Raw genomic sequence first — 72,089 nt, 5'->3', positions numbered from 1 at the left:
TTCAAAAGGTGTCAAATATATGAGGAGTATGAAACGGTCTGAAAAATAGGAGGAGCATGAAGCGGTGTTGAAGAACATGAAGAGCCTGAAAAGGTGTGAAAAATATGAAGCGCTTCAAAAGATGTCAAAATTATGAGGAGCATGAAACAGTCTGAAAAATAGGAGGAGCATGAATTCGTTTTGAAAAACATGAAGAGCCTGAAAACATGCGAAATATATGAAGCGCTTCAAAAGGTGTGACATACATGAGGAGCATGAAACAGTTGAAAAATAGGAGGAGCATGAAGCAGTGTTCAAAAACATGAAGAACCGGAAAAGGTGTGAAAAATATGAAGAGCTTCAAAATGTGTGAAAATTATGAGGAGCATGAAACGGTCTGAATAATAGGAGGAGCATGAAACGGTGTTCAAAAACATGAAGAGCCTGAAAAGGTGTGAAAAATATGAAGAGCTTCAAAGGGTTGGAAATACATGGAGAGCATGAAACGGTCTGATAAATAAGAGGAGCATGAAGCGGTGTTGAAAAACATGAAGAGCCTGAAAAGGTGGGTAAAATATGAAGAGCTTCACAAGGTGTCAAAAATATGAGGAGCATGAAACGGTCTGAGAAATAGGAGGAGCATAAAACGGTGATCAAAAACATGAAGAGCCTGAAAAGGTGTGAAAAATATGAAGAGCTTCAAAAGGTGTGAAATACATGAGGAGTTTGAAACGGGCTGAAAAATAGGAGAAGCATGAAGTTGTGTGGAAAAATTTGAAGAGCCTGAAAAGTTGTGAAATAAATGAAGAGCTTCAAAAGGTGTGAAATATATGAGGAGCACGAAACGGGCTGAAAAATAGGAGAAGCATGAAGTGGTGTGAAAAACATGAAGAGCCTGAAAAGCTGTGAAAAATATGAAGAGCTTCAAAAGGTGTGAAATACATGAGGATCATGAAACTCTCTGAAAAATAGGAGGAGCATGAAGTCGTGTTCAAAAACATGAAGAGCCTGAAAAGATGTGAAAAATATGAAGAGCTTCAAAAGGTGTGAAAAATATGAATAGCATGATACTGTCTGAAAAATAGGAGGAGCATGCAGTGGTGTTCAAAAACATGAAGAGCCTGAAAAGTTGTGAAAAATATGCATAGCTTCAAAAGGTGTCAAAAATTAGATGAGCATGAAACGGTCTGAAAAATTGGAGGAGCAAGAAGTAGTGTTGAAAAATACGAGGAGCATGAAGAGGTGTTGAAAAAAATGAAGAGCCTGAAAAGGTGTGAAAAATATGAAGAGCTTCAAAAGGTGTCAAAAATGAGATGAGCATGAAACGGTCTGAAAAATAGGAGAAGCATGAAGTGGTGTGGAAAAAGATGAAGAGCCTGAAAAAGTGTGAAAAATATGAAGAGCTTCAAAAGGAGTGAAATATATGAGGAGCATGAAACGGTCTGAAAAATATGAGGAGGATAAAGAGGTGTTGAAAAACGTGAAGAGCCTGAAATGGTGTTTAATATATGAAGAGCTTCAAAACGTGTCAAAACTCGATGAGCAGGAAATGGTCTGAATAACAGGAGAGCATGAAGCAGTGTTGAAAAACATGAAGAGCCTGAAAAGGTGTGAAATATATGAAGAGCTTCAAAAGGTATCAAAAATATGAGGAGAATGAAATGGTCTGAAACATAGGAGGAGCATGAAGTGGTGTTGAAAAACATGAAGATCCTGAAATGGTGTGAAAATTATGAAGAGCTTCAAAAGGTGTGAAAAATATGAAGAGATTCAAAAGGAGTCAAGAATATGAGGAGCATGAAACGGTCTGAAAAATAGGAGGAGCAAGAAGCGGTGTTACAAAACATGAAGAGCATGAAAATGCATGAAAAATATGAAGAGCTTCAAAAGGTGTGAAAAATATGAAGAGCTTCAAAAGGTGTCAAAAATATGAGGACCATGAAACGGTCTGAAAAATAGGAGGAGCATGAACCGGTGTTGAAAAACATGACGAGCCTGAAAAGGTGTGAAAAATATGAAGAGCTTCAAAAGGTGTCAAAAATATGAGGAGCATGAAACGGTCTGAAAAATAGGAGGAGCAAGAAGCGGTGTTACAAAACATGAAGAGCATGAAAATGCATGAAAAATATGAAGAGCTTCAAAAGGTGTGAAAAATATGAAGAGCTTCAAAAGGTGTCAAAAATGAGATGAGCATGAAACGGTCTGAAAAATAGGAGGAGCATGAAGTGGTGTTGAAAAAAAAGAAGAGCCTGAAAAGGTGTGAAATATATGAAGATCTTCAAAAGGTGTCAAAAATATGAGAAGAATGAAACGGTATGAAAAATAGGAGAAGCATGAAGTGGTGTGGAAAAAGATGCAGAGCCTGAAAATGTGTGAAAAATATGAAAAGCTTCTAAAGGCGTCAAAAATATGACGAGCATGAAACGGTCTGAAAAATAGGAGGAGTATGAAACGGTGATCAAAAACATGAATACCTGAAAAGGTGTGAAAAATATGAAGAGCTTCAAAAGGTGTGAAACACATGAGGAGCATGAAACGGTCTGAAAAATAGGAGAAGAATGAAGTGGTGTGGAACAACATGAAGAGCCTGAAAATGTGTGAAAAATATGAAGAGCTTCAAAAGGTGTGAAATACATGAGGAGCATGAAACTCTCTGAAAAATAGGAGGAACATGAAGTGGTGTTCAAAAACATGAAGAGCCTGAAAAGTTCTGAAAAATATGAAGAGCTTCAAAAGTTGTGAAAAATATGAGTATCATGAAACGGTATGAAAAATAGGAGGAGTATGAAGTGATGTTGAAAAACATGAAGAGCCTGAAATGGTGTGAAAAATATGAAGAGATTCAAAAGCTGTGAAATACATGTGGAGCATAAAACGGTCTCAAAAATAGGAGGAGCATGAAGCGGTGTTGAAAAACATGAAGAGCCTGAAAAGGTGTGAAAAATATGAAGAGCTTCACAAGGTGTCAAAAATATGAGGAGCATGAAACGGTCTGAGAAATAGGAGGAGCATAAAACGGTGATCAAAAACATGAAGAGCCTGAAAAGGTGTGAAAAATATGAAGAGCTTCAAAAGGTGTGAAATACATGAGGAGTTTGAAACGGGCTGAAAAATAGGAGAAGCATGAAGTGGTGTGCAAAAATTTGAAGAGCCTGAAAAGTTGTGAAATAAATGAAGAGCTTCAAAAGGTGTGAAATATATGAGGAGGTGTCAAATATATGAGGAGCATGAAACGCTCGAAAAAAAGGAGGACCTTGAAGCGGTGTTCAAAAACATGAAGAGTCTGAAAAGGTGTGAAATATAAGAAGAGCTTCAAATGGTGTCAAAATTAGGAGGAGCATGAAACGGTCTGAAAAATAGGAGGAGCATGAAACAGTGTTGAAAAGCATGAAGAGCCTGAAACGCTGTGAAAAATATGAAGAGCTTCAAAACGTGTCAAAAATAAGAGGAGCATGAAACGGTCTGAAAAATAGGAGGAGCATGATGCGGTGTTGAAAAATATGAAGAGCCTGAAAACGTGTGAAAAATATGAAGACCTTTAAAAGGTATGAAAAATATGAAGAGCTTAAAAAGGTGTCAAAAAAGAGATGAGCATGAAACGGTCTGAAAAATAGGAGGAGCATGAAGTTGTGTTCAAGAAAATGAAGAGCCTGAAAAGGTGTGAAGTATATGAAGATTTCAAAAGGTGTCAAAAATCTGAGGAGCATGAAACGGTCTGAAAAATAGGAGGAGCATGAAGTGATGTTGAAAAACATGAAGAGCCTGAAAAGGTGTGAAAAATATGAAGAGCTTCAAAAGGTGTCAAAAATAAGAGGAGCATGAAACGGTCTGAAATATATGAGGAGCATGAACCGGTGTTCAAAAACATGAAGGCCTGAAAAGGTGTGAAAAATTTGAGGAGCTTCAAAAGATGTGAAAAATATGAAGAGCTTCAAAAGGTGTCAAAAATGAGATGAGCATGAAACGCTCTGAAAAAAAGGAGGAGCATGAAGTTGTGTTGAAAAACATGAAGAGCCTGAAAACGTGAGAAATATATTAGGAGCTTGAAAAGGTGTCAAAAATATGAGGAGCATGAAACGATCTGAAAAATAGGAGGTTCATGAAGTGGTGGTGAAAAACATGAAGAGCCTGAAAAGGTGTGAAAAATACGAAGAGCTTGAAAAGGTGTCAAAAATATGAGGAGCATGAAACGGTCGCAAAAATAGGAGGAGCTTGAAGCGGTGTTGAAAAACATGAAGAGCCTGAAAACGTGTGAAAAATATGAAGAGCTTCAAAAGGTGTGAAAAATATGAAGAGCTTCAAAAGGTGTCAAAAATGAGATGAGCATGAAACTGTCTGTAAATAGGAGGAGCAAGAAGTGGTATTGAAAAACATGAAGAGCCTGAAAAGGTGTGAAAAATATGAAGAGCTTCAAAAGGTGTGAAAAATACGAATAGCTTCAAAAGGTGTCAAAAATATGAGGAGCATGAAATGGACGGAAAAATAGGAGGAGCATGAAGCGGTGTTGAAAAACATGAAGAGCCAGAAAACGTGTGAAAAATATGAAGAGCTTCAAAAGGTGTCAAAAATGAGATGAGCATGAAACTGTCTGGAAAATAGGAGGAGCATGAAACGGTGTTCAAAAAATGAAGAACCTGAAAAGGTGTGAAAAATATGAAGAGCTTCAAAAAATGTCAAAGATATGAGGAGCATGAAACGGTCTGAAAAATAGGAGAATCATGCAGCGGTGTTGAAAACTATAAACAGCCTTAAAAAGTGTGAAAAATATGAAGAGCTTCAAAAGGTGTCAAAAATATGAGGAGCATGAAACGGTCTGAAAAATAGGAGCAACATGAAACGATGTTCAAAAACATGAAGACATTGAAAATGTGGGAAAAATATGACGAGCTTCAAAAGGTGTGAAAAATATGAAGAGCTTCAAAAGGTGTCAAAAATATGAGGAGCATGAAACCGTCTGAAAAATAGGAGGAGCATGAAGCGGTGTTCAAAAACATGAAGAGCATGAAAAGGTGTGAAAAATATGAAGAGCTTCAAAAGGTGTGAAATACATGAGGAGCATGAAATGGGCTGAAAAATAGGAGGAGAATGAAGCGATGTTCAAAAACATGGCGAACCTGAAAAGGTGTGAAAAATATGAAGAGCGTCAAAACGTGTCAAAAATATGAGAAGCATGAAACGGTCGGAAAAATAGGAGGAGCATGAAACGGTGTTCAAAAACAACAAGAGCCTGAAAACGTGTGAAAAACATGAAGAACATGAAAAGGTGTGCAAATATGAAGAGCTTAAAAAGGTGTCAAAAATATGAGGAGCATGAAACGGTCTGAAAAATAGGAGGAGAATGAAGCGGTGTTCATAAACATGGCGACCTGAAAAGGTGTGAAAAATATGAAGAGCCTCAAAACGTGTCAAAAATATGAGAAGCATGAAACGGTTTGAAAAATAGGAGGAGCATGAAGCGGTGTTGACAAATATGAAGAGCCTGAAAACGTTTGAAAAATATGAAGAGCTTCAAAAGCTGTGAGAAATATGAAGAGCTTCAAAAGGTGTCAAAAATGAAAAGAGCATGAAACGGTCTGAAAAATAGGAGGATCATGAAGTGGTGTTGAAAAACATGAAGAGCCTGAAAAGGTGTGAAAAATATGAAGAGCTTCTAAAGGTGTGAAATACATGAGGAGCATGAAACTGTCAGAAAAATAGGAGAAGCATGAAGTGATGTTAAAAACATAGAAAGCCTGAAAAGGTGTGAAAAATATGGAGAACATCAAAAGTTGTCAAACATATGAGGAGCATGAAACGGTTTCAAAAATAGGAGGAGCATGAAACGGTGTTCAAAAACATGAAGAGCCTGAAAAGGTGTGAAAAATATGAAGAGCCTCAAAAGGTGTCAAAAATATGAGTATCATGAAACGGTCTGAAAAATAGGAGGAGCATGAAGCGGTGTTGAAAAACATGAAGAGCCTGAAAACGTGTGAAAAATATGAATAGCTTCAAAAGGTGTCAAAATTGAGATGAGCATGAAACGGTCTGAAAAATACGAGGAGCATGAAGTGGTGTTGAAAAACATGAAGAGCCTGAAAACGTGTGAAATATATGAAGAGCTTCAAAATGTGTCAAAAATATGAGAAGCATGAAACTGTCTGATAAATAGGAGGAGCATGAAGCGGTGTTGAAAAACATGAAGAGCCTGAAAAGGTGTGAAAAATATGAAGATCTTCAAAAAGTGTCAAAAATATGAGGAGCATGAAACGGTCTGAAAAATAGGAGGAGCATGAAGCGGTGTTGAAAAACAAGAAGAGCCTGAAAACGTGTGAAAAATATGAAGAGCTTCAAAACGTGTCAAAATTATGAGGAGCATGAAACGTTCTGAAAAAGGAGTAGCATGAAACGTTGTTCAAAAACAGGAAGAGCCTGGAAATGTGTGAAAAATATGAAGAGCCTCAAAACGTGTCAAAAAAATGAGGAGCATGAAACGATCTGAAAAATCAGAGGAGCATGAAGCAGTGTTGAAAAACATGAAGAGCGTGAAAACGTGTGAAAAATATGAAGAGCTTCAAAAGGTGTGAAATATATTAAGAGCTTCAAAAGGTGTAAAAAATGAGATGAGCATGAAACGGTGTGAAAAATAGGAGGAGCATGAAGTGGTGCTGAAAAACATGAAGAGCCTGAAAAGGTGTGAAAAATATGGAGAGTCAAAAGATGTCAAAAATATGAGGAGCATGAAACGCTCTGAAAAATAGGAGGAGCATGAAGCCGTGTTGAAAAACATGAAGAGCCTGAAAAGGTGTGAAATATATGAAGAGCTTCAAATGGTGTGAAAAATATGAGGAGCATGAAACCGTCTGAAATATAGGAGGAGCATGAAGTGGTGTTTAAAACATGAAGAGTCTGAAAAGGTGTGAAAAATATGAAGAGCTTCAAAAGGTGTCAAAAATACGAGGAGCATGAAACAGTCTGAAAAATAGGAGGAGCATGAAGTGGTGTTCAAAAACATGAAGAGACTGAAAACGTGTGAAAAACATGAAGAGCCTGAAAAGGTGTGAAAAATATGACGAGCTTCAAAAGTTGTGAAAAATATGGGGAGCATGAAACGGTCTGAAAAATAGGAGGAGCATGAAAAGTTGTTGAAAAACATGAAGAGCCTGAAATGGTGTGAAAAATATGAAGAGCTTCTAAAGGTGTGAAATACATGAGGAGCATGAAACGGTCTGAAAAATAGGAGGAGCATGAAGCGGTGTTCAACAACATGAAGAGGCTGAAGAGGTGTGAAAAATATGAAGAGCTTCAAAAGGTGTGAAATACATGAAAGGAATGAAACTGTCTGAAAAACAGAAGGAGCATGAAGCGGTGTTGAAAACCATGAAGAGCCTGAAAAGGTGTGAAAAATATGAAGAGCTTCTAAATGTGTCAAAATTATGAGGAGCATGAAACGGTCTGAAAAATAGGAGGAGCATGAAGTGTTGTTGAAAAACATGAAGAGCCTGAAATGGTGTGAAATATATGAAGAGGTTCAGAAGATGTGAAAAATATGAGGAGCTTCAAAAAGTGTCAAAAATATGAAGAGCATGAAACGGTCTGAAATATAGGAGGGCATGAAGCGGTGTTGAAAAACATGAAGAGCCTGAAAAGGTGTGAAAAATATGAAGAGCTTCAAAAGTTGTCAAAAATATGAGGAGCATGAAACGGTCTGAAAAAGAGGAGGAGTATGAAGCGGTGTTGAAAAACATGAAGAGCCTGAAAAGGTGTGTAAAATATTAAGAGGTTCTAAAGCTGTCAAGTATATGAGGAGCATGAAACGGTCTTAAAAATACGAGGAGAATGAAGTGGAGTTGAAAAACATGAAGAGCGTAAAAATGTGTGAAAAATATGAAAAGCCTCAAATCCTGTCAAAAATATGAGGAGCATGAAACGGTCTGAAAAAGAGGAGGAGTATGAAGCGGTGTTGAAAAACATGAAGAGAGTGAAAAGGTGTGTAAAATATTAAGAGTTTCTAAAGGTGTCAAAAATATGAGGAGCATGAAACGGTCTGAAAAGTACGAGGAGCATGAAGCGGTGTTGAAAATCATGAAGAGCCTGAAAACGCGTGAAAAATATGAAGAGCTTCAAAAAGTGTCAAAATGAGATGAGCATGAAACGGTCTAAAAAATAGGAGGAGCATGAAATGGTGTTGAAGAAAATGAAAAGCCTGAAAAGTTGTGAAATATATGAAGAGCTTCAAAAGGTTTCAAAAATATGAGGAGAATGAAACGGTCTGCAAAATAGGAGGAGCATGAAATGGTGTTCAAAAACATGAAGAGCATGAAAAGGTGTGAACAATATGAAGAGCTTCAAAAGTTGTGAAATACATGAGGAGGATTAAATGGTCTGAAAAATAGGAGGAGCATGAAGCGGTGTTCAAAAACATGAAGAGCCAGAAGAGGTGTGAAAAATATGAAGAGCTTCAAAAGGTGTGAAAAATATGAGGAGCATGAAACGGTCTGAAAAATAGGAGGAGCAAGGAGCAGTGTTCAAAAACATGAAGAGCCTGAAAAGGTGTGAAATATATGAAGAGCTTCAAAAGATGTCAAAAATGAGATGAGCATTAAACGGTCTGAAAAATAGGAGGAGCCTGAATTGGTGTTGAAAAACATGAAGAGCCTGAAAAGGTGTGAAATATATGAAGAGCTTCAAAAGATGTCAAAAATGAGATGAGCATTAAACGGTCTGAAAAATAGGAGGAGCCTGAATTGGTGTTGAAAAACATGAAGAGCCTGAAAAGGTGTGAAATATATGAAGAGCTTTAAAAGTTGTCAAAATTATGAGGAGCATGAAACCGTCTGAAAAATAGTAGTAGCATGAAGCGGTGTTTTAAAACATGAATAGCCTGAAAATGTGAGAAAAATATGAAGAGCTTCAAAAGGTGTCAAATATAGGAGGATCATAATACGGTCTGAAAAATAGGAGGAGCATGAAGCTGTGTTCAAAAACATGAGAGACTGAAAAGTGTGAAAAATATGAAGAGCTTCAAAAGGTGTGAAATACATGAGGAGCATGAAACGGTCTGAAAATATAGGAGGAGCATGAAGCGGTGTAGAAAAACATGAAGAGCCTGAAAATGTGGGAAATATTTGAGGAGCTTGAAAAGGTGGCAAAAATATGAGGAGCATGAAACGGTGTGAAAAATAGGAGGATCATGAAGCGGTGTTGAAAAACATGAAGAACCTGAAAAGGTGTGAAATATATGAAGAGCTTCAAAAGGTGTCAAAAATATGAGGAGCATGAAACGGTCTGAAAAATAGGAGGAGCATGAAATGGTGTTCAAACAAATGAAGAGCATGAAAAGGTGTGATAAATATGAAGAGCTTCAAAAGGTTTGAAAAACATGAGGAGAATGAAAGGGTCCGAAAAATAGGAGATGCATGAAGTTGTGTAGAAAAACATGAAGAGCCTGAAAAGGTGTGAAAAATATTAAGAGCTTCAAAAGGTATAAAATACATGAGGAGCATGAAACTGTCTGAAAAATAGGAGGAGCATGAAGTGGTGTTCAACAACATGAAGAGGCTCAAGAGGTGTGAAAAATATGAAGAGCTTCAAAAGGTGTGAAATACATGAGAGGAATGAAACTGTCTGAAAAACAGAAGGAGCATGAAGCGGTGTTGAAAACCATGAAGAGCCTGAAAAGGTGTGAAAAATATGAAGAGCTTCTAAATGTGTCAAAATTATGAGGAGCATGAAACGGTCTGAAAAATAGGAGGAGCATGAAGTGTTGTTGAAAAACATGAAGAGCCTGAAATGGTGTGAAATATATGAAGAGGTTCAAAAGATGTGAAAAATATGAGGAGCTTCAAAAAGTGTCAAAAATATGAAGAGCATGAAACGGTCTGAAATATAAGAGGGCATGAAGCGGTGTTGAAAAACATGAAGAGCCTGAAAAGGTGTGAAAAATATGAAGAGCTTCAAAAGTTGTCAAAAATATGAGGAGCATGAAACGGTCTGAAAAAGAGGAGGAGTATGAAGCGGTGTTGAAAAACATGAAGAGCCTGAAAAGGTGTGTAAAATATTAAGAGGTTCTAAAGGTGTCAAGTATATGAGGAGCATGAAACGGTCTTAAAAATACGAGGAGAATGAAGTGGAGTTGAAAAACATGAAGAGCGTAAAAATGTGTGAAAAATATGAAAAGCCTCAAATCCTGTCAAAAATATGAGGAGCATGAAACGGTCTGAAAAAGAGGAGGAGTATGAAGCGGTGTTGAAAAACATGAAGAGAGTGAAAAGGTGTGTAAAATATTAAGAGTTTCTAAAGGTGTCAAAAATATGAGGAGCATGAAACGGTCTGAAAAGTACGAGGAGCATGAAGCGGTGTTGATAATCATGAAGAGCCTGAAAACGCGTGAAAAATATGAAGAGCTTCAAAAGGTGTCAAAATGAGATGAGCATGAAACGGTCTAAAAAATAGGAGGAGCATGAAATGGTGTTGAAGAAAATGAAAAGCCTGAAAAGTTGTGAAATATATGAAGAGCTTCAAAAGGTTTCAAAAATATGAGGAGAATGAAACGGTCTGCAAAATAGGAGGAGCATGAAATGGTGTTCAAAAACATGAAGAGCATGAAAAGGTGTGAACAATATGAAGAGCTTCAAAAGTTGTGAAATACATGAGGAGGATTAAATGGTCTGAAAAATAGGAGGAGCATGAAGCGGTGTTCAAAAACATGAAGAGCCAGAAGAGGTGTGAAAAATATGAAGAGCTTCAAAAGGTGTTAAAAATATGAGGAGCATGAAACGGTCTGAAAAATTGGAGGAGCAAGAAGCAGTGTTCAAAAACATGAAGAGCCTGAAAAGGTGTGAAATATATGAAGAGCTTCAAAAGATGTCAAAAATGAGATGAGCATTAAACGGTCTGAAAAATAGGAGGAGCCTGAATTGGTGTTGAAAAACATGAAGAGCCTGAAAAGGTGTGAAATATATGAAGAGCTTCAAAAGATGTCAAAAATATGAGGAGCATGAAAAGGTCTGAAAAATAGGACGAGCATGAAGCGGAGTTCAAATACATGAAGAGCCTGAAATGCTGTGAAAAATATGAAGAGCTTCAAAAGGTGTGAAAAATATGAGGAGCATGAAAAGGTCTGAAAAATAGGACGAGCATGAAGCGGTGTAGAAAAACATGAAGAGCCTGAACAGGTGTGAAAAATATGAAGAGCTTCAAAAGTTGTGAAAAATATGAAGAGCTTCAAAAGGTGTCAAAAATGTGAGGAGCATGAAACGGTCTGAAAAATAGGAGAGGCATGAAGTTGTGTTGAAAAACATGAAGAGCCTGAAAAGGTGTGAAATATATGAATAGCTTCAACAGGTGTCAAAAATATGAGGAGCATGAAACGGTCTTAAAAAACGTAGGAGCATGAAGCGGTGTTGAAAAATATGAAGAGCCTGAAAAGGTGTGAAAAATATGAAGAGCTTCAAATGGTGTGAAATACATGAGGAGCATGAAACTGGCTGAAAAATAGGAGGAGCATGAAGCGGTGTTGAAAAACATGAAGAGCATGAAAATGTGTGAAAAATATGAAGAGCTTCAAAAGCTGTCAAAAATGAGATGAGCATGAAACGGTCTGAAAAATAGGAGGAGCATGAAGCAGTGTTGAAAAACATGAAGAGCATGAAAAGGTGTGAAAAATATAAAGAGCTTCAAATGGTGTGAAATACATGAGGAGCATGAAACTGTCTGAAAAATAGGAGGAGCATGAAGCGGTGTTGAAAAACATGAAGACCCTGAAAAGGTGTGAAAAATATGAAGAGCTTCAAAAGGTGTCAAAAATATGAGGAGCATGAAACGGTATGAAAAATAGGAGGATCATGAAGCAGTGTTGAAAAACATGAAGAGCATGAAAAGGTGTGAAAAATATGAAGAGCTCAAAAGGTGTCAGAAATATGAGGAGCATGAAATGGTCTGAAAAATAGGGGGAGCATGAAATGTTGTTCAAAAACATGAAGAGCCTGAAAAGGTGTGAAAAATATGAATAGCTTCAAAAGCTTTGAAAAATATGAAGAGAATGAAACGGTCTGGAAAATAGGAGGAGCACGAAGCAGTGTTGAAAAACATGAAGACCCTGAAAAGGTGTGAAAAATTTGAAGAGCTTCAAAAGGTTTCAAAAATATGAGGAGCATGAAACGGTCAGAAAAATAGGAGGATCCTGAAGCGGTGTTGAAAACATGAAGAGCCTGAAAAGTTTTAAAAATATGAAGAGCTTCAAAAGGTGTCAAATATATGAGGAGCATGAAACGGTCTGAAAAATAGGAGGAGCATGAAACGGTGTTCAAAAACATGAAGAGCCTGAAAAGGTGTGAAAAATATGAAGAGCTTCAAAAGGTGTGAAAAATATGAGGAGCATGTAACGGTCTGAAAAATAGGAGGAGCATGAAGCCGTGTTGAAAAACATGAAGAGCCTGAAAGGGTGTAACAAATATGAAGAGCTTCAGAAGGTGTCAAAAATGAGATGAGCATGAAACGGTCTGAAAAATAGGAGGAGCATGAAGTGGTGTTGAAAAACATGAAGAGCCTGAAAAAGTGTGAAATATATGAAGAGCTTCAAAAGGTGTGAGGTACATGAGGAGAATGAAACCGTCTGAAAAATAGGAGGAGCATGAAGCGGTGTTCCAATACATGAAGAGCCTGAAAACGTGTGAAATATATGAAGAGATTCAAAAGGTGTCAAAAATATGAGGAGCATGAAACGGTCTGAAAAAAATGAGGAGCAGGAAACCGTGTTCAAAAGTATGAAGAGCCTGAAAAAGTGTGAAAAATTTGAAGTGCTTCAAAAGGTGTGAAAATTAGGAGGGTAATGAAGCGGTGTTCCAAAACATGAAGAGCCTGAAAATGTGTGTAAAATATGAAGAGCTTCAAAACGTGTCAAAAATATGAGGAGCATGAAACGGTCTGAAAAAATAGGAGCATCAAGAAGCGGTGTTGAAAAACATGAAGATCTGAAAAAGTGTGAAAAATATGAAGAGCTTCAAAAGGTGTGAAAAATATGAAGAGCTTCAAAAGGTGTCAAAAATGAGATGAGCATGAAACGGTCTGAAAAATAGGTGGAGCATGAAGTGGTGTTGAAAAATATGAGGAGCCTGAAAAGGTGTGAAATATATGAAGTGATTCAAAAGGTGTCAAAAATATGAGGAGCATGTAACGGTTTGGAAAATAGGACGAGCATGAAGTGGTGTTGAAAAACATGAAGAGACTGAAAAGATGTGAAAAATATGAAGAGCTTCAAAAGGTGTCCACAATATGAGGAGCAAGAAACTGTCTGAGAAATAGGAGGAGCATGAAGTGGTGCTGAAAAACATGAAGAGCCTAAAAGGTGTGAAAAATAAGAAAAGCTTCAAAAGGTGGCAAAAATATATGGAGCATGTAACGGTTTGAAAAATAGGAGGAGCATGAAGCGGTGTTCAAAAACATGAAGAGCCTGAAAAGGTGTGAAAAATATGAAGAGCTTCAAAAGATGTGAAATACATTAGGAGCATGAAACTGTCTGAAAAATAGGAGGAGCATGAGACGGTGTTGAAAAACGTGAAGAGCCTTAAAAGGTGTGAAAAATATGAAGAGCTTCAAAAGGTGTGAAAAATATGAGGAGCATGAAACGGTCTGAAAAAGAGAAGGAGCATGAAGCATTGATGAAAAACAAGAGGAGCCTGAAAACGTGTGAAAAATATGAAGAGCTTCAAAAGGTGTGAAATACATGAGGAGCATGAAACGGTCTGAAAAATAGGAGGATCATGAAGCGGTGTTGAAAAATATGAAGAGCCTGAAAATGTGTGAAAAATATGAAGAGCTTCAAAAGCTTTCAAAAATATGAGGAGCATGAAACGGTCTGAAAAATATGAGCATCATGAAGTGGTGTTGAAAAACATGAAGAGCCTGAAAAGGTGTGAAAAATATGAAGAGCTTCAAAAGTTGTGAAAAATAGGAGGAGCATGAAGCGGTGTTGAAAAACATGAAGAGCCTGAAAAGGTGTGAAAAATACGAAGAGCTTCAAAAGGTGTCAAAAATATGAGGAGCATGAAAAGGTCTGAAAAATAGGAGGAGCATGAAGTGGTGTTGAAAAAAAATGAAGAGCCTGAAAAGATGTGAAAAATATGAAGAGCTTCAAAATGTGTCAAAAATATGAGGAGCATGAAACGGTCTGAAAAACAGGAGAAGCATGAAGCGGTGTTGAAAAACATGAGGAGCCTGAAAACGTGTGAAAAATATGAAGAGCTTCAAAAATATGAAAAATATGAAGAGATTCAAAAGGTGTGAAAAATATGAAGAGCTTCAAAAGATGTCAAAAATGAGATGAGCATGAAACGGTCTGAAGAAAAGGAGGAGCATGAAGCGGAGTTCACAAAAATGAAGAGCCTGAAAAGGTGGAAAATATATGAAGAGCTTCAAAAGGTGTCAAAAATTTGAGGAGCATGAAACAGTCTGAAAAATAGGAGGAGAATGAATTGGTTTTGAAAAACATGAAGAGCCTGAAAACATGCGAAATATATGAAGCGCTTCAAAAGGTGTGAAATACATGAGGAGCATGAAACAGTTGAAAAATAGGAGGAGCATGAAGTGGTGTTCAAAAACACGAAGAGCTTGAAAGGTGTGAAAAATATGAAGAACTTTAAAAGGTGTCAAAAATATGAGGAGCATGAAACGTTCAGAAAAATAGGAGGAGCATGAAGTGGTGTTCAAAAACATGAAGAGCTTGAAAAGGTGTGAAAAATATGAAGAGCCTCAAAACGTGTCAAAAATATGAGGAGTATGAAACGGTCTGGAAAATAGCAGGAACATGAAGCGGTTTTGAAAAAGATGAAGAGCCTGAAAACGTGTGAAAAATATGAAGACCTTCAAAATTATGAAAAATATGAAGAGCTTCAATAGGTGTGAAAAATGTGAAGAGATTCAAAATGTGTCAAAAATGACATGAGCATGAAACGGTCTGAAAAATACGAGGAGCATGAAGCGGTGTTGAAAATCATGAAGAGCCTGAAAAGGTGTTAAAAATATGAAGAGCCTCAAGAGGTGTGAAATACATGAGGAGCATGAAACGGTCTGAAAAATAGGAGGAGCATGAAGTGGTGTTCAAAAACATGAAGAGCCTGAAAAGGTGTGAGAAATATGAAGAGCTTCAAAAGGTGTCAAAAATATGAGGAGCATGATACTGTCTGCAAAATAGGAGGAGCATGAAGTTGTGTTGAAAAACATGAAGAGCCTGAAAAAGTGTGAAAAATATGAAGAGCTTCAAAAGGTGTCAAATATATGAGGAGTATGAAACGGTCTGAAAAACCGGAGGAGCATGAAGCGGTATTGAAAAACATGAAGAGCATGAAAAGGTGTGAAAAATTTGAAGAGCTTCAAAAATGTGAAAAATATGAAGAGCTTCAAAGGATGTGAAATATATGAAGAGCTTCAAAAGGTGTCAAAAATATGAAGAGCATGAAACGGTCTGAAAAATAGGAGGAGCATGAAGTGGTGTTAAAAAACATGAAGAGCCTGAAAATGTGTGAAATATATGAAGAGCTTCAAAAGGTGTGAAAAATATGAAGAGCTTCAAAAGGTGTCAAAAATATGAAGAGCATGAAACGGTCGCACAAATAGGAGGAACTTGAAGTGGTTTTCGAAAACATGAAGAGTCTGAAAAGGTGTGAAATATAAGAAGAGCTTCAAAAGGTGTCAAAATTATGAGGAGCATGAAACGGTCTGAAAAATAGGAGGATCATGAAACAGTGTTGAAAAACATGAAGAGCCTGAAAAGGTGTGAAAAATATGAAGAGCATCAAAACGTGTCAAAAATATGAGGAGCATGAAACTGTCTGAAAAATAGGAGGAGTATGATGCGGTGTTGAAAAATATGAAGAGCTTCAAAAGCTGTCAAAAATGAGATGACCATGAAACGGTCTGAGAAATAGAAGGAGCATGAAGTTCTTTTCAAAAAAATGAAGAACCTGAAAAGGTGTGAAGTATATGAAGATTTCAAAAGGTGTCAAAAATATGAGGAGAATGAAACGGTCTGAAAAATAGGAGGAGCATGAAGTCATGTTGAAAAACATGAAGAGCCTGAAAATGTGAGAAAAATACGAAGAGCTTCAAAAGGTGTCACAAATATGAGGAGCCTGAAACGGTCGGAAATATATGAGGAGCATGAAGCGGTGTTCAAAAACATGAAGAGCCTGAAAACGTGTGAAAAATTTGAAGATCTTCAAAAATGTGGAAAATATGAAGAGCTTCAAAAGGTGTGAAATATATGAAGATCTTCAAAAGGTGTCAAAAATTAGATGAGCATGAAACGGTCTGCAAAATAGGAGGAGCATGAAGTGGTGTTCAAAAATTTGAAGAGCCTGAAATGGTGTGAAATATATGAAGAGTTTCAAAAGGTGTCAAATATATGAGGAGCAAAAACGGTTTGAAAATAGGAGGAGCATGAAGTGGTGTTGAAAATCATGACGAGCCTTAAAAGGTGCGTAAAATATGAAGAGCTTCAAAATGTGTGAAATACATGAGGAGCATGAAACGGTCTGAAAAATAGGACGAGCATGAAGCGGGGTTCAAAAATATGAAGAGTCTGAAAATTTGTGAAATCTATGAAGAGCTTCAGAAGGTGTCAAAAATTAGATGAGCATGAAACGGTCTGAAAAATAGGAGGAGCATGAAGTGGTGTTGAAAAACATTAGCCTGAAAATGTGTGAAATATATGAAGAGCTTCAAAAGATTTCAGAAATGAGAGGAGCATGAAACGGTCTGAAAAATAGGAGGAGCATGAAGCGGTGTTGAAAAACATGAGGAGCCTGAAAAGGTGTGAAACATATGAAGAGCTTCAAAAGTTGTGAAAAATATGAAGAGCTTCAAATGCTGTCAAAAATGAGATGAGCATGAAACGGTCTGAGAAATAGGAGAAGCATGAAGTGGTGTTGAAAAACATGAAGAGCCTGAAAAAGTGTGAAATATATGAAGAGCTTCAAAAGGTGTGAAAAATATGAAGAGCTTCAAAAGGTGTCAAAAATATGAGGAGCATGAAACGGTCTGAAAAATAGGAGGAGCATTGTAGCATTGTTCAAAAACTTGAAGAGCCTGAAATGGTGTGAAAAATATGAAAAGCTTCAAAAGGTGTTAAAAATATGAGGAGCATGAAACGGTCTGAAAAATAGGAGGAGCATGAAGCCGTGTTGAAAAACATGAAGAGCCTGAAAAGGTGTGAAAAATAAAGAGCTTCAAAAGGTGTCAAAAATATGTGGAGCATGTAACGGTTTGAAAAATAGGAGGAGCATGAAGCGGTGTTCAAAAACATGAAGATCCTGAAAAGGTGTGAAAAATACGAAGAGCTTCAAAAGATGTGAAATACATGAGGAGCATGAAACTGTCTGAAAAATAGGAGGAGCATGAAGCGCTGTTCAAAAACATGAAGAGCTTGAAAAGGTGTAAAAAATATGAAGAGCTACAAAAGGTGTGAAATATATGAGGAGCATGAAACGGTCTGAAAAATAGGAGGAGCATGAAACGGTCTGAAAAATAGGAGGAGCATGAAGCCGTGTTGAAAAACATGAAGAGCCTGAAAAGGTGTGAAAAATAAAGAGCTTCAAAAGGTGTCAAAATATGTGGAGCATGTAACGGTTTGAAAAATAGGAGGAGCATGAAGCGGTGTTCAAAAACATGAAGAGCCTGAAAAGGTGTGGAAAATATGAAGAGGTTCAAAAGATGTGAAATACATTAGGAGCATGAAACTGTCTGAAAAATAGGAGGAGCATGAGACGGTGTTGAAAAACGTGAAGAGCCTTAAAAGGTGTGAAATATATGAAGAGCTTCAAAAGGTGTGAAAAATATGAGAAGCATGAAACGGTCTGAAAAAGAGAAGGAGCATGAAGCATTGATGAAAAACAAGAGGAGCCTGAAAACGTGTGAAAAATATGAAGAGCTTCAAAAGGTGTGAAATACATGAGGAGCATGAAACGGTCTGAAAAATAGGAGGATCATGAAGCGGTGTTGAAAAATATGAAGAGCCTGAAAAGGTGTGAAAAATATGAAGAGCTTCAAAAGCTTTCAAAAATATGAGGAGCATGAAACGGTCTGAAAAATATGAGCAGCATGAAGTGGTGTTGAAAAACATGAAGAGCCTGAAAAGGTGTGAAAAATATGAAGAGCTTCAAAAGTTGTGAAAAATAGGAGGAGCATGAAGCGGTGTTGAAAAACATGAAGAGCCTGAAAAGGTGTGAAAAACAAGAAGAGCTTCAAAAGGTGTGAAAAATATGAAGAGCTTCAAAAGGTGTCAAAAATATGAGGAGCATGAAAAGGTCTGAAAAATAGGAGGAGCATGAAGTGGTGTTGAAAAACATGAAGAGCCTGAAAAGATGTGAAAAATATGAAGAGCTTCAAAATGTGTCAAAAATATGAGGAGCATGAAACGGTCTGAAAAACAGGAGAAGCATGAAGCGGTGTTGAAAAACATGAGGAGCCTGAAAACGTGTGAAAAATATGAAGAGCTTCAAAAATATGAAAAATATGAAGAGATTCAAAAGGTGTGAAAAATATGAAGAGCTTCAAAAGATGTCAAAAATGAGATGAGCATGAAACGGTCTGAAGAAAAGGAGGAGCATGAAGCGGAGTTGACAAAAATGAAGAGCCTGAAAAGGTGGAAAATATATGAAGAGCTTCAAAAGGTGTCAAAAATTTGAGGAGCATGAAACAATCTGAAAAATAGGAGGAGCATGAGTTGGTTTTGAAAAACATGAAGAGCCTGAAAACATGTGAAATATATGAAGCGCTTCAAAAGGTGTGAAATACATGAGGAACATGAAACAGTTGAAAAATAGGAGGAGCATGAAGCGGTGTTCAAAAACACGAAGAGCTTGAAAGGTGTGAAAAATATGAAGAGCTTTAAAAGGTGTCAAAAATATGAGGAGCATGAAACGTTCAGAAAAATAGGAGGATCATGAAACGTTGTTCAAAAACATGAAGAGCTTGAAAAGGTGTGAAAAATATGAAGAGCCTCAAAACGTGTCAAAAATATGAGGAGTATGAAACGGTCTGGAAAATAGCAGGAGCATGAAGCGGTGTTGAAAAAGATGAAGAGCCTGAAAACGTGTGAAAAATATGAAGAGCTTCAAAATTATGAAAAATATGAAGAGCTTCAATAGGTGTGAAAAATGTGAAGAGATTCAAAATGTGTCAAAAATGACATGAGCATGAAACGGTCTGAAAAATACGAGGAGCATGAAGCGGTGTTGAAAATCATGAAGAGCCTGAAAAGGTGTTAAAAATATGAAGAGCCTCAAAAGGTGTGAAATACATGAGGAGCATGAAACGGTCTGAAAAATAGGAGGAGCATGAAGTGGTGTTCAAAAACATGGAGAGCCTGAAAAGGTGTGAGAAATATGAAGAGCTTCAAAAGGTGTCAAAAATATGAGGAGCATGATACTGTCTGCAAAATAGGAGGAGCATGAAGTTGTGTTGAAAAACATGAAGAGCCTGAAAAATTGTGAAAAATATGAAGAGCTTCAAAAGGTGTCAAATATATGAGGAGTATGAAACGGTCTGAAAAACCGGAGGAGCATGAAGCGGTGTTGAAAAACATGAAGAGCATGAAAAGGTGTGAAAAATTTGAAGAGCTTCAAAAATGTGAAAAATATGAAGAGCTTCAAAAGGTGTGAAATATATGAAGAGCTTCAAAAGGTGTGAAAAATATGAACAGCTTCAAAAGGTGTCAAAAATATGAAGAGCATGAAACGGTCTGAAAAATAGGAGGAGCATGAAGTGGTGTTGAAAAACATGAAGAGCCTGAAAATGTGTGAAATATATGAAGAGCTTCAAAAGGTGTGAAAAATATGAAGAGCTTCAAAAGGTGTCAAAAATATGAAGAGCATGAAACGGTCGCACAAATAGGAGGAACTTGAAGTGGTTTTCGAAAACATGAAGAGTCTGAAAAGGTGTGAAATATAAGAAGAGCTTCAAAAGGTGTCAAAATTATGAGGAGCATGAAACGGTCTGAAAAATAGGAGGATCATGAAACAGTGTTGAAAAACATGAAGAGCCTGAAAAGGTGTGAAAAATATGAAGAGCTTCAAAACGTGTCAAAAATATGAGGAGCATGAAACTGTCTGAAAAATAGGAGGAGTATGACGCGGTGTTGAAAAATATGAAGAGCTTCAAAAGCTGTCAAAAATGAGATGACCATGAAACGGTCTGAGAAATAGAAGGAGCATGAAGTTCTTTTCAAAAAAATGAAGAACCTGAAAAGGTGTGAAGTATATGAAGATTTCAAAAGGTGTCAAAAATATGAGGAGAATGAAACGGTCTGAAAAATAGGAGGAGCATGAAGTCATGTTGAAAAACATGAAGAGCCTGAAAATGTGAGAAAAATACGAAGAGCTTCAAAAGGTGTCACAAATATGAGGAGCATGAAACGGTCTGAAATATATGAGGAGCATGAAGCGGTGTTCAAAAACATGAAGAGCCTGAAAACGTGTGAAAAATTTGAAGATCTTCAAAAATGTGGAAAATATGAAGAGCTTCAAAAGGTGTGAAATATATGAAGATCTTCAAAAGGTGTCAAAAATTAGATGAGCATGAAACGGTCTGCAAAATAGGAGGAGCATGAAGTGGTGTTCAAAAATTTGAAGAGCCTGAAATGGTGTGAAATATATGAAGAGTTTCAAAAGGTGTCAAATATATGAGGAGCAAAAACGGTTTGAAAATAGGAGGAGCATGAAGTGGTGTTGAAAATCATGACGAGCCTTAAAAGGTGCGTAAAATATGAAGAGCTTCAAAATGTGTGAAATACATGAGGAGCATGAAACGGTCTGAAAAATAGGAGGAGCATGAAGCGGTGTTCAAAAATATGAAGAGCCTGAAAATTTGTGAAATCTATGAAGAGCTTCAGAAGGTGTCAAAAATTAGATGAGCATGAAACGGTCTGAAAAATAGGAGGAGCATGAAGTGGTGTTGAAAAACATTAAGAGCCTGAAAATGTGTGAAATATATGAAGAGCTTCAAAAGATTTCAGAAATGAGAGGAGCATGAAACGGTCTGCAAAATAGGAGGAGCATGAAGCAGTGTTGAAAAACATGAGGAGCCTGAAAAGGTGTGAAACATATGAAGAGCTTCAAAAGTTGTGAAAAATATGAAGAGCTTCAAATGCTGTCAAAAATGAGATGAGCATGAAACGGTCTGAGAAATAGGAGAAGCATGAAGTGGTGTTGAAAAACATGAAGAGCCTGAAAAAGTGTGAAATATATGAAGAGCTTCAAAAGGTGTGAAAAATATGAAGAGCTTCAAAAGGTGTCAAAAATATGAGGAGAATGAAACGGTCTGAAAAATAGGAGGAGCATTGTAGCATTGTTCAAAAACTTGAAGAGCCTGAAATGGTGTGAAAAATATGAAGAGCTTCAAAAGGTGTTAAAAATATGAGGAGCATGAAACGGTCTGAAAAATAGGAGGAGCATGAAACGGTCTGAAAAATAGGAGGAGCATGAAGCCGTGTTGAAAAACATGAAGAGCCTGAAAAGGTGTGAAAAATAAAGAGCTTCAAAAGGTGTCAAAAATATGTGGAGCATGTAACGGTTTGAAAAATAGGAGGAGCATGAAGCGGTGTTCAAAAACATGAAGATCCTGAAAAGGTGTGAAAAATACGAAGAGCTTCAAAAGATGTGAAATACATGAGGAGCATGAAACTGTCTGAAAAATAGGAGGAGCATGAAGCGCTGTTCAAAAACATGAAGAGCTTGAAAAGGTGTAAAAAATATGAAGAGCTACAAAAGGTGTGAAATATATGAGGAGCATGAAACGGTCTGAAAAATAGGAGGAGCATGAAACGGTCTGAAAAATAGGAGGAGCATGAAGCCGTGTTGAAAAACATGAAGAGCCTGAAAAGGTGTGAAAAATAAAGAGCTTCAAAAGGTGTCAAAATATGTGGAGCATGTAACGGTTTGAAAAATAGGAGGAGCATGAAGCGGTGTTCAAAAACATGAAGAGCCTGAAAAGGTGTGAAAAATATGAAGAGGTTCAAAAGATGTGAAATACATTAGGAGCATGAAACTGTCTGAAAAATAGGAGGAGCATGAGACGGTGTTGAAAAACGTGAAGAGCCTTAAAAGGTGTGAAAAATATGAAGAGCTTCAAAAGCTGTCAAAAATGAGATGACCATGAAACGGTCTGAGAAATAGAAGGAGCATGAAGTTCTTTTCAAAAAAATGAAGAACCTGAAAAGGTGTGAAGTATATGAAGATTTCAAAAGGTGTCAAAAATATGAGGAGAATGAAACGGTCTGAAAAATAGGAGGAGCATGAAGTCATGTTGAAAAACATGAAGAGCATGAAAATGTGAGAAAAATACGAAGAGCTTCAAAAGGTGTCACAAATATGAGGAGCATGAAACGGTCTGAAATATATGAGGAGCATGAAGCGGTGTTCAAAAACATGAAGAGCCTGAAAACGTGTGAAAAATTTGAAGATCTTCAAAAATGTGGAAAATATGAAGAGCTTCAAAAGGTGTGAAATATATGAAGATCTTCAAAAGGTGTCAAAAATTAGATGAGCATGAAACGGTCTGCAAAATAGGAGGAGCATGAAGTGGTGTTCAAAAATTTGAAGAGCCTGAAATGGTGTGAAATATATGAAGAGTTTCAAAAGGTGTCAAATATATGAGGAGCAAAAACGGTTTGAAAATAGGAGGAGCATAAAGAGGTGTTGAAAATCATGACGAGCCTTAAAAGGTGCGTAAAATATGAAGAGCTTCAAAAGCTTTCAAAAATATGAGGAGCATGAAACGGTCTGAAAAATATGAGCAGCATGAAGTGGTGTTGAAAAACATGAAGAGCCTGAAATGGTGTGAAATATATGAAGAGCTTCAAAAGGTGTGAAAAATATGAGGAGCATGAAACGGTCTGAAAAATAGGAGGATCATGAAGCGGTGTTGAAAAATATGAAGAGCCTGAAAAGGTGTGAAAAATATGAAGAGCTTCAAAAGCTTTCAAAAATATGAGGAGCATGAAACGGTCTGAAAAATATGAGTAGCATGAAGTGGTGTTGAAAAACATGAAGAGCCTGAAAAGGTGTGAAAAATATGAAGAGCTTCAAAAGTTGTGAAAAATAGGAGGAGCATGAAGCGGTGTTGAAAACCATGAAGAGCCTGAAAAGGTGTGAAAAATACGAAGAGCTTCAAAAGGTGTGAAAAATATGAAGAGCTTCAAAAGGTGTCAAAAATATGAGGAGCATGAAAAGGTCTGAAAAATAGGAGGAGCATGAAGTGGTGTTGAAAAACATGAAGAGCCTGAAAAGATGTGAAAAATATGAAGAGCTTCAAAATGTGTCAAAAATATGAGGAGCAGGAAACGGTCTGAAAAACAGGAGAAGCATGAAGCGGTGTTGAAAAACATGAGGAGCCTGAAAACGTGTGAAAAATATGAAGAGCTTCAAAAATATGAAAAATATGAAGAGATTCAAAAGGTGTGAAAAATATGAAGAGCTTCAAAAGATGTCAAAAATGAGATGAGCATGAAACGGTCTGAAGAAAAGGAGGAGCATGAAGCGGAGTTCACAAAAATGAAGAGCCTGAAAAGGTGGAAAATATATGAAGAGCTTCAAAAGGTGTCAAAAATTTGAGGAGCATGAAACAATCTGAAAAATAGGAGGAGCATGAGTTGGTTTTGAAAAACATGAAGAGCCTGAAAACATGTGAAATATATGAAGCGCTTCAAAAGGTGTGAAATACATGAGGAGCATGAAACAGTTGAAAAATAGGAGGAGCATGAAGCGGTGTTCAAAAACACGAAGAGCTTGAAAGGTGTGAAAAATATGAAGAGCTTTAAAAGGTGTCAAAAATATGAGGAGCATGAAACGTTCTGAAAAATAGGAGGATCATGAAACGTTGTTCAAAAACATGAAGACCTTGAAAAGGTGTGAAAAATATGAAGAGCCTCAAAACGTGTCAAAAATATGAGGAGTATGAAACGGTCTGGAAAATAGCAGGAGCATGAAGCGGTGTTGAAAAAGATGAAGAGCCTGAAAACGTGTGAAAAATATGAAGAGCTTCAAAATTATGAAAAATATGAAGAGCTTCAATAGGTGTGAATAATGTGAAGAGATTCAAAATGTGTCAAAAATGACATGAGCATGAAACGATCTGAAAAATACGAGGAGAATGAAGCGGTGTTGAAAATCATGAAGAGCCTGAAAAGGTGTTTAAAATATGAAGAGCCTCAAAACGCGTCAAAATATGAGGATCATGAAACGGTCTGAAAAATAGGAGGAGCATGAAACGGTGTTCAAAAACACGAAGAGCCTAAAAAGGTGTGAAAAATATGAAGAGCTTCAAAACGCGTCAAAATCTGAGGAGCATGAAACGGTCTGAAAAACAGGAGGATCATGAAGCCGTGTTGAAAAATATGGGGAGCCTGAAAAGGTGTGAAAAATATGAAGAGCTTCAAAAGGTCTCAAAAATATGAGGAGCATGAAACAGTCTGAAAAATAGGAGAAGCATGAAACGGTGTTCAAAAACGTGAAGAGCCTGAAAAGCTGTGAAAAATATGAAGAGCTTCTCAAGGTGTGAAATACATGAGGAGCATGAAACGGTATGAAAAATATGAGGAGCATGAAGCAGTGTTCAAAAACATGAAGAGCCTGAAAAGGTGTGAAAAATATGAAGAGCTTCAAAAGGTTGGAAATACATGAGGAGCATGAAACGGTCTGGAAAATAGGACAAGCATGAAGCGGTGTGGAAAAACATGAAGAGCCTGAAAACTTGTGAAAAATATGAAGAGCTTAAAAGCTGTGAGAAATATGAAGAGCTTCAAAAGTTGTCAAAAATATGAGGAGCATGAAATGGTCTGAAAAATATGAGGAGCATGAAATGATCTGAAAACAGGAGGATGATGAAGCGGTGTGGAAAAACATGAAGAGCCTGAAAACGTGTGAAAAATATGAAGAGCTTAAAAGCTGTGAAAAATATGAAGAGCTTCAAAAGTTGTCAAAAATATGAGGAGCATGAAACAGTCTGAAAATTTGGAAGAGCATGAAGTGGTGTTCAAAAACATGAAGAGCCTGAAAAATTGTGAAAAATATGAAGAGCTTCAAAATGTGTCAAAAATATGACGAGCATGAAACCCGCTTAAAAATAGGAGGAGGATGAAGCGGTGTTCAAATACATGAAGAGCCTGAAAAGGTGTGAAAAATATGAAGAGCTTCAAAAGGTGTAAAAAATATGAAGAGCTTCAAAAGATGTCAAAAATGAGATGAGCATGAAACGGTCTGAAAAATAGGAGGAGCATGAAGCGGTGTTCAAAAAAATGCAGAGACTTAAAAATTGTGAAAAATATGAAGAACTTCAAAAGGTGTAAAAAATAGGAGGAGCATGAATCGGGTTGAAAAATAGGAGGAGCATGAAGTGATGTTGAAAAACATGAAGAGCCTGAAAACGTGTGAAAAATATGAAGAGCTTCAAAAATATGAAAAATATGAAAACATTCAAAAGGTGTGAAAAATATGAACAGCTTCAAAAGATGTCAAAAATGAGATGAGCATGAAACGGTCTGAAAAATAGGAGGAGCATGAAGCGGTGTTGAAAATCATGAAGAGCCTGAAAAGGTGTGAAAAATAGGCAGAGCTTCAAAAGGTGTCAAAAATATGAGGAGATTGAAACGGTCTGAAAAATACGAGGAGCATGAAGTGGTGTTGAAAATCATGACGAGCCTAAAAGGTGTGAAAAATAGGAAGAGCTTCAAAAGGTGTCAACAATATGAGGAGCATGAAACGGTCTGAGAAATAGGAGGAGCATGAAGCGGTGTTGAAAATCATGAAGAGCCTGAAAAGGTGTGAAATATATGAAGAGCTTCAAAAGGTGTGAAAAATATGAGGAGTATGAAACGGTCTGAAAAATAGGAGGATCATGAAGCGGTGTTCAAAAACTTGAAGAGCTTGAAAATATGTGAAATATATGAGGAGCATGAAACGGTCTGAAAAATAGGAGGAACATGAAGCGGAGTTCAAAAAAATGAAGAGCCTGAAAAGGTGGTAAAAATATGAAGAGCTTCAAAAGGTGTCAAAAATTTGAGAAGCATGAAACGGTCTGAAAAATAGGAGGAGCGTGAAGCGGTGTTCGAAAACATGAAGAGTTGAAAAGGTGTGAAAAATATGAAGAGCTTCAAAAGTTGTGAAAAATATGAAAAGTATGAAACAGTCTGAAAAATAGGAGGAGTATGAAGCGGTGTTGAAAAACATGAAGAGTCTGAGAAGGTGTGAAAAATATGCAGAGCTTCAAAAGATGTCAAATATATGAGGATCATGAAAATTTCTGAAGAATACGAGGAGCATGAAGCGGTTTTGGAAAACATGAAGAGCCTGAAAAGGTGTGAATATATGAAGAGCTTCAAAAGGCGTCAAAATTATAAGGAGCATGAAACGGTCTGAAAAATAGGAGGAGCATGAAGCGGTATTCAAAAATATGAAGAGCCTGAAAAGCTGTGAAATTATGTCAAGCTTCAAAAGGTGTGAAAAATATGAGGAGCATGAAACTGTCTGAAAAATGGAGGAGCAGGAAACGGTGTGAAAAATAGGGGGAGCATGAACAGGTGTAGAAAAACATGAAGACCCTGAAAAGGTGTGAAATATATGAAGAGCTTCAAAAGGTGTCAAAATATGAGGAGCATGAAACTGTCTGAAATATAGCAGGAGCATGAAAAGGTGTTAAAAAACATGAAGAGCCTGAAAAGATGTGAAAAATATGAAGATCTTCAAAAGGTGTCAAAAATATGAGGATCATGAAACGGTCTGAAAAATAGGAGGAGCATGAAGCGGTGTTGAAAAACATGAAGAACCTGAAAAGGTGTGAAAAATATGAAGAGCTTCAAAAGGTGTCAAAAATATGAGGAGCATGAATGGTCTGAAAAACAGGAGGAGCATGAAGCGGTGTTCAAAAACATGAAGAGCTTGAAAATGTGTGACAAATATGAAGAGCTTCAAAGGTGTCATAAATATAAGGAGAATGAAACGGTCTGAAAAATTGGAGGAGTAGAAACGGAGTTCAAAAACATGAAGAGCCAGAAAAGGTGTGAAAAATATGAAGAGCTACAAAAGTTGTCAAAAATATGAGGAGCATGAACGGTCTGAAAAATAGGAGGAGCATGAAGCGGTGTTGAAAAACATGAAGAGCCTGAAAAGGTGTGAAAAATATGAAGAGCATCAAAAGGTGTCAAAAATATGAGGAGCATGAAACGGTCTGAAAAGTAGGAGGAGCATGAAGCGGTATTCAAAAATATGAAGAGCCTGAAAAGCTCTGAAATTATGTCAAGATTCAAAACGTGTGACAAATATGAGGAGCATGAAACGGTCTGAAAAATAGGAGGAGCATGAAAGGGTGTTAAAAAACATGAAGAGCTTCAAAAGGTGTGAAACATATAAAGAGCTTCAAAAGGTGTCAAATATATGAGGAGCAGGAAACGGTCTGAAAAATAGGAGGAGCATGAAGTGATGTTGAAAAACATGAAGAGCCTGAAAAGGTGTGAAAAATATGAAGAGCTTCAAAAGGTGTCAGAAATTTGAGGAGCATGAAACGGTCTGAAAAATAGGAGGAGCATGTAGTGGTGTTGAAAAACATGAAGAGCCTGAAAAGGTGTGAAAAATATGAAGAGCTTAAAAATGTTTCAAAAATATGAGGAGCATGAAACGGGCTGAAAAATAGGAGGAGCATGAAGTTATGTTGAAAAACATGAAGAGCCTGAAAAGGTGTGCAAAATATGAAGAGCTTCAAAAGTTGTCAAAAATTGTAGGAGCATGAACGGTCTGAAAAATAGGAGCATGAAGCAGTTTTGAAAAACATGAAGAGCCTGAAAAGGTGTGAAAAATATGAAGAGCTTCAAAAGGTGTCAAAAATCTGATTGACATGAACGGTCTTAAAAACAGGAGGAGGATGAAGTGGTGTTGAAAAACATGAAGAGCCTGAAAAGGTGTGAAAAATATGAAGAGCTTAAAAATGTTTCAAAAATATGAGGAGCATGAAACGGGCCGAAAAATAGGAGGAGCATGAAGTGATGTTGAAAAACATGAAGAGCCTGAAAAGGTGTGAAAAATATGAAGAGCTTCAAAAGGTGTCAAAAATATGATTGACATGAACCGTCTTAAAAACAGGAGGAGGATGAAGTGGTGTTGAAAAACATGAAGAGCCTGAAAAGGTGTGAAAAATGTGAAGAGCTTAAAAATGTTTCAAAAATATGAGGAGCATGAAACGGGCTGAAAAATAGGAGGAGCATGAAGTGATGTTGAAAAACATGAAGAACCTGAAAAGGTGTGAAAAATATGAAGAGCTTCAAAAGGTGTCAGAAATTTGAGGAGCATGAAACGTTCTGAAAAATAGGAGGAGCATGAAGTGATGTTGAAAAACATGAAGAGCCTGAAAAGGTGTGAAAAATATGAAGAGCTTCAAAAGGTGTCAGAAATTTGAGGAGCATGAAACGGTCTGAAAAATAGGAGGAGCATGTAGTGGTGTTCAAAAAAATTAAGAGCCTGAAGAGGTGTGAAAAATATGAAGAGCTTCAAAAGGTGTCAAAAATATGAGGAGCATGAAACGGTCTGAAAAATAGGAGGAGCATGAAGCGGTGTTCAAAATCATGAAGAGCCTTAAAATGTGTGAAAAATATGAAGAGCGTCAAAAGGTGTCAAATATATGGGGAGCATGAAACGGTCTGAAAAATAGGAGGAGCATGAAACGGTGTTCTAAAACATGAAGAGCCTGAAAAGTTCTGAAAAATATGAAGAGCTTCAAAAGGTGTGAAAAATATAAGGAGCATGAAACGGTCTGAAAAATAGGAGGAGCATGAAGCACTGTTGAAAAACATGAAGAGCCTGAAAAGGTGTGACAAATATGAAGAGTTTCAAAAGGTTTGAAAAATATGAGTAGCATGAAACAGTCTGAAAATTAGGAAGAGCATGAAGTGGTGTTCAAAAACATGAAGAGCCTGAAAAGGAGTGAAAAATATGAAGAGCTCCAAAGGTGTCAAAAATATGACGAGCATGAAACAGTCTGAAAATTTGGAAGAGCATGAAGTGGTGTTCAAAAACAGGAAGAGCCTGAAAAGAGGTGAAAAATATGAAGAGGTTCAAAAGGTGTCAAAAATATGAGGAGCATGAAACGGTCTGCAAATAGGACGAGCATGAAGTGGTGTTCAAAAACATGAAGAGCCTGAAAAGGTGTGGAAAACATGAAGAGCTTCATAAGGTGTCAAAATTAGTTTATCATGAAAGGGTCTGAAAAATAGGAGGAGCATGAAGTGGTGTTGAAAACATGAAGAGCCTGAAAAGGTGTGAAATATATGAAGAGCTTCAAAAGATGTGAAAAATATGAAGTGCATCAAAAGGTGTCAAAAATGAGATGAGCATGAAACGGTCTGAAAAATAGGAGGAGCATGAAGTGATGTTGAAAAACATGAAGAGCCTGAAAACGTGTGAAAAATATGAAGAGCTTCAAAAATATGAAAAATATGAAAAGATTCAAAAGGTGTGAAAAATATGAAGAGCTTCAAAAGATGTCAAAAATGAGATGAGCATGAAACGGTCTGAAAAATAGGAGGAGCATGAAGCGGTGTTGAAAATCATGAAGAGCCTAAAATTGTGTGAAATATATGAAGAGCTTCAAAAGGTGTGCAAAATATGAAGAGCTTCAAAAGGTGTCAACAATATGAGGAGTATGAAACGGACTGAAAAATAGGAGGAGCATGAAGCAGTGTTGAAAAACATGAAGAGACTGAAAACGTGTGAAAAATATGAAGAGCTTCAAAAATGTGAAAAATATGAAGAGCTTCAAAAGGTGTCAAAAATATGAGGAGCATGAAATGGTCTGAAAAGTAGGAGGAGCATGAAGTGGTTGTGAAAAAGTTCAAGAGCCTGAAAGGGTGTGCAAAATATGAAGAGCTTCAAAAGGTGTGAAATTCATGAGGAGATGAAACGGTCTGAAAAAGAGGAGGGGCATGAAGCGGTGTTCAAAAACATGCAGAGACTGAAAAGGTGTGAAAAATATGAAGAGCTTCAAAAGGTGTGAAAAATATGAGGAGCATGCAATGGTCTGAAAAATAGAAGGAGCATGAACCGGTGTTCAAAAATATGAAGAGCCTGAAAAGGTGTGAAAAATATGAAGAGCTTCAAAAGGTGTCAAAAATATGAGGAGCATGAAACGGTCTGAAAAATAGGAGGAGCATGAAGCAGTGTTGAAAAACATGAAGAGCCTGAAAAGATGTGAAAAATATGAAGAGCTTCAAAAGGTGTGAAATACATGAGGAGCATGAAACGGTCTGAAAAATAGGAGAAGCATGAAGCGGTGTTGAAAAACATGAAGAGACTGAAAACGTGTGAAAAATATGAAGAGCTTCAAAAATGTGAAAAATATGAAGAGCTTCAAAAGGTGTGAAAAATACGAAGAGCTTCAAAAGATGTGAAATACATGAGGAGCATGAAACGGTCTGAAAAATAGGAGGAGCATGAAACGGTGTTCAAAAACAAGAAGAGCCTGAAAAGGTGTGAAGAATATGAAGAGCTTCAAAAAGTGTCAAAAATATGAGGAGCATGAAACGGACTGAAAAATAGGAGGAGCATGAAGTAGGGTTGAAAAACATGAGGAGCTTGAAAATGTGTGAAAAATATGAAGAGTTTCCAAAGGTGTGAAAAATATGAAGAGCTTCAAAAGGTGTGAAATACATGAGAAGCATGAAACGGTCTGAAAAATAGGAGGAGCATGAAGCGGTGTTCAAAAACATGAAGAGTCTGAAAAAGTGTGAACAATATGAAGAGCTTGAAAAGATGTGAAATATATGAGGAGCATTAAACGGTCTGAAAAATCAGAGCAGAATGAAACGGTGTTCAAAAACATGAAGAGCCTGAAAAGCTGTGAAAAATATGAAGCGCTTCATAAGATGTGAAATACATGAGGAGCATTAAACCGTGTGAAAAATAGGAAGAGCATCAAACGGTGTTCAAAAACATGAAGAGCCTGAAAAGGTGTGAAAAATATGAAGAGCTTCTAAAGGTGTCAAAAATATGAGGATCATGAAACGGCCTGAAAAATAGGAGGTGCATGAAGCGGTATTCAAAAACATTAAGAGCCTGAAAAGGTGGGAAAAATATGAAAAGTTTCAAAAGGTGTCAAAAATATGAGGAGCAAGAAACGGTCTGAAAAATAGGAGGAGCATGAAGCGGTTTTGAAAAACATGAAGAGCCTGAAAGTTGTGAAAAATATGAAGAGCTTCAAAAGGTGTCAAAAATATGAGGAGCATTAAACAGTCTGAAAAATAGGAGGATCATGAAGCGGTGTTGAAAAACATGAAGATCCTGAAAAAGTGTGAAAAATATGAAGAGCTTCAAAAGGTGTGAAAAATATGAAGAGCTTTAAAATGTGTCAAAAATGAGATGAGCATGAAACGATCTGAAAAATAGGAGGAGCATGAAGCGGTGTTGAAAAACATGAAGCGCCTGAAAAGGTGTGAGAAATATGAAGAGCTTCAAATGGTGTCAAAAATATGAGGAGCATGAAACGGTCTGGAAAATCCGAGTAGCATGAAACGGTGATCAAAAACATGAAGAGCCTGAAAAGGTGTGAAAAATATGAAGAGCTTTAAAAGGTGTCAAAATATGAGGAGCATGAAACGTTCTGACAAATAGGAGGATCATGAAACGGTGTTCAAAAACATGAAGAGCCTGAAAGGTGTGAAAAATATGAAGAGCCTCAAAAAATGTCAAAAATATAAGGAGTATGAAATGGTCTCAAAAATAGGAGGAGCAAGAAGCGGTGTTGAAAAACATGAAGAGCCTGAAACCAGTGAAAAATATGAAGAGCTTCAAAAATGTGAAAAATATGAAGAGCTTCAAAAGGTGTGAAAAATATGAAGAGCTTCAAAAGTTGTCAAAAATGAGATGTGCATGAAACGGACTGAAATATAGAAGGAGCATGAAGTGATGTTGAAAAACATGAAGAGCCTGAAAATGTGTGAAATATAGGAAGTGCTTCAAAAGGTGTCAAAAATATGAGGAGCATGAAACGGTCTGAAAACTAGGAGGAGCATGAAGCGGTGTTGAGAAACATGAAGAGCCTGAAAAGGTGTGAAAAATATGAAGAGCTTCAAAAATGTGAAAAATATGAAGAGCTTCAAAAGGTGTGAAAAATACGAAGAGCTTCAAAAAGTGTCAAAAATATGAGGAGCAAGAAACGGTCTGAAAAATAGGAGAATCAGGCAGCGGTGTTGAAAACTATAAACAGCCTGAAAAAGTGTGAAAAATATGAAGAGCTTCAAAAGGTGTCAAAAATATGAGTATCATGAAACGATCTGAAAAATAGGAGGAGCATAAAGCGGTGTGCAAAAATATGAAGAGCCTGAAAAGGTGTGAAAAATATGAACAGCCTCAAAACGTGTCAAAAATATGAGGAGCATGAAACGGTCTGAAAAATATGAGCAGTATGAAACGGTGTTCAAAAACATGAAGAGCCTGAAAAGGTGTGACAAATATGAAGAGGTTCAAAAGGTGTGAAATTCATGAGGAGTATGAAACGGTCTGAAAAATAGGAGGAGCATGAAGCGGTGTTCAAAAACATGAAGAGCCTGAAAAGGTGTGAAAAATATGAAGAGCTTCAAAAGGTGTGAAAAATATGAGGAGCTTCAAAAGGTGTCAAAAATATAAGGAGCAAGAAACGGTAGGAAAAATAGGAGGGACATGAAGCGGTGTTCAAAATCATGAAGAGCCTGAAAAACTGAGAAATATATGAAGAGCTTCAAAGGGTGTCAAAATTATGAGGAGGATGAAACGGTCTGAAAAATACGAGAAGCATGAAACAGTGTTGAAGAATATGAAGAGCCTGAAAAGGTGTGCAAAATATGAAGAGCATCAAAACCTGTCAAAAATATGAGAAGCATGAAACGGTCTGAAAAATAGGAGGAGCATCAACCGGTGTTCAAAAACATGAAGAGACTGAAAAGGTGTGAAAAATATGAGGAGCTTCAAAAGGTGTGAAAAATATGAAGATCTTCAAAAGGTGTCCAAAATGAGATGAGCATGAAACGGTCTCAAAAATAGGAGGAGCATGAAGTGGTGTTGATAAACATGAAGAGCCTGAAAAGGTGTGAAATATATGAGGAGCTTGAAAAGGTGTCAAAAATATGAGGAGCATGAAACGGTCTGAAAAATAGGAGGTGCATGAAGTGGTGTTGAAAAACATGAAGAGCCTGAAAAGGTTTGAAAAATATGAAGAGCTTCAAAGGTGTCAAAATTATGAGGAGCATGAATCGGTCTGAAAAATAGGAGGAGCATGAAGCGGGGTTGAAAAACATGAAGAGACTGAGAACGTGTGAAAAATATGAAGAGCTTCAAAAGGTGTGAAAAATGAAAGGAGCATGAAACGGTAAGAAAAATAGAAGGAGCATGAAGTCGTGTTGAAAAAAAAGAAGAGCCTGAAAATGTGTGAAAAATATGAAGAGCTTCAAAAGGTGTGAAATACATGAGGAACATTAAACGTTCTGAAAAATAGGAGGAGCATGAAGCGGTGTTCAAAAACATGAAGAGCCTGAAAAGGTGTGAAAAATATGAAGATCTTCAAAAGGTGTCCAAAATGAGATGAGCATGAAACGGTCTCAAAAATAGGAGGAGCATGAAGCGGGGTTGAAAAACCTGAAGAGCCTGAGAACGTGTGAAAAATATGAAGAGCTTCAAAGGTGTCAAATATATGAAGAGCTTCATACGGTGTCCAAATAATGAGGAGCCTGAAACGGTCTGAAAAATAGGAGGAGCATGAAGCGGGGCTGAAAAACATGAAGAGCCTGAGAAGGTGTGAAAAATATGAAGAGCTTCAAAACCTGTCAAAAATAGGAGAAGCATGAAACGATCTGAAAATTAGGAGGAGCATGAACCGGTGTTCAAAAACATGAAGAGCCTGAAAACGTGTGGAAAATATGAGGAGCTTCAAAAGGTGTGAAAAGTATGAAGAGGTTCAAAATGAGTCAAAAATGAGAGGAGTTTGAAACGGTTTGAAAAATAGGATGAGCATGAAGTGGTGTTCAAAAACATGAAGAGCCTGAAAATGTGTGAAAAATGTGAAGAGCTTCAAAACTTGTCAAAAATAGGAGAAGCATGAAACGATCTGAAAAATAGGAGGAGCATGAACCGGTGTTCAAAAACATGAAGAGACTGAAAAGGTGTGAAATATATGAGGAGCTTCAAAAGGTGTGAAAAATATGAAGATCTTCAAAAGGTGTCAAAAATGAGATGAGCATGAAACGGTCTGAAAAATAGGAGGAGCATGAAGTGGTGTTGATAACCATGAAGAGCCTGAAAAGGTGTGAAATATATGAGGAGCTTGAAAAGGTGTCAAAAATATGAGGAGCATGAAACGGTCTGAAAAATAGGAGGAGCATGATACGGTCTGAAATATATGAGGAACTTGAACCGGTGTTCAAAAACATGAAGGCCTGAAAAGGTGTGAAAAACATGAAGAGCCTGAAAATGTCGGTAAAATATGAAGAGCTTCAAAAGGTGTCAAGAATGAGATGAGCATGAAACGGTCTGATAAATAGGAGGAGTATGAAGTTGTGTTGAAAAACATGAAGAGCCTGAAATGGTGTGAAATATATGAGGAGCTTGAAAAGGTGTCAAAAATATGAGAGCATGAAACGATCTAAAAAATAGGAGGTGCATGAAGTGGTGTTGAAAAACATGAAAGGGTGTGAAAAATATGAAGAGCTTCAAAAGATGTCAAAAATATGAGGAGCATGAAACGGTCTGAAAAATAGGAGAATCATGCAGTGGTGTTGAAAAACATGAAGAGCCTGAAAAGGTGTGAAAAACATAAAGAGATTCAAAAGGTGTGAAATACATGAGGAGCATGAAACGGTCTGAAAAATATGAGAAGCATGAAGTGGTGTGGAAAAATAAGAAGAGCCTGAAAAGGTGTGAGAAATATGAAGAGCTTCAAAAGGTGTCAAAAGTATGAGGAGCATGATACGGTCTGAAAAATAGGAGGAGCATGAAGTAGTGTTGAAAAAAATGAAGAGCCTGAAAAGGTGTGAAAAACATGAAGAGCGTTAAAAGGTGTGAAAAAATATCAGGAGCATGAAACGGACTGAAAATTAGGAGGAGCATGAAGCTGTGTTCAAAAATATGAAGTGCCTGAAAAGGTGTGAAAAATATGAAGAGCATCAAAAGGTGTCAAATATATGAGGAGCATGAAATGGTCTTAAAAATAGGAGGAGCATGAAACGGTGTTGAAAAACATGAAGAGCCTGGGAACGTGTGAAAAATATGAAGAGCTTCAAAAGTTGTGAAAAATATGGGGAGTTTCGAAATGTGTCAAAAATATCAGGAGCATAAAACGGTCTGAAAAATAGGAGGGGAATGAAGTGGTGTTGAAAAAAATGAAGAGCCTGAAAAGGTGTGAAAAATATGAAGAGCTTCTAAAGGGGTCAAAAATATGAGGAGCATGAAACGGTCTGAAAAATAGGAGGAGCATGAAGTGGTGTTGAAAAACATGAAGAGCCTGAAAAGTGTGAAAAATATGAAGAGCTTCAAAAGGTGTCAAAAATATGAGGAGCATGAAACGGTCTGAAAAAAAGGAGGAGCATGAAGCGGTGTTCAAAAAATGAAGAGCCTGAAAAGGTGTGAAAAATATGAAGAGCTTCAAAAGGTGTCAAAAATATGAGGAGCATGCAACGGTCTGAAAAATAGGAGAAGCATGAAGTGGTGTGGAAAAAGATGAAGAGCCTGAAAAGGTGTGAGAAATATGAAGAGCTTCAAAATGTGTCAAAAATATGAGGAGCCTGATACGGTCTGAAAAATAGGAGGAGCATGAAGTTGTGTTGAAAAACATGAAGAGACTGAAAAGGTGTGAAAACATGAGGAGCTTCAAAAGGTGTCAAAAATGAGATGAGCATGAAAAGATCTGAAAAACAGGAGGAGAATGAAGTGCTGTTGAAAAACATGAAGAGCCTGAAAAGGTGTGAAAAATATGAAGAGCTTCAAATTGTGTCATAAATATGAGGAGCATGAAACGGTCTGAAAAATACGAGGAGCATGACGTCGTGTTGAAAAACATGAAGAGCCTGAAAAGGTGTGAAAAAAAATGAAGAGCTTCTAAAGGAGTCAAAAATATGTGGAGGATGAAACTTTCTGTAAAATAGGATGATCATGAAACGGTTTTGAAAAAGATGAAAAGCATGAAAAAGTGTGAAATATATGACGAGCTTCAAAAGGTGTGGAAAATATGAGGAGCAGGAAACGGTATGAAAAATAGGAGAAGCATGAAGGGGTGTTCAAAAACAAGAAGAGCCTGAAAAGGTGTGAAAAATATGAAGAGCTTCAAAAGGTGTGAAATATATGAGGATCAGGAAGCGGTCTGAAAAATAGGAGGAGCATGAAGGGTGGTCCAAAAAAAAAAGAGCCTGAAAAGGTGTGAAAAATATGAAGACCTGCAAAAGGCGTCAAAAATATGAGGATCTTGAAACTGTCTGAACAATAGGAGGATTATGAAACGGTGTTACAAAATATGAAAAGCCTGAAAAGGTGTGAAAAATATGAAGAGCTTCAAAAGGTGTGAAAAATATGAAGAGCTTCTAAAAATGTGAAATACATGAGGAGGATTAAACGGTTTGAAAAATAGGAGGAGCATGAAGCGGTGTTGAAAAACATGAAGAGCCTGAAAAGGTGTGAAAAATATGAAGAGCTTCAAAAGGTGTCAAAAATATGAAGAGCTTCAAAAGGTGTCAAAAATTAGATGAGCATGAAACGGTCTGAAAAATAGGAGGATAATGAAACGGTGTTCAAAAACATGAAGAGACTGAAAAGGTGTGAAAAATATGAAGAGCTTCAAAAGGTGTCAAAATTATGAGGAGTATGAAACTGTCTGAAAATAGGAGGAGCATGAAGCCATGTTCAAAAACATGAAGAGCCTGAAAAGGTATGAAATATATGAAGAGCTTCAAAAGGTGTCAAAAATATGAGGAGAATGAAACGGTCTGCAAAATAGGAGGAGCATGAAATGGTTTTCAAAAACATGAAGAGCCTGAAAAGGTGTGAAATATATGAAGACTTTCAAAAAGTGTGAAATACATGAGGAGGATTAAACGGTCTGAAAAATAGGAGGAGCATGAAGCGGTGTTGAAAAACATGAAGGACTGAAAACGTGTGAAAAACATGAAGAGCTTCAAAAGGTGTCAAAAATTATATGAGCATGAAACGGTCTGAAAAATAGGAGGAGCATGAAGTGGTGTTGAAAAAAATGAAGAGCCTGAAAAGGTGTGAAAAATATGAAGAGCTTCAAAAGGTGTCAAAAATATGAGGAGCATGAAACGGTCTGAAAAATAGGAGGAGCATGAAGCGGTGTTGAAAAACATGAAGAGCCTGAAAAGGTGTGAAAAATATGAAGAGCTTCAAAAGGTGTGAAAAATATGCGGTGCGTGAAACGGTCTGAAAAATAGGAGGAGCATGAAGCGGTGTTGAAAAACGAAGAGCCTGAAAAGGTGTGAAAAATATGAAGAGCTTCAAAAGGTGTGAAAAATATGAAGAGCTACAAAAGGTGTCAAAATATGAGGAGCATGAAACGGTCTGAGAAATAGGAGGAGCATGAAGCGGTGCTGAAAAACATGAAGAGCCGGAAAACGTGTGAAAAATATGAAGAGCTTCAAAAGGTGTGAAAAATATGAAGAGCTTCAAAAAGTGTGAAATACATGAGGAGCATTAAACGGTCTGAAAAATAGGAGGAGCATGAAGTGGTGTTTCAAAAAATGAAGAGACTGAAAAGGTGTGAAAAATATGAAAACCCTCAAAACGTGTCACAAATATGACGAGTATGAAACGATCTGAAAAATAGCAGGAGCATGAAGCGGTGTTGAAAAACATGAAGATTGTGAAAACGGGTGAAAATATGAAGAGCTTCAAAAATATGAAAAATATGAAGAGCTTCAAAAGGTGTGAAAAATATGAAGAGCTTCAAAAGGTGACAAAAATATGAGGAGCATGTAACGGTCTGAAAAATAGGAGGAGCACGAAGGGTGGTAAAAAAAATGAAGAGACTGTAAAGGTGTGAAAAATATGAAGAGCTTCAAAAGGCGACAAAAATATGAGGAGCATGAAACGGTCTGAAAAATAGGAGGAGCATGAAGTGGTGTTGAAAAACATGAAGAGCCTGAAAAGTTGTGAAAAGTATGAAGAGCTTCAAAAGGAGTGAAAAATATGAGGAGCATTAAACGGTCTGATAAATAGGAGGAGCATGAAGCGGTGTTGAAAAACATGAAGAGCCTGAAAACGTGTGGAAAATATGAGGAGCTTCAAAATGTGTGAAAAGTATGAAGAGGTTCAAAATGAGTCAAAAATGAGAGGAGTTTGAAACGGTTTGAAAAATAGGATGAGCATGAAGTGGTGTTCAAAAACATGAAGAGCCTGAAAATGTGTGAAAAATATGAAGAGCTTCAAAACTTGTCAAAAATATGAGGAGCATGAAACGGTCTGAAAAATAGGAGGAGCATGAAGCGGTGTTCAAAAAAATGAAGAACCTGAAAAGGTGTGAAAAATATGAAGAGCTTCAAAAAGTGTCAAAATTATGATGAGCATGAAACGGTCTGAAACATAGGAGGAGCAAGAAGGGGTGTTGAAAAACATGAAGAGCCTGAAAAAGTGTGAAAAATATGAAGAGCTTCAAAAGATGTGGAAAAATATGAAGAGCTTCAAAAGGTGTGGAAAAATATGAAGAGCTTCAAAAGGTGTCAAAAATATGAGGAGCATGAAACCGTCTGAAAAATATGAGGAGCATGAAGTGGTGTTGAAAAACATGAAGAGACTGTAAAGGTGTGAAAAATATGAAGAGCTTCAAAAGGCGACAAAAATATGAGGAGCATGAAACGGTCTGAAAAATAGGAGGAGCATGAAGTGGTGTTGAAAAACATGAAGAGCCTGAAAAGTTGTGAAAAGTATGAAGAGCTTCAAAAGGAGTGAAAAATATGAGGAGCATTAAACGGTCTGATAAATAGGAGGAGCATGAAGCGGTGTTGAAAAACATGAAGAGCCTGAAAACGTGTGGAAAATATGAGGAGCTTCAAAAGGTGTGAAAAGTATGAAGAGGTTCAAAATGAGTCAAAAATGAGAGGAGTTTGAAACGGTTTGAAAAATAGGATGAGCATGAAGTGGTGTTCAAAAACATGAAGAGCCTGAAAATGTGTGAAAAATATGAAGAGCTTCAAAACTTGTCAAAAATATGAGGAGCATGAAACGGTCTGAAAAATAGGAGGAGCATGAAGCGGTGTTCAAAAACATGAAGAACCTGAAAAGGTGTGAAAAATATGAAGAGCTTCAAAAAGTGTCAAAATTATGATGAGCATGAAACGGTCTGAAACATAGGAGGAGCAAGAAGGGGTGTTGAAAAACATGAAGAGCCTGAAAAAGTGTGAAAAATATGAAGAGCTTCAAAAGATGTGGAAAAATATGAAGAGCTTCAAAAGGTGTGGAAAAATATGAAGAGCTTCAAAAGGTGTCAAAAATATGAGGAGCATGAAACCGTCTGAAAAATATGAGGAGCATGAAGTGGTGTTGAAAAACATGAAGAGACTGTAAAGGTGTGAAAAATATGAAGAGCTTCAAAAGGCGACAAAAATATGAGGAGCATGAAACGGTCTGAAAAATAGGAGGAGCATGAAGTGGTGTTGAAAAACATGAAGAGCCTGAAAAGTTGTGAAAAATATGAAGAGCTTCAAAAGAAGTGAAAAATATGGGGAGCATTAAACGGTCTGATAAATAGGAGGAGCATGAAGCGGTGTTGAAAAACATGAAGAGCCTGAAAACGTGTGGAAAATATGAGGAGCTTCAAAATGTGTGAAAAGTATGAAGAGGTTCAAAATGAGTCAAAAATGAGAGGAGTTTGAAACGGTTTGAAAAATAGGATGAGCATGAAGTGGTGTTCAAAAACATGAAGAGCCTGAAAATGTGTGAAAAATATGAAGAGCTTCAAAACTTGTCAAAAATATGAGGAGCATGAAACGGTCTGAAAAATAGGAGGAGCATGAAGCGGTGTTCAAAAACATGAAGAACCTGAAAAGGTGTGAAAAATATGAAGAGCTTCAAAAAGTGTCAAAATTATGATGAGCATGAAACGGTCTGAAACATAGGAGGAGCAAGAAGGGGTGTTGAAAAACATGAAGAGCCTGAAAAAGTGTGAAAAATATGAAGAGCTTCAAAAGATGTGGAACAATATGAAGAGCTTCAAAAGGTGTGGAAAAATATGAAGAGCTTCAAAAGGTGTCAAAAATATGAGGAGCATGAAACCGTCTGAAAAATATGAGGAGCATGAAGTGGTGTTGAAAAACATGAAGAGACTGTAAAGGTGTGAAAAATATGAAGAGCTTCAAAAGGCGACAAAAATATGAGGAGCATGAAACGGTCTGAAAAATAGGAGGAGCATGAAGTGGTGTTGAAAAACATGAAGAGCCTGAAAAGTTGTGAAAAATATGAAGAGCTTCAAAAGAAGTGAAAAATATGGGGAGCATTAAACGGTCTGATAAATAGGAGGAGCATGAAGCGGTGTTGAAAAACATGAAGAGCCTGAAAACGTGTGGAAAATATGAGGAGCTTCAAAATGTGTGAAAAGTATGAAGAGGTTCAAAATGAGTCAAAAATGAGAGGAGTTTGAAACGGTTTGAAAAATAGGATGAGCATGAAGTGGTGTTCAAAAACATGAAGAGCCTGAAAATGTGTGAAAAATATGAAGAGCTTCAAAACTTGTCAAAAATATGAAGAGCATGAAACGGTCTGAAAAATAGGAAGAGCATGAAGCGGTGTTCAAAAACATGAAGAACCTGAAAAGGTGTGAAAAATATGAAGAGCTTCAAAAAGTGTCAAAATTATGATGAGCATGAAACGGTCTGAAACATAGGAGGAGCAAGAAGGGGTGTTGAAAAACATGAAGAGCCTGAAAAAGTGTGAAAAATATGAAGAGCTTCAAAAGATGTGGAAAAATATGAAGAGCTTCAAAAGGTGTCAAAAATATGAGGAGCATGAAACCATCTGAAAAATATGAGGAGCATGAAGTGGTGTTGAAAAACATGAAGAGCCTGAAAAGGTGTGAAAAATATGAAGAGCTTCAAAAGGTGTCAAAAATATGAGAAGCATGAAACGTCTGAACAATAGGAGGATTATTAAACGGTGTCACAAAACATGAAGAGCCTGAAAAGGTGTGAAAAATATGAAGAGCTTCAAAAAGCGTGAAATACATGAGGAGGATTAAACGGTTTGAAAAATAGGAGGAGCATGAAGCGGTGCTGAAAAACATGAAGAGCCGGAAAACGTGTGAAAAATATGAAGAGCTTCAAAAGGTGTGAAAAATATGAAGAGCTTCAAAAAGTGTGAAATACATGAGGAGCATTAAACGGTCTGAAAAATAGGAGGAGCATGAAGTGGTGTTTCAAAAAATGAAGAGACTGAAAAGGTGTGAAAAATATGAAAACCCTCAAAACGTGTCACAAATATGACGAGTATGAAACGATCTGAAAAATAGCAGGAGCATGAAGCGGTGTTGAAAAACATGAAGATTGTGAAAACGGGTGAAAATATGAAGAGCTTCAAAAATATGAAAAATATGAAGAGCTTCAAAAGGTGTGAAAAATATGAAGAGCTTCAAAAGGTGACAAAAATATAAGGAGAATGTAACGGTCTGAAAAATAGGAGGAGCACGAAGGGTGGTAAAAAAAATGAAGAGACTGTAAAGGTGTGAAAAATATGAAGAGCTTCAAAAGGCGACAAAAATATGAGGAGCATGAAACGGTCTGAAAAATAGGAGGAGCATGAAGTGGTGTTGAAAAACATGAAGAGCCTGAAAAGTTGTGAAAAGTATGAAGAGCTTCAAAAGGAGTGAAAAATATGAGGAGCATTAAACGGTCTGATAAATAGGAGGAGCATGAAGCGGTGTTGAAAAACTTGAAGAGCCTGAAAACGTGTGGAAAATATGAGGAGCTTCAAAAGGTGTGAAAAGTATGAAGAGGTTCAAAATGAGTCAAAAATGAGAGGAGTTTGAAACGGTTTGAAAAATAGGATGAGCATGAAGTGGTGTTCAAAAACATGAAGAGCCTGAAAATGTGTGAAAAATATGAAGAGCTTCAAAACTTGTCAAAAATATGAGGAGCATGAAACGGTCTGAAAAATAGGAGGAGCTTGAAGCGGTGTTCAAAAACATGAAGAACCTGAAAAGGTGTGAAAAATATGAAGAGCTTCAAAAAGTGTCAAAATTATGATGAGCATGAAACGGTCTGAAACATAGGAGGAGCAAGAAGGGGTGTTGAAAAACATGAAGAGCCTGAAAAAGTGTGAAAAATATGAAGAGCTTCAAAAGATGTGGAAAAATATGAAGAGCTTCAAAAGGTGTGGAAAAATATGAAGAGCTTCAAAAGGTGTCAAAAATATGAGGAGCATGAAACCGTCTGAAAAATATGAGTAGCATGAAGTGGTGTTGAAAAACATGAAGAGACTGTAAAGGTGTGAAAAATATGAAGAGCTTCAAAAGGCGACAAAAATATGAGGAGCATGAAACGGTCTGAAAAATAGGAGGAGCATGAAGTGGTGTTGAAAAACATGAAGAGCCTGAAAAGTTGTGAAAAATATGAAGAGCTTCAAAAGAAGTGAAAAATATGGGGAGCATTAAACGGTCTGATAAATAGGAGGAGCATGAAGCGGTGTTGAAAAACATGAAGAGCCTGAAAACGTGTGGAAAATATGAGGAGCTTCAAAATGTGTGAAAAGTATGAAGAGGTTCAAAATGAGTCAAAAATGAGAGGAGTTTGAAACGGTTTGAAAAATAGGATGAGCATTAAGTGGTGTTCAAAAACATGAAGAGCCTGAAAATGTGTGAAAAATATGAAGAGCTTCAAAACTTGTCAAAAATATGAGGAGCATGAAACGGTCTGAAAAATAGGAGGAGCATGAAGCGGTGTTCAAAAACATGAAGAACCTGAAAAGGTGTGAAAAATATGAAGAGCTTCAAAAAGTGTCAAAATTATGATGAGCATGAAACGGTCTGAAACATAGGAGGAGCAAGAAGGGGTGTTGAAAAACATGAAGAGCCTGAAAAAGTGTGAAAAATATGAAGAGCTTCAAAAGATGTGGAAAAATATGAAGAGCTTCAAAAGGTGTGGAAAAATATGAAGAGCTTCAAAAGGTGTCAAAAATATGAGGAGCATGAAACCGTCTGAAAAATATGAGGAGCATGAAGTGGTGTTGAAAAACATGAAGAGACTGTAAAGGTGTGAAAAATATGAAGAGCTTCAAAAGGCGACAAAAATATGAGGAGCATGAAACGGTCTGAAAAATAGGAGGAGCATGAAGTGGTGTTGAAAAACATGAAGAGCCTGAAAAGTTGTGAAAAATATGAAGAGCTTCAAAAGAAGTGAAAAATATGGGGAGCATTAAACGGTCTGATAAATAGGAGGAGCATGAAGCGGTGTTGAAAAACATGAAGAGCCTGAAAACGTGTGGAAAATATGAGGAGCTTCAAAATGTGTGAAAAGTATGAAGAGGTTCAAAATGAGTCAAAAATGAGAGGAGTTTGAAACGGTTTGAAAAATAGGATGAGCATGAAGTGGTGTTCAAAAACATGAAGAGCCTGAAAATGTGTGAAAAATATGAAGAGCTTCAAAACTTGTCAAAAATATGAGGAGCATGAAACGGTCTGAAAAATAGGAGGAGCATGAAGCGGTGTTCAAAAACATGAAGAGCCTGAAAAGGTGTGAAAAATATGAAGAGCTTCAAGAGATGTGGAAAAATATGAAGAGCTTCAAAAGGTGTCAAAAATATGAGGAGCATGAAACCGTCTGAAAAATAGGTGGAGCATGAAGCGGTGTTGAAAAACATGAAGAGCCTGAAAAGGTGTGAAAAATATGAAGAGCTTCAAAAGGTGTCAAAAATATGAGAAGCATGAAACAGTCTCAACAATAGGAGGATTATTAAACGGTGTCAAAAAACATGAAGAGCCTGAAAAGGTGTGAAAAATATGAAGAGCTTCAAAAAGGGTGAAATACATGAGGAGGATTAAACGGTTTGAAAAATAGGAGGAGCATGAAGCGGTGCTGAAAAACATGAAGAGCCTGAAAAGGTGTGAAAAATATGAAGAGCTTCAAAAGGTGTCAAAATTATGAGGAGTATGAAACGGTCTGAACATAGGAGGAGCATGAAGCCATGTTCAAAACATGAAGAGCCTGAAATGGTGTGAAAAGTATGAAGAGCTTCAAAAAGTGTCAAAAATATGAGGAGCATGAAACTGTCTGAAAAATAGGAGGAGCATGAAGCGGTGTTGAAAAACATGAAGAGCCTGAAAACGTGTGAAAAATATGAAGAGCTTCAAAAGGTGTGAAAAATATGAAGAGCTTCAAAAGGAGTCAAAAATGACATGAGTCTGAAACGGTTTGAAAAATAGGACGAGCATGAAGTGGTGTTCAAAACATGAAGAGCCTGAAAATGTGTGAAAAATATGAAGAGCTTCAAAACCTGTCAAAAATATGAGGAGCATGAAACGGTCTGAAAAATAGGAGGAGCATTAAGCGGTGTTCAAAAACATGAAGAGCCTGAAAAGGTTTGAAAAATATGAAGAGCTTCAAAAGATTTCAAATATATGAGGAGCATGAAACGGCCTCTAAAATAGGAGGAGCATGAAACAGTGATCAAAAACATGAAGAGCCTGAAAAGGTGTGAAAAATATGAAGAGCTTCAAAAGGTGTGAAATACATGAGGAGCATGAAACTCTCTGAAAAATAGAAGGAGCATGAAGTGGTGTTCAAAAACATGAAGAGCCTGAAAAGGTTTGAAAAATATGAAGAGCTTCAAAAGGTGTGAAAAATATGAAGAGCTTCAAAAGGTGTCAAAAATTAGATGAGCATGAAACGGTCTGAAAAATAGGAGGAGCATGAAGTGGTGTTGAAAAAAATGAAGAGCCTGAAAAGGTTTCAAAAATATGAAAAGCTTCAAAAGGTGTCAAAAATATGAGGAGCATGAAACTGTCTCAAAAATAGGAGGAGCATGAAGCGGTGTTCAAAAACAAGAAGAGCCTGAAAAGGTGTGAAAAATATGAAGAGCTTCAAAAGGTGTCAAAAATATGAGGAGCATGAAACGGTTTTGAGAAACATGAATAGCCTGAAAATATGTGAAAAATATGAAGAGCATAAAAATATGTGATAAATATGAGGAGCATGAAACGGTTTTGAGAAACATGAGTAGCCAGAAAATATGTGAAAAATATGAAGAGCATAAAAATATGTGAAAAATATGAGGAGCATGAAACTGTGTTCAAAACATGAAGAGCCTGAAAAGGTGTGAAAAATATGAAGATCTTCAGAAGGTGTCAAAATTGAAGGCATTTCCCCTGAAATCAGGAACAAGACAAGGGTGCCCACTCTCACCACTACTATTCACCATAGTGTTGGAAGTTCTGGCCACAGCAATCAGAGCAGAAAAAGAAGTAAAAAGAATCCAGATAGGAAAAGAAGAAGTAAAACTCTCACTGTTTGCAGATGACATGATCCTCTACATAGAAAACCCTAAAGACTCTACCAGAAAATTACTAGAACTAATCAATGAATATAGTAAAGTTGTAGGATATAAAATTAACACACAGAAATCCCTTGCATTCCTATATACTAACAATGAAAAAACAGACAGAGAAATTAAGGAAACAATACCATTCACCATTGCAACAAAAAGAATAAAATACTTAGGAGTATATCTACCTAAAGAAACAAAGGACCTATACATAGAAAACTATAAAACACTGATGAAAGAAATCAAAGAGGACACAAACAGATGGAGAAACATACCGTGTTCATGGATTGGAAGAATTAATATTGTCAAAATGGCTATTCTACCCAAAGCAGTCTATAGATTCAATGCAATCCCTATCAAGCTACCAATGGTATGTTTCACAGAACTAGACCAAAGAATTTCACAATTTGTATGGAAATACAAAAAACCTCGAATAGCCAAAGTAATCTTGAGAAAGAAGAATGGAGCTGGAGGAATCAACCTGCCTGACTTCAGACTCTACTACAAAGCCACAGTCATCAAGACAGTATGGTACTGGCACAAAGACAGAAATATAGATCAATGGAACAGAATAGAAAGCCCAGAGATAAATCCACGAACCTATGGACACCTTATCTTTGACAAAGGAGGCAAGGATATACAATGGAAAAAAGACAACCTCTTTAACAAGTGGTGCTGGGAAAACTGGTCAACCACTTGTAAAAGAATGAAACTAGAACACTTTCTAACACCATACACAAAAATAAACTCAAAATGGATTAAAGATCTAAATGTAAGACCAGAAACTATAAAACTCCTAGAGGAGAACATAGGCAAAACACTCTCCGACATAAATCAAAGCAAGATCCTCTATGACCCACCTCCCAGAATATTGGAAATATAAGCAAAACTAAACAAATGGGACCTAATGAAACTTAAAAGCTTTTGCACTACAAAGGAAACTATAAGTAAGGTGAAAAGACAGCCCTCAGATTGGGAGAAAATAATAGCAAATGAAGAAACAGACAAAGGATTAATCTCAAAAATATACAAGCAACTCCTGCAGCTCAATTCCAGAAAAATAAATGACCCAATCAAAAAATGGGCCAAAGAACTAAACAGACATTTCTCCAAAGAAAACAAACAGATGGCTAACAAACACATGAAAAGATGCTCAACATCACTCATTATTAGAGAAATACAAATCAAAACCACAATGAGGTACCATTACACGCCAGTCAGGATGGCTGCTATCCAAAAGTCTACAAGCAATAAATGCTGGAGAGGGTGTGGATAAAAGGGAACCCTCTTACACTGTTGGTGGGAATGCAAACTAGTACAGCCGCTATGGAAAACAGTGTGGAGATTTCTTAAAAAACTGGAAATAGAACTGCCATATGACCCAGCAATCCCACTTCTGGGCATAAACACTGAGGAAACCAGAACTGAAAGAGACACGTGCACCCCAGTGTTCATCGCAGCACTGTTTATAATAGCCAGGACATGGAAGCAACCTAGATGCCCATCAGCAGATGAATGGATAAGGAAGCTGTGGTACATATACACCATGGAATATTACTCAGTCATTAAAAAGAATTCATTTGAACCAGTCCTAATGAGATGGATGAAGCTGAAGCCCATTATACAGAGTGATTTAAGCCAGAAAGATAAAGAACATTACAGCATACTGACACATGTATATGGAATTTAGAAAGGTGATAACGATAACCCTATATGCAGAACAGAAAAAGAGACACAGAAATACAGAACAGACTTTTGAACTTTGTGGGAGAATGTGAGGGTGGGATATTTCAAAAGAACAGCATGTATCCTATCTATGGTGAAACAGATCACCAGCCCAGGTGGGATGCACGAGACAATTGTTCCGGCCTGGTGCACTGGGAAGACCCAGAGGAATCGGGGGGAGAGGGAGGTGGGAGGGGGGATCGGGATTGGGAATACATGTAAATCCATGGCTGATTCATATCAATGTATGACAAAACCCACTGGAAAAAAAAATATGAGAAGCATGAAACAGTCTGAAAAATAGGAAGAGCATGAAACGGTGATCAAAAACATGAAGAGCCTGAAAAGGTTTGAAAAATATGAAGAGCTTCAAAAGGTGTCAAAAATATGAGGAGCAAGAAACCGTCTGAAAAATCGGAGGACCACGAAACGTTCTGAAAAATAGTAGGCCATTAAACGGTGTTGAAGAACATGAAGAGCATGAAAAGGTGTGAAAAACATGATGAGCGTCAAAAGGTGTCAAAAATATGATGAGCACGAAATGGCCTAAAAAATATGAGGAGCATGAAACGTTCTGAAAAGTAGGAAGAGCATGAAACGGTTTTGAAAAATATGAGGAGCGTCAAAAGGTGTGAAAAATATGAGGACCATGGATCGGTCTGAAAAATATGAGGAGCCTGAAACGATGTGAAAAATAGGAGGAGCATGAAACGGTGTTGAAAAACATGAAGAACTTCAAAAGGTGTCAAAAACATGAGGAGCACGAAACGGTCTGAAATATAGGAGGAGCATGAAACCGTGTTGAAAAACATGAAGAGCATGAAAGGGTGTGAAAAACATGAAGAGCTGCAAAAGGTGTCAAAAATATGAGGAGCATGAAACGGTCAAAAAATAGGAGGAACATGAGACGGCGTTGAAAATCAGGAAGAGCATGAAAAGGTGTGAAAAATATGAGGTGTTTTAAAAGGTGTCAAAAATATGAGGAGCATGAAACGGTGTTGAAAAAAATGAAGATCATGAAAAGGTGTGAAAAATATGAAGAGCTTCAAAAGGTGTCACATATATGAAGAACATGAAACGGTCTGAAAAATAAGAGGAGCATGAAACAGTCTGAAAAAAAGTAAGAGAATGAAACTGTGTTGAAAAACATGAAGAGCTTCAAAAGGTGTGAAATACATGAGGAGCATGAAACGGTCTGAAAAGTAGGAGGAGCATGAAGCGTTGTTCAAAAACATGAAGAGCCTGAAAAGGTGTGAAAAATATGAAGAGCTTCAAATCGTCTCAAAAATATCAGTAGCATGAAAGGTTCTGAAAAATAGGAGCAGCAGGAAACGGTGTTGAAAAACATGGAAAGCGTGAAAATGTGTGAAAAATATGAAGAGCTTCAAAAATGTGTAAAAAATAGGAGGAGCATGAAACGGTGTTCAAAAACATGAAGAGCCTGAAAAGGTGTGAAAAATATGAAGAGCTTCAAAAGGTGTCAAAAATATGAGGAGCATGAAACGGTCTGGAAAATAGGAGGAGCATGAAGCAGTGTTCAAAAATATGAAGAGCCTGAAAAGGTGTGAAAAATATTAAGAACTTCAAAAGGTGTCAAAAATATGAAGAGCTTCAAAAGGTGTCAGAATATGAAGAGCATGAAACAGTCTGAAAAATAGGAGGAGCATGAAATGGTATTGAAACAATGAAGAGCCTGATAAGGTGTGAAAAGTATGAAGAGCTTCAAAAGGTGTCAAAAATATGAGGAGCATGAAACGGTCTGAAAAATTGGAGGGGCATGAAGCGGTGTTGACAAACATGAAGAGCCTGAAAGGCAGTGAAAAATATTAAGTAAGAGCTTCTAAAGGTGTCAAAGTATGAGGAGCATGAAACGGTCAGAAAAATAGGAGGAGCATGAAGCGGTTTTCAAAAATATGAAGAGCCTGAAAATGTGTGAAAAATATGAAGAGCTTCCAAAGGTGTGAAAAATATGAGGAGCATGAAACGGTCTGAAATATAGGAGGAGCATGAAGCGTAGTTGTAAAACATGAAGAGCCTGAAAATGTGTGAAAAATATGAAGAGCTTCAAAAGGTGTGAAAAATATGAGGAGCATGAAATGTTCTGAAAAATAGGAGGAGAATGAAGTGGTGTTGAAAAACATGAAGAACCTGAAAAGGTGTGAAAAATATGAAGAGCTTCAAAAGGTGTCAAAAATATGAGGAGCAAGAAACGGTCTGAAAAATCGGAGGACCACGAAACGTTCTGAAAAATAGTAGGCCATTAAACGGTGTTGAAAAACATGAAGAGCATGAAAGGGTGTGAAAAACATGAATAGCTGCAAAAGGTGTCAAAAATATGAGGAGCATGAAACGGTCAAAAAATAGGCGGAACATGAGACGGCGTTGAAAATCAGGAAGAGCATGAAAAGGTGTGAAAAATATGAGGTGTTTTAAAAGGTGTGAAAAATATGAGGAGCATGAAACGGTGTTGAAAAAAATGAAGATCATGAAAAGGTGTGAAAAATATGAAGAGCTTCAAAAGGTGTCACATATATGAAGAACATGAAACGGTCTGAAAAATAAGAGGTGCATGAAACAGTCTTAAAAAAAATAAGAGTATGAAACTGTGTTGAAAAACATGAAGAGCTTAAAAACGTGTGAAATACATGAGGAGCATGAAATGGTCTGAAAAGTAGGAGGAGCATGAAGCGTTGTTCAAAAACATGAAGGGCCTAAAAAGGTGTGAAAAATATGAAGAGCTTCAAAAGTTGTCACAAATATTAGGAGTATGAAACGGTCTGAAAAATAGGAGGAGCATGAAGCGGGGTTGAAAAACATGAAGAGCCTGAAAAGGTGTGAAAAATATGAAGAGCTTCAAATCGTCACAAAAATATCAGTAGCATGAAACGTTCTGAAAAATAGGAGCAGCATGAAACGGTGTTGAAAAACATGGAAAGCGTGAAAATGTGTGAAAAATATGAAGAGCTTCAAAATGTGTAAAAAATAGGAGGAGCATGAAACGGTGTTCAAAAACATGAAGAGCCTGAAAAGGTGTGGAAAATATGAAGAGTTTCAAAAGGTGTCAAAAATATGAAGAGCTTCAAAAGGTGTCAAAAATATGAGGAGCATGAAACGGTCTGGAAAATAGGAGGAGCATGAAGCAGTGTTCAAAAATATGAAGAGCCTGAAAAGGTGTGAAAAATATTAAGAACTTCAAAAGGTGTCAAAAATATGAAGAGCTTCAAAAGGTGTCAGAATATGAAGAGCATGAAACAGTCTGAAAAATAGGAGGAGCATGAAATGGTATTGAAACAATGAAGAGCCTGATAAGGTGTGAAAAGTATGAAGAGCTTCAAAAGGTGTCAAAAATATGAGGAGCATGAAACGGTCTGAAAAATTGGAGGGGCATGAAGCGGTGTTGACAAACATGAAGAGCCTGAAAGGCAGTGAAAAATATTAAGTAAGAGCTTCTAAAGGTGTCAAAGTATGAGGAGCATGAAACGGTCAGAAAAATAGGAGGAGCATGAAGCGGTTTTCAAAAATATGAAGAGCCTGAAAATGTGTGAAAAATATGAAGAGCTTCCAAAGGTGTGAAAAATATGAGGAGCATGAAACGGTCTGAAATATAGGAGGAGCATGAAGCGTAGTTGTAAAACATGAAGAGCCTGAAAATGTGTGAAAAATATGAAGAGCTTCAAAAGGTGTCAAAAATATGAGGAGCAAGAAACGGTCTGAAAAATCGGAGGACCACGAAACGTTCTGAAAAATAGTAGGCCATTAAACGGTGTTGAAAAACATGAAGAGCATGAAAGGGTGTGAAAAACATGAATAGCTGCAAAAGGTGTCAAAAATATGAGGAGCATGAAACGGTCAAAAAATAGGCGGAACATGAGACGGCGTTGAAAATCAGGAAGAGCATGAAAAGGTGTGAAAAATATGAGGTGTTTTAAAAGGTGTCAAAAATATGAGGAGCATGAAACGGTGTTGAAAAAAATGAAGATCATGAAAAGGTGTGAAAAATATGAAGAGCTTCAAAAGGTGTCACATATATGAAGAACATGAAACGGTCTGAAAAATAAGAGGTGCATGAAACAGTCTTAAAAAAAATAAGAGTATGAAACTGTGTTGAAAAACATGAAGAGCTTCAAAACGTGTGAAATACATGAGGAGCATGAAATGGTCTGAAAAGTAGGAGGAGCATGAAGCGTTGTTCAAAAACATGAAGGGCCTAAAAAGGTGTGAAAAATATGAAGACCTTCAAAAGTTGTCAAAAATATTAGGAGTATGAAACGGTCTGAAAAATAGGAGGAGCATGAAGCGGGGTTGAAAAACATGAAGAGCCTGAAAAGGTGTGAAAAATATGAAGAGCTTCAAATCGTCACAAAAATATCAGTAGCATGAAACGTTCTGAAAAATAGGAGCAGCATGAAACGGTGTTGAAAAACATGGAAAGCGTGAAAATGTGTGAAAAATATGAAGAGCTTCAAAATGTGTAAAAAATAGGAGGAGCATGAAACGGTGTTCAAAAACATGAAGAGCCTGAAAAGGTGTGAAAAATATGAAGAGTTTCAAAAGGTCTCAAAAATATGAAGAGCTTCAAAATGTGTCAAAAATATGAGGAGCAGAAACGGTCTGAAAAATTGGAGGAGCATGAAGTGGTGTTGAAAAACATGAAGAGCCTGAAAAGCAGTGAAAAATATTAAGAAAGAGCTTCTAAAGGTGTCAAAGTATGAGGAGCATGAAACGGTCAGAAAAATAGGAGGAGCATGAAGCGGTTTTCAAAAATATGAGGAGCCTGAAAAGGTGTGAAAAATATGAAGAGCTTCCAAAGGTGTGAAAAATATGAGGAGCATGAAACGGTCTGAAATATAGGAGGAGCATGAAACCGTGTTGAAAAAAATGAAGAGCATGAAAGGGTGTGAAAAACATGAAGAGCTGCAAAAGGTGTCAAAAATATGAGGAGCATGAAAGGGTCAAAAAATAGGAGGAACATGAGACGGCGTTGAAAATCAGGAAGAGCATGAAAAGGTGTGAAAAATATGAAGAGCTTCAGAAGGTGTCACATATATGAAGAACATGAAACGGTCTGAAAAATAAGAGGAGCATGAAACAGTCTGAAAAAAAGTAAGAGTATGAAACTGTGTTGAAAAACATGAAGAGATTCAAATGGTGTGAAATACATGAGGAGCATGAAACGGTCTGAAAAGTAGGAGGAGCATGAAGCGTTGTTCAAAAACATGAAGAGCCTAAAAAGGCGTGAAAAATAGGAAGAGCTTCAAAAAGTGTCAAAAATATTAGGAGCATGAAACGGTCTGAAAAATAGGAGCAGCATGAAGTGGTGTTGAAAAACATGAAGAGCCTGAAAAGGTGTGAAAAATATGAAGAGCTTCAAAAGTTGTCAAAAATATTAGGAGCATGAAACGGTCTGAAAAATAGGAGGAGCATGAAGTGGTGTTGAAAAACATGAAGAGCCTGAAAAGGTGTGAAAAATATGAAGAGCTTCAAATCGTCTCAAAAATATCAGTAGCATCAAACGTTCTGAAAAATAGGAGCAGCATGAAACGGTGTTGAAAAACATGGAAAGCGTGAAAATGTGTGAAAAATATGAAGAGCTTCAAAATGTGTAAAAAATAGGAGGAGCATGAAACGGTGTTCAAAAACATGAAGAGCCTGAAAAGGTGTGAAAAATATGAAGAGCTTCAAAAGTTGTCAAAAATATTAGGAGCATGAAACGGTCTGAAAAATAGGAGGAGCATGAAACGGTGTTGAAAAACATGAATAGCCTGAAAAGGTGTGAAAAATAAGAAGACCTTCAAACGGTGTCAAAAATATGAGGAGCATGAAACGGTGTTCAAAAACATGAAGAGCCAGAAAATGTGTGAAAAATATGAAGAGCTTCAAAAGGTGTCAAAAATATGAGGAGCCTGAAACTTTCTGAAAAATAGTCGGATGATGAAGCTGTGTTGAAAAATATGAGGAGCCTGAAAAGGTGTGAAAAATATGAAGAGCTTCAAAAGGTGTCAAAAATATGAGGAGCCTGAAACGGTCTGAAAAATAGTAGGATGATGAAGCGGTGTTGAAAAACATGAAGAGCCTGAAAAGGTGTGAAAATTTTGAAGAGCTTCAAAAGGTGTCAAAAATTTGAAGAGAATGAAACGGTCTGAAAAATAGAGGGAACATGAAGCGGTGTTGAAAAACATGAAGAGCCTGAAAAGAGTGAAATATATGAAGAGCTGCAAAAGGTGTCAAAAATATGAGGAGCATGAAACAGTCTGAAAAATAGGAGGAGCAAGAAGCGGTGTTGAAAAACATGAAGAGTCTGAAAAGGTGTGAAAAATATAAAGAGTTTCAAAATGTTTCAAAAATATGAGGAGCATGAAACAGTCTGAAAAATAGGAGGTGCATGAAGCGGTGTTCAAAAACATGAAGAGCCTGAAAAGGTGTTAAATATATTAAGAGCTTCAAAATGTATCAAATATATGAGGAGCAGAAAAGGTCTCAAAAATAGGAGGAGCATGAAGCGGTGTTGAAAAACATGAAGAGTCTGAAAAGGTGTGAAAAACATGAAGAGCTTGAAAAAGTGTCAAAAATATGAGAGCATGAAACGGTCTGAAAAATAGGAGGAACATCAATTGGTGTTGAAGAACATGAAGATCCTGAAAAGTTGTGAAAAATATGAAGAGCTTAAAAAGGTGTCAAAATTATGAGGAGCATGAAACGGTCTGAAAAATAGGAGGAGCAAGAAGCGGTGTTGAAAAACCTGAAGAGACTGAAACGGTGTGAAATATATGAAGAGCTTCAAAAGGTGTCAAAAATTTTAGGAGCATGAAACGTTCTGAAAAATTGGAGGAGCATGAAGCGGTGTTGAAAAATATGAAGAGCCTGAAAAGTGTGAAATATATGAAGAGCTTAAAAAGGCGGGAAATATATGAGGAACCTGAAACGCTCTGAGAAACAGGAGGAGAATGAATCGGTGTTGAAACATATGAAGAGCCTGAAAAGGTGTGAAATATATGACAAGCTTAAAAAGGCGTTAAATATATGAGGAACCTGAAACTCTCTGAGAAACAGGAGGAAAATGAAGCGGGGTTGCAGAATCTGAAGATCCTGAAAACGTGTTAACAATATTAGGAGCCTGAAACGGTCTGAAAAATAGGAGGCGCATGAAACGGTGTTCAAAAATATGTAGAGCCTGAAAAGGTGTGAAAAATATGAAGAGCTTCAAAAGGTGTCAAAAATATGAGGAGCAGGAAACGGTCTGAAATATAGATGGAGCATGAAGCAGTGGTGGAAAATATGAAGACCCTGAAAAAGTGTGAAATATATGAAGAGCTTCAAAAGGTGTGAAAAATATGAGGAGCATGAAACGGTCTGAAAAATAGGAGGAGCATCAAATGGTGTTGAAAAACATGAAGAGCCTGAAACGGTGTGAAATATATGAAGAGCTTCAAAAGGTGTCAAAATTATGAGGAGCATGAAACGGTCTGAAAAATAGGAGGAGCATGAAGCGGTGTTGAAAAACATGAAGAGCCTGAAAAGGTGTGACAAATATGAAGAGCTTCAAAAGGTGTGAAAAATATGAGGAGCATGAAACGGTCTGAAAAATAGGAGGAGCAAAAAGCGGTGTTGAAAAAATTAAGAGCCTGAAAACGTTTGAAAAATATGAATAGCTTCAAAAGGTGTGGAAAATATGAAGAGCTTCAAAATGTGTCAAAAGCGAGACGAGTATGAAACGGTCTGAAAAATAGGAGGAGCATGAAGTGGTGTTGAAAAACATGAGGAGCCTGAAAATGTTTGAAATATATGAAGAGCTTCAAAATGTGTCAGAAATGAGAGAAGCATGAAACGGTCTGAAAAATAGGATGAGCAAGAAGGGGTGTTGAAAAACATGAAGAGCCTGAAAACGTTTGAGAAATATGAAGAGCTTCATAAGGTGTGAAAAATATGAAGAGCTTCGAAAGTTGTTAAAAATGAGATGAGCATGACACAGTTTGAAAAATAGGAGGAGCATGAAACCGTGTTCAAAAACAAGAAGAGCCTAAATAGGTTGAAAAATATGAAGAGCTTCAAAAGGTGTGAAAAAAAGGTGAGCTTAAAAGGTCTGAAAAATAGGAGAAGCATGAAGTGGTGTTGAAAAACATGAAGAGCATGAAAACGTGTGAAATATATGAAGAGCTTCAAAAGGTGTCAAATATATGAGGAGCATGAAACGGTCTGAAAAATAGGAGGAACACAAGTGGTGTTCAAAAACATGAAGAGCCTGAAAAGGTGTGAAAAATATGAAGAGTTTCAAAAGGTGTCAAAAATATGAGGAGCATGAATCGGTGTTGAAAAACATGAAGAGCCTGAAAATGTGTGAAAAATATGAAGAGCTTCAAAAGGTGTCAAAAATATGAAGAGCATGAAACGGTCTGAAAAATAGGAGAAGCATGAAGCGGTGTTGAAAAACATGAAGAACATGAAAAGGTGTGAAAAATATGAAGAGCTTCAAAAGGTGTCAAAAATATGAGGAGCATGAATCGGTGTTGAAAAACATGAAGAGCATGAAAAGGTGTGAAAAATATGAAGAGCTTCAAAAGGTGACAAAAATATGAGGAGCATGAAACGGTCTGAAAAATGGGAGGAGCATGAAGCGGTGTTGAAAAATATGAAGAGCCTGAAAACGTGTGAAAAACATGAAAAGCTTAAAAGTTGTGAGAAATATGAAGAGCTTCAAAAGGTGTCAAAAATGAGACGAGCATGAAATGGTCTGGAAAATAGGACGAGCATGAAGCGGTGTTGAAAAACATGGGGAGCCTGAAAAGGTGTGAAAAATATGAAGAGCTTTAAAAGGTGTGAAATACATGAGGAGCATGAAACGGTCTGAAAAATAGGAGGAGTATGAAACCGTGTTCAAAAACAAGAAGAGCCTGAAAAGTTGTGAAAAATATGAAGAGCTTTAAACGGTTGGAAAACATGAGGAGCATGAAACGGTGTTGAAAACATGAAGAGCCTGAAAAGGTGTGTAAAATATGAAGAGCTTCAAAAGGTGTCAAATATATGAGGAGCATGAAACGGTCTGAAAAATAGGAGGAGCATGAAGCGGTGTTGAAAAACATGAAGAGCCTGAAAAGGTGTGAAAAATATGAAGAGCTTCAAAAGGTGTCAAAAATATGAGGAGCAGGAAACGGTCTGAAAAATAGGAGGAGCACGAAGCGGTGTTGAAAAACATGAACAGCCTGAAAAGGTGTGAAAAATATGAAGAGCTTCAAAAGGTGTCAAAAATATGAGTAGCAGGAAACGGTCTGAAAAATATGAGGAGCACGAAGCGGTGTTGAAAAACATGAACAGCCTGAAAAGGTGTGAAAAATATGAAGAGCTTCAAAAGGTGTCAAAAATATGAGTAGCATGAAACGGTCTGAAAAATTGGAGGAGCATGAAGTGGTGTAGAAAAACATGAAGAGACTGAAAAGGTGTGAAAAATATGAAGAGCTTCTAACGGTGTCAAAAATATGAGGATCATGAAACGGTGTGAAAAACAGGAGGAGCATGAAGTGCTGTTGAGAAACATGTAGAGGCTGAAAAGGTGTGAAAAATATGAATAGCTTCAAAAGTTTTCAAATATATGAGGAGCATGAAACTATCTTTAAAATAGGAGGAGCATGAAACAGTGTTGAGAAACATGAAGAGCCTGAAAGGTGTGAAAAATATGAAGAGCTTCAAAAGGTGTCAAAAATAATGAGGAGAATGAAGCGGTCTGAATAATAGGAGGAGCATAAAGTGGTGTTCAAAATCATGAAGAGCCTTAAAAGGTGTGAAAAATATGAAGAGCTTCAAAAGGTGTGAAAAAAAAGAAGAGCTTCAAAATCTGTCGAAAATATGAGGAGCATGAAACGATCTGAAAAATAGGAGCAGCAAGAAACAGTGTTCAAAGACATGAAGAGCCTGAAATGGTGTGAAAAATATGAAGAGCTTCAAAAAGTGGCAACAATATGAGCAGCATGAAACGGTCTGAAAAATAGGAGGAGCACGAAACGGTGTTCATAAACATGAAGAGCCTGAAAAGGTGTGAAATATATGAAGAGCTTCAAAAGCTGTCAATAATATGAGGAGCATGAAATGGTCTGAAAATCAGGATGATCATGAAGCGGTGTTGAAAAATATGAAGAGCCTGAAAAGGTGTGAAAAATATGAAGAGCTTCAAAAGGTGTGAAATATATGAAGAGCTTCCTGAGGTGTCAAAAATGAGATGAGCATGAAACGGTCTGAAAAATAGGAGGATCAAGAAGCAGTGTTGAAAAACATGAAGAGCCTGAAAAGGTGTGAAAAATGTGAAGAGCTTCCAAAGGTGTAAAAATATGAGGAGCATGAAACGTTCTGAAAAATAGGAGGAGCATGAAACCGTGTTCAAAAATATGAAGAGTCTGAAAAGGTCTGAAAAATATGAAGAGCTTCAAAGGTGTGAAATACATGAGGAGCATAAAGCGGTCTGAAAAATAGGAGGATCATGAAGCGGTGTTGAAAAATATGAAGAGCCTGAAAACGTGTGAAAATATGAAGAGCTGCAAAAAGTGTCAAGAATGAGATGAGCATGAAATGGTGTGAAAAATAGGAGGAGCATGAAGCAGTGTAGCAAGACATGAAGAGCCTGAAAAGTTGTGAAAAATATGAATAGCTTCAAATGTGTCAAAAATAAGAGGAGCATGAAACAGTCTGAAAAATAGGAGGAGCATGATGCGGTGTAGAAAAACATGAAGAGCCTGAAAAGGTGTGAAAAATATGAACAGCTACAAAAGGTGTGAAAAATATGAAGACATTCAAAGGTGTCAAAATTATGAGGAGCAAGAAACTGTCTGAAAATAGGAGGAGCATGAAACGGTGTTGAAAAACATGAAGAGCCTTAAAAGGTGTGAAAAATATGAAGAGCTACAAAAGGTGTCAAAAATATGAGGAGCATGAAACGGTATGAAAAATAGGAGGATCAAGAAGCGGTGTTCAAAAACATGAAGAGCCTGAAAAGTTGGGAAAAATATGAAGACCTTCAAAAGGTGTGAAATACATGAGGAGCATGAAACGGTCTGAAAAATAGGAGGAGCATGAAGCGGTGTTGAAAAACATGAAGAGCCTGAAAAGGTGTGAAAAATATGAATAGCTTCAAAAGGTGTGAAAAATATGAGGAGCATGAAACGGTCTGAAAAATAGGAGGAGCATGAAGCGGTGTTCAAAAATATGAAGAGCCTGAAAATTTGTGAAAACTATGAAGCGCTTCAGAAGGTGTCAAAAATGAGATGAGCATGAAACGGTCTGAAAAATAGGAGGAGCATGAAGTGGTGTTGAAAAACATTAAGAGCCTGAAAATGTGTGAAATATATGAAGAGCTTCAAAAGATTTTAGAAATGAGAGGAGTATGAAACGGTCTGAAAAATAGGAGGAGCATAAAGCGGTGTTGAAAAACATGCAGAGCCTGAAAAGATGTGAAAAATATGAAGAACTTCAAAAGGTGTCCACTATATGAGGAGCATGAAACTCTCTCAGAAATAGGAGGAGCATGAAGTGGTGCTTAAAAACATGAAGAGCCTAAAAGGTGTGAAAAATAAGAAAAGCTTCAAAAGATGTCACAAATATGAGGATCATGAAACGGTCTGAAAAATTGGAGGATCATGAAGCGGTGTTGAAAAACATGAAGAGTCTGAAAAGTTGTGAAAAATATGAAGAGCTTCAAAAGGTGTCAAAAATGTGAGGAGCATGAAACGGTCTGAAAAATAGGAGGAGCTTGAAACCGTTTCAAAAACATGAAGAGCCTGGAAAGGTGTGAAAAATGAAGAGCTTCAAAAGGTGTGAAATACACGAGGAGCATGAAACGGTCTGAAAAATAGGAGGAGCCTGAAGCGGTGTTTAAAAACATGAAGAGCCTGAAAATGTGTGTAAAATATGAAGAGCTTCAGAAGGTGTCAAAAATTAGATTAGCATGAAACGGTCTGAAAAATAGGAGGAGCATGAAGTGGTGTTGAAAAACATGAAGAGCCTGAAAAAGTGTAAAATATATGAAGAGCTTCAAAAGGTGTTAAAAATAGAGGAGCATGAAGCGGTGTTCAAAAACATGAAGAGCCTGAAAATGTGTGTAAACTATGAAGAGCTTCAAAACGTGTCAAAAATATGAGGAGCATGAAACGGTCTGAAATATAGGTGGATCAAGAAGCGGTGTTGAAAAACATGAAGAGCGTGAAAACGTGTGAAAAATATGAAGAGGCTCAAAAGGTGTGAAAAATATGAAGAGCTTAAAATGGTGTCAAAAATGAGATGAGCATGAAACGGTCTGAAAAATAAGAGCAGCATGAAACGGTGTTCAAAAACATGAAGAGCCTGAAAAGGTGTGAAAAATATAAAGAGCTTCAAAAGCTGTGAAATACATGCGGAGCATGAAACGGTCTGAAAAATAGGAGGAGCATGAAAAGGTGTTCAAAAACATGAAAGCCTAAAAGGTGAGAAAAATATGAAGAGCTTCAAAAGGTGTTAAATACATGAGGAGCATGAAACGGTCTGAAAATTAGGAGGAGCATGAAACGGTCTTCAAAACATAAAGAACCTGAAAAGGTGTGAAAAATATGAAAAGGTTCAAAATGTGTCAAAAATATGAGGAGCATGAAACGGTCTGAAAAATAGGAGGACGATGAAACGGTCTTCAAAACATAAAGAACCTGAAAAGGTGTGAAAAATATGAAGAGCTTTTAAAGGTGTCAAAAATATGAGGAGCATGAAAGGGTCTGAAAAAGAGGAGGAGCATGAAGCGGTGTTGAAAAACATGAAGAGCCTGAAAAGTTTTGAAAAATATGAACAGCTTCAAAAGGTGTGAAAAATATGAAGAGCTTCAAAAGGTGTCAAAAATGAGATGAGCATGAAACGGTCTGAAAAATCGGAGGAGCATGAAGTGGGGTTGAAAATCATGAAGAGCCTGAAAAGGTGTGTAAAATATGAAGAGCTTCAAAAGGAGTGAAAGACTTGAGGAGCATGAAACCGTCTGAATTATAGGAGGAGCATGAAACGGTGTTGAAAAACATGAAGAGCCTCAAAAGGTGTGAAAAATATGAAGAGCTCAATAGGTGTCAAAAATATGAAGAGCTTCAAAAAGTGTGACAAATGAGATGAGCATGAAATGGTGTGAAAAAGGAGGAGCATGAAGTGGTGATGAAAAACATGAAGAGCCTGAAAAGGTGTAAAATATATGAAGAGATTCAAAAGGTGTCAAAAATATGAGGAGCTTGAAATGGTCTGAAAAATTGGAGGATCATGAAGCGGTGTTGAAAAACATGAAGAGCCTGAAAAGTTGTGAAAAATATGAAGAGCTTCAAAAGGTGTGAAAAATAAGAAGAGCTTCCTGAGATGTCAAAAATGAGATGAGCATGAAGCGGTCTGAAAAATAGGAGGATCAAGAAGCGGTGTTGAAAAACATGAAGAGCCTGAAAAGGTGTGAAAAATGTGAAGAGCTTCCAAAGGTGTAAAAATATGAGGAGCATGAAACGTTCTGAAAAATAGGAGGAGCATGAAACCGTGTTCAAAAATATGAAGAGTCTGAAAAGGTCTGAAAAATATGAAGAGCTTCAAAGGTGTGAAATACATGAGGAGCATAAAACGGTCTGAAAAATAGGAGGATCATGAAGCGGTGTTGAAAAATATGAAGAGCCTGAAAACGTGTGAAAAATATGAAGAGCTGCAAAAAGTGTCAAGAATGAGATGAGCATGAAATGGTGTGAAAAATAGGAGGAGCATGAAGCGGTGTAGAAAAACATGAAGAGCCTGAAAAGTTGTGAAAAATATGAATAGCTTCAAAAGGAGTCAAAAATAAGAGGAGCATGAAACAGTCTGAAAAATAGGAGGAGCATGATGCGGTGTAGAAAAACATGAAGAGCCTGAAAAGTTGTGAAAAATATGAACAGCTTCAAAACGTGTGAAAAATATGAAGACATTCAAAGGTGTCAAAATTATGAGGAGCAAGAAACTGTCTGAAAATAGGAGGAGTATGAAACGGTGTTGAAAAACATGAAGAGCCTTAAAAGGTGTGAAAAATATGAAGAGCTACAAAAGGTGTCAAAAATATGAGGAGCATGAAACGGTATGAAAAATAGGAGGATCAAGAAGCGGTGTTCAAAAACATGAAGAGCCTGAAAAGTTGGGAAAAATATGAAGAGCTTCAAAAGGTGTGAAATACATGAGGAGCATGAAACGGTCTGAAAAATAGGAGGAGCATGAAGGGGTGTTGAAAAACATGAAGAGCCTGAAAAGGTGTGAAAAATATGAGGAGCATGAAACGGTCTGAAAAATAGGAGGAGCATGAAGCGGTGTTCAAAAATATGAAGAGCCTGAAAATTTGTGAAAACTATGAAGCGCTTCAGAAGGTGTCAAAAATGAGATGAGCATGAACGGTCTGAAAAATAGGAGGAGCATGAAGTGGTGTTGAAAAACATTAAGAGCCTGAAAATGTGTGAAATATATGAAGAGCTTCAAAAGATTTTAGAAATGAGAGGAGCATGAAACGGTCTGAAAAATAGGAGGAGCATAAAGCGGTGTTGAAAAACATGAAGAGCCTGAAAAGGTGTGAAAAATATGAATAGTTTCAAATGATGTGAAAAATATGAAGAACTTCAAAAGCTGTCAAAAATGAGATGAGCATGAAACGGTCTGAGAAATAGGAGAAGCATGAAGTGGTGTTGAAAAACATGAAGAGCTTGAAAAAGTGTGAAATATATGAAGAGCTTCAAAAGGTGTGAAAAATATGAAGAGCTTCAAAAGGTGTCAAAAATATGAGGAGCATGAAACGGTCTGAAAAATAGGAGGAGCATTGTAACATTGTTGAAAAAATTGAAGAGCCTGAAAAGGTGTGAAAAATATGAAGAGCTTCAAAAAGTGTCAAAAATATGAGGAGCATGAAACGGTCTGAAAAATAGGAGGAGCATGAAGCGGTGTTCAAAAACATGAAGAGCCTGAAAAGCTGTGAAAAATATGAAGAGCCTCAAGGTTTGAAATACTTGAGGAGCATGAAGCGGTGTTGAAAAACATGAAGAGCCAGAAAAGGTGTGAAAAATATGAAGAGCTTCAAAAGGTGTCAAAACTATGAGGAGTATGAAACGGTCTGTAAAATAGGAGCTGCATGAAACGGTGTTCAAAAACATGAAGAGCCTGAAAAGGTGTTAAAAATATGAAGACCTTCAAAATGTGTCAAAAATATGAGGAGCATGAAACGGTCTGAAAAATAGGAGGAGCATGAAACGGTGTTCAAAAACATGAAGAGCCTGAAAAGCTGTGAAAAATATGAAGAGCCTCAAGGTGTGAAATACTTGAGGAGCATGAATCGGTCTGAAAAATAGGAGGAGCATGAAGCGGTGTTGAAAAACATGAAGAGCCTGAAAAGGTGTGAAAAATATGAAGAGATTCAAAAGTTGTCAAAAATATGAGAAGCATGAAACGATCTGAAAAATAGGAGGAGCATGAAGTGGTGTTCACAAACATGACGAGCCAGAAAAAGTGTGAAAAATATGAAGAGCTTCAAAAGGTGTCAAAAATATGGGAGCATGAAACGGTCTGAAAAAATAGGAGGAAAATGAATCGGTGTTGAAAACCATGAAGAGACTGAAAAGGTGAGAAAAATATGAAGAGCTTCAAAACGTGTCAAAAATATGAGAAGCATGAAACGGTCTGAAAAATAGGAGATTCATGAAACGGTGTTCAAAAACCTGAAGAGCCAGAAAAGGTGTGAAAAATATGAAGAGCCTCAAAAGGTTTGAAAAATATGAAGAGCTTCAAAAGCTGTCAAAATGAGATGAGCATGAAACGGTCTGAAAAATAGGAGGGGCATGAAGTTGTGTTGAAAAACATGAAGAGCCTGAAAAGGCGTGAAAAATAGGAAGAGCTTCAAAAGGTGTCAAAAATATGTGGAGCATGAAACGGTCTGAAATATAGGAGGAGCATGAAACGGTGTTCAAAAAAATGAAGAGCCTGAAAAGGTGTGAAAAATATGAAGAGCTTCAAAAGGTGTCAAAATATGAGGAGCATGAAACGGTCTGAAAAATAGGAGGAGCATGAAGCGGTGTTCAAAAACATGAAGAGCCTGAAAAGGTGTGAAATATATGAAGAGCCTCAAAACGTGTCAAAAATAAGAGAAGCATGAAACGGTCTGAAAAATAGGAAGATCATGAAGCGGTGTTGAAAAACATGAAGAGACTTAAAACGTGTGAAATATATGAAGAGCTTCAAAAAGTGTGAAAAATATGAAGAGCTTCAAAAGGTGTGAAATACATGAGGAGCATGAAACGGTCTGAAATATAGCAGGAGCCTAAAGCGGTGTTGAAAAACATGAAGAACCTGAAAAGGTGTGAAAAATATGAAGAGCTTCAAAAGGTGTGAAAAATATGAGGAGCATGAAACCGTCTGAAATATAGGAGGAGCATGAAGCCGTGTTGAAAAACATAAAGAGCCTGAAAGGGTGTAACAAATATGAAGAGCTTCAGAAGGTGTCAAAAATGAGATGAGCATGAAACGGTCTGAAAAATAGGAGGAGCATGAAGTGGTGTTGAAAAACATGAAGAGCCTGAAAAAGAGTGAAATATATGAAGAGCTTCAAAAGGTGTGAGGTACATGAGGAGAATGAAACCGTCTGAAAAATAGGAGGAGCATGAAGCGGTGTTCCAATACATGAAGAGCCTGAAAACGTGTGAAATATATGAAGAGATTCAAAAGGTGTCAAAAATATGAGGAGCATGAAACGGTCTGAAAAAAATGAGGAGCAGGAAACCGTGTTCAAAAGTATGAAGAGCCTGAAAAGGTGTGAAAAATTTGAAGTGCTTCAAAAGGTGTGAAAATTAGGAGAGTCATGAAGCGGTGTTCCAAAACATGAAGAGCCTGAAAATGTGTGTAAAATATGAAGAGCTTCAAAACGTCTCAAAAATATGAGGAGCATGAAACGGTCTGAAAAAATAGGAGGATCAAGAAGCGGTGTTGAAAAACATGAAGATCTGAAAACGTGTGAAAAATATGAAGAGCTTCAAAAGGTGTGAAAAATATGAAGAGCTTCAAAAGGTGTCAAAAATGAGATGAGCATGAAACGGTCTGAAAAATAGGAGGAGCATGAAACCGTGTTCAAAAACATGAAGAGCCTGAAATGGTGTGAAAAATATGAACAGCTTCAAAAGGTGTGAAAAATATGAAGAGCTTCAAAATGTGTCAAAAATATGAGGAGCATGAAACGGTCTGAAAAATAGGAGGATCATGAAACGATCTTCAAAACATGAAGAACCTGAAAAGGTGTGAAAAATATGAAGAGCTTTTAAAGGTGTCAAAAATATGAGGAGCATGAAACGGTCTGAAAAAGAGGAGGAGCATGAAACCGTGTTCAAAAACATGAAGAGCCTGAAATGGTGTGAAAAATATGAACAGCTTCAAAAGGTGTGAAAAATATGAAGAGCTTCAAAAGGTGTCAAAAATGAGATGAGCATGAAACGGTCTGAAAAATCGGAGGAGCATGAAGTGGGGTTGAAAATCATGAAGAGCCTGAAAACGTGTGTAAAATATGAAGAGCTTCAAAAGGAATGAAAGACTTGAGGAGCATGAAACCGTCTGAATTATAGGAGGAGCATGAAACGGTGTTGAAAAACATGAAGAGCCTCAAAAGGTGTGAAAAATATGAAGAGCTCAAAAGGTGTCAAAAATATGAAGAGCTTCAAAAAGTGTGACAAATGAGATGAGCATGAAATGGTGTGAAAAAGGAGGAGCATGAAGTGGTGTTGAAAAACATGAAGAGCCTGAAAAGGTGTAAAATATATGAAGAGATTCAAAAGGTGTCAAAAATATGAGGAGCTTGAAACGGTCTGAAAAATTGGAGGATCATGAAGCGGTGTTGAAAAACATGAAGAGCCTGAAAAGTTGTGAAAAATATGAAGAGCTTCAATGGTGTCAAAAATGGGAGGAGCATGAAACGGTCTGAAAAATAGGAGGAGCATGAAATCGTGTGCAAAAACATGAAGAGCCTGAAAAGGTGTGAAAAATATGAAGAGCTTCAAAATGTGTGAAATACATGAGGAGCATGAAACGATCTGAAAAGGAGGAGGAGCATGAAGCCGTGTTCAAAATCATGAAGAGCCTAAAAAAGTGTGAAAAATATGAAGAGCTTCAAAAGGTGTGAAAAATATGAAGAGGTTCAAAAGGTGTCAAAAATATGAGGAGCATGAAACGGTCTGAAAAATAGGAGAGGCATGAATTTGTGTTGAAAAACTTGAAGAGCCTGAAAAGTTGTGAAAAATATGAAGAGCTTCAAAGGTGTCAAAAATGGGAGGAGCATGAAACGGTGTGAAAAATAGGAGGAGCATGAAATCGTGTTCAAAAACATGAAGAGCCTGAAAAGGTGTTAAAAATATCAACAGCTTCGAAAGGTGTGAAAAATATGAAGAGCTTCAAAAGGTGTCAAAAATGAGATGAGCATGAAACGGTCTGAAAAATCGGAGGAGCATGAAGTGGGGTTGAAAATCATGAAGAGCCTGAAAAGGTGTGTAAAATATGAAGAGCTTCAAAAGGAGTGAAATACATGAGGAGCATGAAACCGTCTGAATTATAGGAGGAGCATGAAACGGTGTTCAAAAACATGAATAGCCTGAAAAGGTGTGAAATATATGAAGAGCTACAAAAGGTGTGAAAAATATGAAGAGCTCAAAAGGTGTGAAAGATATGAAGAGCTTCAAAAGGTGTGAGAAACATGAGGAGCATGAAACGGTCAGAAAAATAGGAGGAGCATGAAGCGGTGTTGAAAAACATGAAGAACCTGAAAAGGTGTTAAAAATATGAAGAGCTTCCAAAGGTGTCAAAAATGTGAGGAGCATTAAACGGTCTGAAAAATAGGAGGAGCATGAAACCGTGTCAAAAACATGAAGAGCCTGAAAAGGTGTGAAATATATGAAGAGATTCAAAAGGTGTCAAAAATATGAGGAGCATATAACGGTTTGGAAAATAGGACGAGCAAGAAGTGGTGTTGAAAAACATGAAGAGCCTGAAAAAGTGTAAAATACATGAAGAGCTTCAAAAGGTGTTAAATATAGGAGGAGCATGAAGCGGTGTTCAAAAACATGAAGAGCCTGAAAATGTGTGTAAAATATGAAGAGCTTCAAAACGTGTCAAAAATATGAGGAGCATGAAACGTTCTGAAAAATAGGTGGATCAAGAAGCGGTGTTGACAAACAGATGGAGAAACATACCGTGTTCATGGATTGGAAGAATTAATATTGTCAAAATGGCTATTCTACCCAAAGCAGTCTATAGATTCAATGCAATCCCTATCAAGCTACCAACGGTATTTTTCACAGAACTAGACCAAAGAATTTCACAATTTGTATGGAAATACAAAAAACCTCGAATAGCCAAAGTAATCTTGAGAAAGAAGAATGGAACTGGAGGAATCAACCTGCCTGACTTCAGACTCTACTACAAAGCCGCAGTCATCAAGACAGTATGGTACTGGCACAAAGACAGAAATATAGATCAATGGAACAGAATAGAAAGCCCAGAGATAAATCCACGAACCTATGGACACCTTATTTTTGACAAAGGAGGCAAGGATATACAATGGAAAAAAGACAACCTCTTTAACAAGTGGTGCTGGGAAAACAGGTCAACCACTTGTAAAAGAATGAAACTAGAACACTTTCTAACACCATACACAAAAATAAACTCAAAATGGATTAAAGATCTAAATGTAAGACCAGAAACTATAAAACTCCTAGAGGAGAACATAGGCAAAACACTCTCCGACATAAATCAAAGCAAGATCCTCTATGACCCACCTCCCAGAATATTGGAAATATAAGCAAAACTAAACAAATGGGACCTAATGAAACTTAAAAGCTTTTGCACTACAAAGGAAACTATAAGTAAGGTGAAAAGACAGCCCTCAGATTGGGAGAAAATAATAGCAAATGAAGAAACAGACAAAGGATTAATCTCAAAAATATACAAGCAACTCCTGCAGCTCAATTCCAGAAAAATAAATGACCCAATCAAAAAATGGGCCAAAGAACTAAACAGACATTTCTCCAAAGAAGACATACAGATGGCTAACAAACACATGAAAAGAGGCTCAACATCACTCATTATTAGAGAAATGCAAATCAAAACCACAATGAGGTACCATTACACGCCAGTCAGGATGGCTGCTATCCAAAAGTCTACAAGCAATAAATGCTGGAGAGGGTGTGGAGAAAAGGGAACCCTCTTACACTGTTGGTGGGAATGCAAACTAGTACAGCCGCTATGGAAAACAGTGTGGAGATTTCTTAAAAAACTGGAAATAGAACTGCCATATGACCCAGCAATCCCACTTCTGGGCATACACACTGAGGAAACCAGATCTGAAAGAGATACGTGCACCCCAATGTTCATCGCAGCACTGTTTATAATAGCCAGGACATGGAAGCAACCTAGATGCCCATCAGCAGATGAATGGATAAGGAAGCTGTGGTACATATACACCATGGAATATTACTCAGCCATTAAAAAGAATTCATTTGAACCAGTCCTAATGAGATGGATGAAGCTGGAGCCCATTATACAGAGTGAAGTAAGCCAGAAAGATAAAGAACATTACAGCATACTGACACATGTATATGGAATTTAGAAAGGTGATAACGATAACCCTATATGCAGAACAGAAAAAGAGACACAGAAACACAGAACAGACTTTTGAACTTTGTGGGAGAATGTGAGGGCGGGATATTTCAAAAGAACAGCATGTATACTATCTATGGTGAAACAGATCACCAGCCCAGGTGGGATGCACGAGACAAGTGCTCGGCCTGGTGCACTGTGAAGACCCAGAGGAATCGGGTGGAGAGGGAGGTGGGAGGGGGGATCGGGATTGGGAATACATGTAAATCCATGGCTGATTCATATCAATGTATGACAAAACCCACTAGGAAAAAAAAATAATAATAATAAAAAAAAAAGAAGCTGTGTTGAAAAACATGAAGAGCGTGAAAACGTGTGAAAAATATGAAGAGTTTCAAAAGGTGTGAAAAATATGAAGAGCTTAAAATGGTGTCAAAAATGAGATGAGCATGAAACGGTCTGAAAAATAGGAGCAGCATGAAACGGTGTTCAAAAACATGAAGAGCCTGAAAAGGTGTGAAAAATATAAAGAGCTTGAAAAGCTGTGAAATACATGCGGAGCATGAAACGGTCTGAAAAATAGGAGGAGCATGAAAAGGTGTTCAAAAACATGAAAGCCTGAAAAGGTGAGAAAAATATGAAGAGCTTCAAAAGGTGTTAAATACATGAGGAGCATGAAACGGTCTGAAAATTAGGAGCATGAAGCGGTGTTCAAAAACATGAAGAGCCTGAAAACGTGTGAAAAATATGAAAAGGTTCAAAATGTGTCAAAAATATGAGGAGCATGAAACGGTCTGAAAAATAGGAGGACCATGAAACGGTCTTCAAAACATAAAGAACCTGAAAAGTTGTGAAAAATATGAAGAGCTTTTAAAGGTGTCAAAAATATGAGGAGCATGAAACGGTCTGAAAAAGAGGAGGAGCATGAAACCGTGTTCAAAAACATGAAGAGCCTGAAAAGGTGTGAAAAATATGAACAGCTTCAAAAGGTGTGAAAAAGATGAAGAGCTTCAAAAGGTGTCAAAAATGAAATGAGCAAAAAACGGTCTGAAAAATCGGAGGAGCATGAAGTGGGGTTGAAAATCATGAAGAGCCTGAAAAGGTGTGTAAAATATGAAGAGCTTCAAAAGGAGTGAAAGACTTGAGGAGCATGAAACCGTCTGAATTATAGGAGGAGCATGAAACGGTGTTGAAAAACATGAAGAGCCTCAAAAGGTGTGAAAAATATGAAGAGCTCAAAAGGTGTCAAAAATATGAAGAGCTTCAAAAAGTGTGACAAATGAGATGAGCATGAAATGTTCTGAAAAAGGAGGAGCATGAAGTGGTGTTGAAAAACATGAAGAGCCTGAAAAGGTGTAAAATATATGAAGAGATTCAAAAGGTGTCAAAAATATGAGGAGCTTGAAATGGTCTGAAAAATTGGAGGATCATGAAGCGGTGTTGAAAAACATGAAGAGCCTGAAAAGTTGTGAAAAATATGAAGAGCTTCAAAGGTGTCAAAAATGGGAGGAGCATGAAACGGTCTGAAAAATAGGAGGAGCATGAAATCGTGTTCAAAAACATGAAGAGCCTGAAAAGGTGTGAAAAATATGAAGAGCTTCAAAATGTGTGAAATACATGAGGAGCATGAAACGGTCTGAAAAGGAGGAGGAGCATGAAGCCGTGTTCAAAATCATGAAGAGCCTAAAAACGTGTGAAAAATATGAAGAGCTTCAAAAGGTGTGAAAAATATGAAGAGGTTCAAAAGGTGTCAAAAATATGAGGAGCATGAAACGGTCTGAAAAATAGGAGAGGCATGAATTTGTGTTGAAAAACATGAAGAGCCTGAAAAGTTGTGAAAAATATGAAGAGCTTCAAAGGTGTCAAAAATGGGAGGAGCATGAAACGGTGTGAAAAATAGGAGGAGCATGAAATCGTGTTCAAAAAGATGAAGAGCCTGAAAAGGTGTGAATAATATGAAGAGGTTCAAAAGGTGTGAAAAATATGAAGAGCTTAAAATGGTGTCAAAAATGAGATGAGTATGAAAGTGTCTGAAAATATGAGCAGCATGAAACGGTGTTCAAAAACATGAAGAGCCTGAAAAGGTGTGAAAAATATAAAGAGCTTCAAAAGCTGTGAAATACATGTGGAACATGAAACGGTCTGAAAAATAGGAGGAGCATGAAAAGGTGTTCAAAAACATGAAAGCCTAAAAGGTGAGAAAAATATGAAGAGCTTCAAAAGGTGTTAAATACATGAGGAGCATGAAACGGTCTGAAAATTAGGAGGAGCATGAAGCGGTGTTCAAAAACATGAAGAGCCTGAAAACGTGTGAAAAATATGAAAAGGTTCAAAATGTGTCAAAAATATGAGGAGCATGAAACGGTCTGAAAAATAGGAGGACCATGAAACGGTCTTCAAAACATAAAGAACCTGAAAAGGTGTGAAAAATATGAAGAGCTTTTAAAGGTGTCAAAAATATGAGGAGCATGAAACGGTGTGAAAAATAGGAGGAGCATGAAATCGTGTTCAAAAACATGAAGAGCCTGAATAGGTGTGAATAATATGAAGAGCTTCAAAAGGTGTGAAATACATGAGAAGCATGAAACTGTCTGAAAAATAGGAGGAGCATGAAAAGGTGTTCAAGAACATGAAGAGCCTGAACAGGTGTGAAAAATATAAAGAGCATCAAAAGGTGTGAAATACATGCGGAGCATTAAACGGTCTGAAAAATAAGAGGAGCATGAAGTGGTGTTGAAAAACATGAAGAGCCTGAAAAGGTGTGAAATAAATGAAGAGCTTCAAAAGGTGTGAAAAATATGAAGAGTTTCTAAAGGTGTCAAAAATATGAGGAGCATGAAACGGTCTGAAAAATAGGAGGAGCATGAAAAAGTGTTCAAGAACATGAAGTGCCTGAAAAGGTGTGAAAAATATAAAGAGCTTCAAAAGCTGTGAAATACATGCGGAGCATGAAATGGTCTGAAAAATAGGAGGAGCATGAAAAGGTGTTCAAAAACATGAAGAGCCTGAAAAGGTGTTAAAAATATGAACAGCTTCAAAAGGTATGAAAAATATGAAGAGCTTCAAAAGGTGTCAAAAATGAGATGAGCATGAAACGGTCTGAAAAATCGGAGGAGCATGAAGTGGGGTTGAAAATCATGAAGAGCCTGAAAAGGTGTGTAAAATATGAAGAGCTTCAAAAGGAGTGAAATACATGAGGAGCATGAAACCGTCTGAATTATAGGAGGAGCATGAAACGGTGTTCAAAAACATGAATAGCCTGAAAAGGTGTGAAAAATATGAAGAGCTACAAAAGGTGTGAAAAATATGAAGAGCTTCAAAAGGTGTGAAAAATATGAAGAGCTTCAAAAGGTGTGAAATACATGAGGAGCATGAAACGGTCAGAAAAATAGGAGGAGCATGAAGCGGTGTTGAAAAACATGAAGAACCTGAAAAGGTGTTAAAAATATGAAGAGCTTCAAAAGGTGTCAAAAATGTGAGGAGCATGAAACTGTCTGAAAAATAGGAGGAGCATGAAACCGTGTCAAAAACATGAAGAGCCTGAAAAGGTGTGAAATATATGAAGAGATTCAAAAGGTGTCAATAATATGAGGAGCATGTAACGGTTTGGAAAATAGGACGAGCATGAAGTGGTGTTGAAAAACATGAAGAGCCTGAAAACATGTGAAAAATATGAAGAGCTTCAAAAGGTGTCCACAATATGAGGAGCATGAAACTGTCTGAGAAATAGGAGGAGCATGAAGTGGTGCTTAAAAACATGAAGAGCCTAAAAGCTGTGAAAAATAAGAAAAGCTTCAAAAGATGTCACAAATATGAGGAGCATGAAACGTTCTGAAAAATTGGAGGATCATGAAGCGTTGTTGAAAAACATGAAGAGTCTGAAAAGTTGTGAAAAATATGAAGAGCTTCAAAAGGTGTCAAAAATATGAGGAGCATGAAACGGTCTGAAAATTAGGAGGAGCATGAAACCGTGTCAAAAACATGAAGAGCCTGGAAAGGTGTGAAAAATGAAGAGCTTCAAAAGGTGTGAAATACATGAGGAGCATGAAACGGTCTGAAAAATAGGAGGAGCATGAAGCGGTGTTTAAAAACATGAAGAGCCTGAAAAAGTGTGTAAAATATGAAGAGCTTCAAAAGGTGTCAAAAATTAAATTAGCATGAAACCGTCTGAAAAATAGGAGGAGCATGAAGTGGTGTTGAAAAACATGAAGAGCCTGAAAAAGTGTAAAATATATGAAGAGCTTCAAAAGGTGTTAAAAATAGGAGGAGCATGAAGCGGTGTTC

This window comes from Dama dama, unplaced genomic scaffold (assembly GCF_033118175.1).
Source record: "Dama dama isolate Ldn47 unplaced genomic scaffold, ASM3311817v1 ptg000109l, whole genome shotgun sequence".
NCBI lineage: Eukaryota > Metazoa > Chordata > Mammalia > Artiodactyla > Cervidae > Dama > Dama dama.
The sequence above is the reverse complement of the archived record's forward strand: the minus strand, read 5'-3'. Positions refer to the sequence as shown.